Source organism: Osmerus mordax, chromosome 11, assembly GCF_038355195.1.
Source record: "Osmerus mordax isolate fOsmMor3 chromosome 11, fOsmMor3.pri, whole genome shotgun sequence".
In the NCBI taxonomy this organism is placed as follows: domain Eukaryota; kingdom Metazoa; phylum Chordata; class Actinopteri; order Osmeriformes; family Osmeridae; genus Osmerus; species Osmerus mordax.
Window position 1 is genome coordinate 4,087,506 of NC_090060.1, and position 72,089 is coordinate 4,159,594.

General features: G+C 46.3%; 1 protein-coding gene across 1 annotated transcript; it reads left to right on the forward strand.

Moving 5' to 3' along the window:
• Window positions 1-9,327: 9,327 nt before the first annotated feature.
• On the forward strand, window positions 9,328-57,235 carry kirrel3b (kirre like nephrin family adhesion molecule 3b). The gene is made up of 15 exons (XM_067246513.1): window positions 9,328-9,466; window positions 14,379-14,528; window positions 24,892-25,049; window positions 30,163-30,313; window positions 37,437-37,542; window positions 43,847-43,995; window positions 44,171-44,298; window positions 44,937-45,063; window positions 49,534-49,634; window positions 50,752-50,950; window positions 52,419-52,526; window positions 52,860-52,943; window positions 53,238-53,347; window positions 54,144-54,230; window positions 56,765-57,235. Exons 1-15 carry the CDS (start codon window positions 9,328-9,330, stop codon window positions 57,233-57,235), a joined length of 2,268 nt encoding a protein of 755 aa, XP_067102614.1.
• The last annotated feature ends 14,854 nt before the right edge of the window (window positions 57,236-72,089 follow it).

Consider the following 72,089-nt stretch of genomic DNA (forward strand, 5'->3'; position numbering starts at 1 on the left):
GATGCATTTCTAGCCTTGTAGAGATGGAGTGCATTGCCATTAGGATCAATTCAAGGAGTCACTGCTGAAATTGTGTAATCTTTTTCCAAATAAACACTATAAGTAGCCTCACACATTAGGACAGCTTTATACATATTTTGAGTCCCAAAGTTTTTCAAATGCCATTGAAATCCAAAACAATTTGATAAAGGTTTTTACACAACAATCCTGTTAGCCTTCATGGAAGAAAATGCAATGCTGATAGGTATTGACAGTGATTGGCAACTCCATAAAAGGCATCCAGACAAAATATACTACAAGGCTACTGATATGGTAGAAATTGTTCTGACAGACAGACACCTGGAAATGTTTCATAGAGAAAAAATGTGGAGGCTGAACAAATATCACAGTAGATATTATATATAGTATTATATCTTGTTAACTAAGTTTTTCTACTTGAACGTAAAGGTTACACATTGTATAACCTTTTGTGACTTTTTTTGTGAATGGATGGCATTGGGCTCTCTTTAGCAATACCTTTTCTTTCTCTTGATTTCATCCTTGTGGGAAAAGCCAGGAATTGCTCAATGCCTTAAAAGTCAAGGTACACTTTTTATCTTGTCAGCCCACAAAATATGAGATATGACCAGGCAGAAAGCAGTGCTGTGGGGTTCTCTACTTGTGACAAAGCGTGTAATAGAAAAATGTGCCTCTCCCTCTAAATGTATGACATGCTCATTGAAGGAAGGCTCTGTCTCTGCATCGCATCCATCAACCATTCCAACTCTACGGAGTCTTGTCCAGGAGCTCATCACTGAATAATGAATCTGATCAATCCTTCAATGAAAGCCCACCATGACACAGTGACTCAAGGTCTCTCATGAGCAAGCGCACGGCCTTTAACAAAGTAGGAAGAGCCTCATCATCAATACAATGGTGAACGTTGGATCTTGATGTCCTAGGAGTGTCACCATTGTGGCAAAAAGCCCTTGACGCCTTTACCGGTCGTACGAAACGCTCACAGAAAACCTCTGCATGAGGTGATGGAGGCAATGTTTAACAGGCTGAACGTAGGTGGAGTGGTAACAGCTCTCAAAGAGACACCTTAATTGTGACGCCGGGAAACAGAAAGGCTCCTTCTAGCTCCCTCAGACACATGAACTCTTTCTCTTTCTTCCCCACCGGCATCTCTTTCATGTGCTTATGGGAAAGCGGAGTCCAAAAAGGTGTTTCAACGACTCTATCATTTTACTCAATAGCTTGTAGGCCTGTTCACTCAAGCTGAGAGGGGTTAGTTTGTTTTTCATTGCGCTTTATTCAAAATAAAGTATTAGGTCTGTTTGGAATGGAAATATTATGGAGCTACCAGTTACAGATCGGTTCCATAGCATTATTCAGAACGTTTTTCATATCATAGTGTTTATTTTCCAACCAAAAGAGACACCCTCATAAGGTTGAAAGGTTTGGAATACACTTTTGGACTGTAAAAGGCATTTTATCCGTCTTTCCATGCACATACATTTCGTTTCCATAGTCTAAATGATGCCATCAGGAGGGTTGAGCAACATTATGTTCATATTGCTTAACAATGAATGTAATATTCATGTTGCTCAACCCTCCTTATGTCATCATTTAGGCTATGGAAACGAAATGTATGTGGAAAGAAGGAAGAGTGAAGAATCCCCTAAGTCTCGTACACTTTAGGCTTGTTTTGGGTTTTTTTAACATACGAAATCGCCAAGAGGGATGCAGACCTTGGAGACTGAATAATAGGAAGATGGTCAGTGGGCGCAACCGGAATATTCACTGTAGCCTACATGGAAACTCCCGATTTCCCGCATGCTTAGCTTTAGTAAAGGTTGATGCTTTCCCACCGTTGACATTTGTAATTCTTAGACCTCATCATCGGAGGCCATCCGTCTTGATTGTGCCTTAGCAACCATCTTGAGCCGCTAATGCTCAGCGCGAGAGAAGGCATAAATACACCGGCTTCTGGGAGATCTTCTGTTTATCTTCCTTGCTCTGTGTATTTACAGTCCCGGAGACAAATCTTCATTAGTGCTGCAGCCATCACGTTGCAGGGAGGGCTGGTGGATCATGTGTCTGCTTATTTGTTTGGACAGTGGACGTCCTAGGAAAATGGGTTTGTACATTCCAAATGCAACGCGCGCTCATATCTAATGGATACTACAGGCTCTTTATGAAATATTCATTATTGTTAATGTAACTTTGCCAGCTGTGGCTGAGGAATTCAATTTGGTTGATATTGATGAACTATCAGGAATGAGAATGTGTCTAGAAGACATGTAATATAAAAAGCTCTGAATATTTGAATTAAGAATTTTCTTATTAAATTATGGCAATAATCCTCAAGGCTGGTTGTGTGATGTGACATGCTCACACACCAACACACACACAACTTGTATTGTGATGTGGACCTCAGGTAGTCATTTTATTTTATAGGTATGTATATGAATGCATAAAGTAATAGGTAGTGAAACATGTCATAGAGAGGGCACCGTTTGTATTCCACTTGCCATTCTGAGTAAATGACCAGCCTTTCAAAACGCTGAAAGAAATGTATTCTTTGTCAAATGCTATTCACACTTAAAAGTTTGGTGGTCAGCAGTATATTAACGCAATTACCTTCAGAAAGGTTTTTGAAAAAGCTCACTTAGTGTATTTCATATGCATTGGCTCCAGGTGTAATAACAGGCCTTGCATATAAAAGGTGAGTTATTCTTGTTTGGCAATGCAACCATGTGTTTATCCTCCAGAGCTTTTATTTATAGAACCAGACCTGGTTGGCCTCATTTATAACAACCTTACAAGTCTGTAGAGAAATCACAACAAAGGAACAGTTTGCTTTTTTACTTAGGCCACCCAATATCCAGCTAATGCCATTCAAACTACATCCTAATATCAATATCCGTGTGCAGGTCTGTGTGTGCATGAGCATTTTAAATCATATTGTGGAGTCTAGACTACAGTAGATGACCAAACATCAGGAAAGTGACCCTTTAAATGGTCTATTAAGCTTTATTAGGCAGTAAATCAATCTAAGTTAATCAGAGTTAATAAGGCAATCATGTGGTGACCCACAATCTTGTGATATTAGACTCATTAGTAGTATCTTTTGAATAAATTAAATTGGAATGGCCAGTTGATTTGAATTTGACCTTCAGGATATAATGACCTGTAATTACACTTCTTTTTCCTGGCAAGGATCTTGCTTGCCTTTTTGCCTTTACACAAGCAAAAGCTGCTGTTAGTTAGGCAGTTATTCTTACATTAGTCATCCATATTAGGACATTCATGTGTGTGTGTGTGTGTCTAAGTGTGTGTGTGTACAGTATCATAAAGTATCCTTTCCTAGTGGTCTCATAAAGATGGATCAGTTGCTCGTCTCCAGGAGGACCATAACCTTTTCATGACTGTCTCCATTCCATAGTGTCTATAGCGTTTTGCACATTTCAAATTCATGCTTGAACTACATCGAAGTTGTCTTGCTCTCCTAAGGTGTAGCAGTATAGCACAGCACACTGTCAGAATCTCGCAAAAGTGAGAACTTTACAAGGTAAACACTTACTTTTTAATGCTTTGCATTCTTCTAAATGAGTAAGTCAGCTCCCAGAACTATTTTGTGATTGCTTTTGGTAAATAAGTGATTAAGATGGAGATATTTCAATGCATCAACCGTCACCCAGACTTTAACTTGGAGAATGGTGGAGTTGTTAGCTGATGACTGATCAGAGCTTGCGATGAAGGTCAAAGGCATGCATCTCTGTCTCCAAGCGAAGGACGACTGGCGCGGAGAACGAAGGGAATGCATTGTAAATCTCCGCTGTCAATCCCTAACATGACATTCCGCTTGAATACGTTGAGAGGCAAGGCTACGCGATTTGAGAGGACTGGAACAAGGCTATTGAGCTGCATCATTTTCAAGAGTTTGTGGAAGGCATTCACTGAGGTTGGAGATGTGAAACAGGTAGGGTTGAATGGAAACCTGTCACGGCCACAGCCGTGCCCCCCCCCCCGGTTTCAGTTTTTTGTCCTGCCCTAGTGTTTCCCTGTCATTGTCTTCACCTGTTCTCGTTAGCGTTATTGTGTCCACCTGTGTGTCGTTTGGTTCTGTGTATTTAGTTTTCTGTTTTGTGTCCAGTCTTTGTCTTGTCCTTACTACTACTTGTCCCTGTGAGTACCCTAGCTGTTCCCCGTTTTGAGAATTAAACCCCCTTTGTTCTACCATGCCTCGCATCTCTCGTGCATTTGAGTCCTACCCCTCCTCACACCCTGACAGAAACCTTTGAAAGTTTGCAGTCGAGTTCTTATGCAAACATCTATGATTTGTATCAAGTCTTCAAATGAGGATTTCTTATCAGTCCCCTTTTACTCTTCATTAGAATTATTTACAAAACAAATTTGTGATACGTGTAGTCTTTTAGCTGCAACAATCATCTTCTAAATAGGTGGTAGTAGCTCACTTTCCTGGCTGATTTGGGGTGTCTTGTTTCATATTGTTTAATTAAAAAATTGCTAAGCCATATTGATGCAGCAGCTGATAAACCAGGTTGATAAACATTTGACGTTGACGACGGAATGATGCGAAGAGGCAGAGTTAGAGAGATAGGGAGATCAGATTGATCCTGCGATCAGGAAGGGCCTGATAGGCGCTGAATTCAATTAGGAAAGCAACAGGCTCAGAAAGAATAATCCATATAGCTTGGGTTTGTGTTTACTCCCAACCTCAGGCTTGGATTAGTGAAACCACTGGAGCCCTTTATCCGTCATGATGTCCTCAAACAGGTATTTTTAAAAGCCTGTCGTGGAGTTTGGATAGTTTGCTTTCAGTTGGGAGCATTTCATCTTTGGAGAAAACACAAATGGAACAGTGGGGCTCCCAGAGTGCAGAATGGACTATGTTTCTAATTTGATTCTGGTTTCCTTGAATGTACTTGGAAAACACAAGCCTTTTCTCATTCCTTTCATACGCTCGTTAGAGCAAGCTGGGGTTAGCCAGGCGCTCCCCATGGCAAATATTCACCGTGACCGGCTTGTGTTCCCGCCTCACACAGCAAACGGCGTGCGGCCACAGCACAGCCCCCGCGGGAGGCATGTTGGAAGCGAGGAGAGGAGGGCAACGTTGGTCAACATAGCCATTAAGTAAACCCTGCCAGTTGGCCAGTGGTGGCTCAAAATCCTGCCTCCCAACACAGCTCCCCTGTGGCTATAACGTCGGCCGCCTGTACCTGGCCTGTTGGGAATGCAAGAGACAGGAGGGGGGTAATAGTCCCTGATTATGATCCGTGGCTTAGCTCCCGGCGCCACATGGTGAGGCATCGCAGCATCCGTCGGACACACTGATTAGTCATCTCAAGTGGCCTGGCTGTGGCTCTGTGGCTGTAGGTAATGGTAATTTCCCTCTCGCTGATTGGCAAAGAGAGCGGCGAGATTGGGCCGCAGCGACGATGCAGTTAGCGGCGGGTGCAAATAGCACTGGAGTGTGTGGAAACGCGGTGGCGGTTTCCAACGGTAAACAAATTATCTGGAGTGAAATGAAAACATTAGGCGAGACAAAGTGCTGGGGGGCATTGAGAGAGCCTCGTGCTGCCCGTCTCTCACAGCCCTCCTCCTCCTACAAAAAAACCCTACATTCCCAATCAACCCCCCCCCCCCACACACACACAAACCCACACACACAAACGCACTTCCTGAATTGACCAACACGGAGCTCAATCAGAATGAAGAGGATGAAAATAAGGGTTGATTTAACGTTTTTTACCCCAAGAAAGGGCTGCTTCGACACCACTGGGGGGGGGGGGACACTCAAGAGGTCAAGGGGGGTCAAGTAACTCAGAGGCGTTAGCAGTTGAAAAACAACCTTTCCTATCAGCTGTTCACCAAGCACATTCTTTATTGGCCTCTATTGGCAGGAGGAAGCAAGCATCATTCAGAGAATTCTCGCCGCTCTCCTGCTCTGCCGTTACAAGGGCCTCCACACAATCAGGCCTTGCTTGAAGAATATAATTGTTTCATCAAAACCACCCCCGTCCCGTCCCGTCCCGTACACCTACAGTGTATGGTATTCTAAAGAGAGATAGCGATAGAGAAAGGAAGATTAAGAGAGAGAGAGACAGAGAGAGAGAAAGGCAGATCAAGAAAAAGAGAGAGAGAGAGAGAGAGAGAGGGGAGACAGAGAAAAAGGGGAGGAGGAGATGAATCCGTTGTTCTCGGCTGTGCGCCACGCTTGGCTGGCCCAGGGAGGAAGAGGAGGAGGTAGATGGGGGTAGGCATCAGGGAGAGGGAGGCAGGGTGAGGCAGCCAACATCGCCTTGGCGACCACCAGAGCGTAAAGCCAGCAGATGCGTTGGAGCCTTAGCTGCCGCGTGGCGCTGTGGTTTCCACCCAGCGCCACCACAGTGGGAAGGAGCCAATGTGTCAACCAGATTTCCCCCCCTTACACACACACTTACCCACACAAGCCACACAATCGAAAACACAGACCCTTGAATTGTCTGTTGTTTGCATTCCTTTATTGACCTTCGTATGTGGCTTGTGTATGTGGTGCTCTCGTGTCAATGGAGCAGATCTCCATTTCGCTGGTCAAGTGCTCCATGCAAGGTGGTGCTTGTTTGTTGTCTGTACAAAAGTGAATCTCAATTCCCCCCCCCTCTCTCTCTCTTTCTCTCTCTCTTAACTACTTCTGTAGCCCTCCAATGCTCAAGAGAGGGCCTGCAAGAGATAAAGAAAGAGTGCTTGAAGGGGACCTCTGCTCCTCTTAGCTTATATTCTCATAGCTATGAAGAATAGCCTAGTTCTTTATTCATGTTGAGCAGTGTGAGGGGCAGTGTGTGGGATGCTAACCATGGCTTTGGAGCTGTATCATCTCATTTCCATTCATCTGGTGAAGGATCGGGGTATGTTTAATAGTGTGTGTGTGTGTTTGGTCTTGACAGTAAATTATTTGTGTATTCAAGTGGCCTCTTCATTTACAGAGAAACACTTCAAATCTGACACTTGTTCTTACATTTTCATGTCATAATATAGGTTACTTTAATATTCTCATTAAAAAACGGTCTCAAATAAAATTTGCATGTCCATCACTCCTATAAGAAACCAATTTGATCAATAGCTATATGAAACTTTCCAGCAGTTGTTTTTTGGAAAAAAATAAAAAATAAAATAAGTCATTAATATTTTAATTAGATGATTAGCTCTAATCAAAATGATTGTACTATGGCGTGCATAATCATATTCGCTGGTGAGCTAAGCACCTGACAACAGCCTTGTGGCAACTACTGTGAAAATCATCCGAATTTGACTAATTTGCTCCGATGACAGAAAGGTTTTTAAAGCGATGCGAAGAGGGTGGTGAGGGGCTGAGCGACGCGAACGGAAGGGGTAGAAGGTGTGGGGGTATTAGCGCTGCCAGCACAGAGACGCCTCCGACATTAAATCAATTACAGCCCAGGTTGAAGTGGTTGATAATAGCAATTCTGACTGGGCGGATAGGAACCGAATGCGGGCGGTATTCTCAGGAGCGCTCGCCTGCTCTGACACATGCCAAGAGATTCCCTACCTCGTCGTTTCTGCTAGCATGTGTCGGCGGCGCTGAGCTGGCTTGCCGCGTACAGGCAAGATAAAGCCCTCACGTGGGAGCCGCGAACCAACAAGGCTGTCTGGCTAACGCACGGTAGGCCGACAAAACAAAAATGTCACAGGGAAACTTGGTTTGAGAGCCTGTTAACTTGGGGCAGACAAGATGAATAGCCCCAAATACATGCTCAGAGATTCACGTCACGTCACAATGTTTCGGATGTTGATTTAATAATGGAGGAGCGTTGGGGAGAGTCAGGATACTGGTGAATGAGAAGGCAGGAGAGGAGATGAAGAGGGAGAGGGATGAAATCAATATGCAGGCACACGTTTAGGCCGTCTTCCTCAACAAGCTATCTGTCACCAGTCCCTGAGCTGAAGTGTGACTGATATGTTTACAAATGCCATGCTTCAACTGGATTAAACACATAGAGCGTTGTGGAACTGTAAACTGATGGTGAATTTATGGCCTACTACTTTTGACAGAAGTTGTCGATTTTCTTTTAGACAGAAACTTTACTAAATAAAGTTACCACTGAATAAAGATACAGCAGAAGAGAATGACAGTATTTATTGTCATAATTGAAAGACAGTTAGTGTGATGCCAAGTTTGCAGTTAAGATCAGTCAGTTTTATCAATCACTCACTTTTTTAGTACAGAAATTTGTAGTTATTCAATTATACCCTCACTTTTACATTTTGATTATGAAGGACAGCTTTTAAAACAGTGTTTCCAGGTCGTCTTTAGTATTCCAACCCAGTGAGCATGAAAGTTTTGAAAAATGAAAAACACTATATCAAGTGCAAAATCAAAGCAGAGCTAAGCCCTGAACTGGGAGGCCAGATGTGTCACTTGTTAACCTCAATCGAAATTCCTTCACCCGCAACCCTACACAAACACACCAGGCACTTTCTCTCTCGCTCTCACACACACATCCTGCTATCTTGATGAATGGGCTGTTTTTCACATGAAGGCGAGCTTCTAAGGGAGTGTTAGCTCCTGGTAAACACGCAGAGCTGGAAGAGCTGACATCTCAGAGAACGTCTGCCTCAGAGCGTGGCAGCAACCAGGGCCTGCAGACGCCAGCCCAGGCCCACATGACAGTCCCCGACCCCCTTCCCCCCGCCCCCCCCCCCCCCCCCCCATTACCACCACCATAGACACATTTCTAGCTGGAGTGTGATAGGAGGGTTTGCGTGTGTGTGTGTGTGTGTGTGAGTCTGCAGGCTAGCGCTGAGACATGCCTACAAAGGCCCCCAAGGCCAACATCCTGCATGTCAGCATCACATCTCCCTAAGTGGCATTCTACCTCCACATCCCCTCTGCCCCGCCCAACCCCCCTCCACTCCCCCCCCCCCCCCCCCACTTCCTCCACACTCTTAATGGAGTCCGTCACACCACGCGTTCCACCTGAGTTCCCTCTGGTTTGGAGGACATCCGTGTGAACTTGACTTAATGTGTGTTGGAGACAGGGAGTTGGCAGACACGGCCATACCACCGGTTCATCTATGGAACCAATTTACGAGGTGATATTCGACGGCTGCCCTGTGTGGCGCTACTGCGAGCTTTTAGCCGAACCCTTCCTCATGCATGAGACTCGTTCTGTCGTGGTGTTGGTGGTGGTGGTGGTGATGACGAGGATGATTGCCGACTGACTCGAACACGGTATCCTTTGAAGTGGTAAATGGGAAAATACTGTTTTCATAAAAAAATTTCCCCCCTCCTTCTCTCCTCCTCCAGGAGTCGACGCCATGTTTTCCCAGCAGCCCCAGGACTTGGTGGTGGTGGCCGGCCAGCCTGTCACCTTGCCCTGCTCCATCCCAGGTTACCACGGCGTTGTCCTGTGGATCAAAGATGGACTGGCGCTGGGTGTCGGCAGAGACCTATCAGGTGAGGGGAATCACATTTCTTTCAGTGTCACTCCTCTCTCTACCATGTCAGCGCGTCTGTTTCTTCTTCCATCTCCCCTGTTAGCAGGCAGTAATATTACTCACACGCTGTCGTATATGTGTCACTCGCAAAATATCTCTTGCCACTGCTTTCCGTCTCTTAAAAGACCACATTTTCCTACCACCCTCTTTACTTCCCAGATATGTCAATCAAGCCAAAAAGTGAAACATGGCAACTCACACCATGGCGATACTGTGCCTAGTGCCGTCTTGTGGAGCGCACATTCTATCCACTGTTTCTGCCTGTATCAGGTTCAGGTCAAAGTACTCTACTGAATGATGGACAGATAATCCTATTCACAAAGAGATGTGGCCTTGGCATCTCTATGTCTAAGAGGAAAGCAAAAGCTAATTTAATAACACTTCCTGCTGGCCTAAAGAATCAGCAAAATGTGAAGTAAATGTGAAATCAATACTGCCAACGGTCACGTTTCAAGTACTTTTAGCTACTAAATAGCTTTTGAAGTGTAACTCCCCTCGCTAATTATATGGTACTGGTTGTGTAATTACCCTAATTGTTTTATTTGGATTAACACTTAGTGTTGCTCTGTCATTTTAGTAGCCTGCAGTCTCCCCTACTTGAATTTGGCACTTGAAGTTTATTCATGAGGCACTATGCTAATCCGGGGAACGCATCACTCCTTTCAAATAAATATTTACAACCTTCCAAGTGCTGACCTCTCACGCAAGTAAATCCATATATCTTCGACTATCGGGGCATCATTTATTGAAATGTAATTTACTCTGGATTATCTATACGAGAAGGGGACGCCATTGCGTTTACAAAGGCTGATGGAAGGGTTGAGCAGAGACCCCTCTGTATAGTAGCCTTAACCTGGCTCCTCTTCTGCCTGTCCTTCACCATCACTGAGGGAGTTGTAGACTCCTCCAGTACTTGTCATTCAAGGCATGACCGAAAAACCCAACCAGGACCTCTTTAAAACCTGAGACTCTTCAGGCAGGGTCGATTAAAAATGTATTCCACCAGAGATTGGGGGAAGGAGGGAGGGAGGGGGTGGGTGGTGGTGGGGGGGTCCCCTACCCTCTGACCTTCGGTGTCTGCTCCAGTGTGCCTGCCTTGTCACCGATAGTGGTACTTTATTAAACCTCAGTGGCTAACCCCGTACCTATAAATCCATTCCATTCCATTCCAGGGCTCGCGCCTTATCAGGCCCCCGGGAGCTAGGCTATGGCAGTAAACAATAGTCCAATGGTCTTAGAGTGGTCTTGAGAAAAAAACGAAGAGGTTTAGAGGTAGAAGGGGGGAGGGGGCGGGGGGAGGGGGGGGGGGGGGGGGGGGGGCTAGAGACTTGCGATAACAAGGAGTGGAGAACAGAGAGAGGATGGAATGATAGAACTGGGAGCGAGAGAGAGAAATAGAGAAAGAGAGAGAGGGTGGGGGGGGTTATGCAGTAGAGAGCATGAGTAAAGAGAGCGAGAGAGGAGAGAGAGCTCTCCCCCTCTTCACGGTACATCACCATCCTTTAACGGTCACGACTGAGGAGCCGCTGTGCCTGTCTCCACCACCGTTCCCCCACACCTAAACCTCCACACAGATCGCCCGCAGACCCCCGGGCCTCATTTACATATTGTAAAGCGGGTTCGAACGGCTGCCACTCCCCAGTGACTAAAACCCGCCCTCCGTCCCTCTACGAGGTGGAATCGAGACGATACCCCATTGTCCGGACGAAAACAGGTCTCTCGTGCATCATATCGAGATGAATGACACTTTTTTCTTTTTTTTTCCCTCTCCCCTCCCCTGCTCAAAACAGTGTTCCACAGCTGCTCCTTTTATTGCTGCTGCCTACGCCGGGGAGGAATAGTCGGCTATAAAGAATGATGGCTCGTCCTCGACTGCGCACACACAAGGAAAGCAGCTGTAAACATAAAAGTGCGTGCCGCCTAATATTGCGGCGAGAACATTTCAATACAGGTCTACTCGGCTATTCATAGCGAGACGCTGTGGAGGCAATGGATGCCGAAGCCTTGGCCTGTTTCAATTCAGAGGAACAGTGATTAAAACGAGCGAAATCTTTCACCATTCACTGGGATAAATCAGAGCACAAAAGAGAACGATTCCTATCGGTCCGTGAATTCCTGCAAGTCCTCTTTGTGAAGCTTTTTTTCTCTCTCTCCTGTTCTAATTAAAGGGAGATGCAGAGGCCCAAAGCAACTCCAAACACGATGGAGAGTGGAATGAATATGCATGAAGTCTGTGAATAATTCTCCGACCACTGAGACAGGCATTGCCCACTGGTGGGCAATGCCTTTTTACGTAAAACGCACCACATAAATGGGATGATTTGAAAGCGAAGCTGGAAAAGGTATTGTGTTCGTCTGTGCATGCAGAGTGAATCACTGTGTCGTTCAAAGAAACATGACAAAATGGTGCCCCCCCCCACACACCCACACACACGTCTTGTCTTCAGACAGCAAATTAAACATCGGGCATCCATTGCTAACAGCAGATAACCTGTTTCCATCCCTGGAAGTGTCACTTTGAGACACATGCTCCTCCTCAATTCCATAAATCACTATCTACTGCCTCCATACACAGGCCCCCATCCCAAGCCATTGATCCAACCAGAAAGACAAATCCATTCCTGTCCTGATGGATGCATTACCCCTAATGGGGCTGTTTTATTGACGGCTTTGAGAAACACAAACTGTCTTTGAGAGTCATTGAGATCAATGTGGGAGTGCATATATCTAACACTTGTCGCATATTTAAAGGTGGCAGCATTCTTACATATATATACACACACTGTGTGTGTGTGTGTGTGTGTGTGGGTGTGTTAGTTTGTGTTATTTGATACAAACAACAGAAAATGTAATTAATTCCGCAATAATATGTTTCCAGTTAAATATCTGATGTGACGTATTGTAGGCATTAAAAAAGAACTAAAATGATCACTTTATATAGAGCTTCATATCTCAACTTCATCCACCACAACTGTTTAGTTGAAAATATCTATCTAAATGCTCTCTGATAAGGACACAAAGGGGTCAACTCAAGGGTCTATCAGTCAACATGCTGAATGGCTTGCAAATAAATCCGTCATCAAGGCCACAGACTGCTTGGCTGAGGAGTAAACAGCAGTAAGCACCTACTCAGCGAATGGTCATTAATGTTATTAAGAAGAGCTGTTAGGTTGATCAAGCCTCTATTAACAAAACAACCAACCTTCATGGCCGAGCCATTAGCCAAGCGGAGAGTTCTCACAGTCACAGGTCTGCAAAAAGAACACATTGATATGAACACAAGACTGTCTTCATGTGCTGTACTCCATATTCGCTACAGTGTACAGCCATTATTTGTTTTCGTCCTTTTTTTTTTTTTTTTTGCCCTCGTGTATCTTGTTTGGCCTCAGACCATGTTAATGATATACTGTGTTAACATTAACAAGATGAAAGGTACGCTGTGGGGTTGATTTTCTGGAGTGGGTTACACGGCAGCATTTTATACTACTTGGAGGAAATGAGGGCCTCTTTTAGGTCTATTTAGTAATAATGGGATCTAATGGAGTCACAGCCCAGAGATGAACTGTGGGAGCACACTGGTCTACTTTAGACAGAGTCAAGGACTTAAAATGCTTTTAGAGTTAGAGCCTCAATTACCATTCTTTCGAGGTGAGAAAACAGTCTCCCATTGAAATCCGTCAAAGTAAAAACTTTGCCTCAATCGTTGATGTGAACATGACTCATCGGTGAATGAGGCCAAGTCGATACCTTCACCGGACGTTTGTTGGCCGTGTTCCAGCAGCGTTCCTTATTTTCTCGTTGCCCGACATTTGGGTGGCGAGGGAGGAAGTGTAGGAGTATCTCGTCAGAGAAGTTATGTCGGGCAAAGCACATCATAGGATAGAGTGGTTTAAATCCACTAGTTCCAGTTCTGCTCTGTAGCCCTCCATTTGCAGTCTATCAGTATCTCTCATCAGTGATCAATTACAGTTGAACATTGGGAGGAGAAAGCAATCTTGCAGAGAAACACTGGAGCGTTTTTACAGTATTTCACGCAGAGAGCTTCTCATTTCAATCTGCATGCCTCCGATATTTAACATTTCTCAGATAATTAGAGCGGTGGAGTCTTCCGAGAATTGAAACCCTTGCATTGAGAACTGAGGAAACGTTCCATAAAATTTCCCAATCATCCAGTAGATGTCCCTTTCCCCTGTTTACTTTCCCCTATGGACGTGTGCGCTCCTCGGCACACCTTCGATGCATATTCCGATAACCGTTAAAGGGAAGTATTTGCAAAGCATCAGCCTTTCAGCTGCGCTGTAAAACGGTCAGGTCTCTAGGACATACCTCTCTTTTTCCAGCTTTATTAAACCATAAATCTCTCGCCACTGTGCCACCGAAGCACATCTCACTCTCCAGCTGATTCTGTTCTTTGCTGCAATAAAAAAAGGTTAAAAAAAAAAACAGTTAAATAAAACTTTAAACTCGATCTGCTCTCCTCACCACAGAAAGCTCTTCAATCCCTCATCTCTGTATTGTCTGAAATTTGAGGCCTTTGAAATACCGACATAGGACCACCTTTTCTGCATACCATGGCAACATTTACTATATACAATTAATAGATTCCTTTGTTTTGACTGGGGTGACACTTCATCCATCAGCTCAAAGGTTGTACAGAAGCTATTAAAGAGTCAAGTAAACCAGTCTTGTTTCATACACTGCCAGTGTACAGACCTAATTGTGCCTGTAAAGTGCCTGTCATATGTGACCTTGAATTTAAACAGGGGGGTTTCCGGTGGTTTAAAGCACCATTTGTGGTTTGCTGTATTGACAGTGTTTAGGGACCTCGACACCGTTATCTAGATCCTGACAGGATTCTGGTTACGTTGCAGGCTATCCTCGGTACACAGTGATAGGAGATCACAGCTCTGGGGAACACCATCTCCGTATTCAACGCGTGGAGCTGATGGACGATGCCGTCTTCGAGTGCCAGGCTATCCAGGCTGCAATGAGGTCACGTCCTGCCCGCCTCACCGTGCTGGGTGAGTCTGGATACTTCTGACGCGCACGCATGCGCGCGCACGTCCACAATTCCACACACGCACGCACACACACTCACACAAACACACTTTGTTACACTTAGCCACTACAATATCAACATCAGCATCCCTATCACAGTGAGGCATCGCAAAACATTCCCCCCGCCCCCCGCCAGTCCTCTAATGTCCCCACTTTAATTTCCTGCTCCACATCCAGCCGCCATCGTTATTATTAAGCTTGAGAGGTTACTGGTTCTTAATTAAACTTTATTGGGTTATCATTCAGCTTTGCCAGTTCTGCCTCATTGGGCGACATTAGCACACCATCTCCCTTTCCCTCTCCCTCCTCTCCTTCCAGTCCTCAGTGCCCTCTGCCTCCTCTACCCCTCTGGTACTGGGGGGGAGGCACGGGAGGGGGGGAGGCAGTGAGCCCGATTCCATGACTTAGGCAGAGAACAAGGGAGAGATGGAAATGGGGGGGGGGGGGGGTGGTGGTGAAGGAGGTGGGATGGCAGGGCGGGGGCGGGCAGGGAGGGCGCACAGTTCTCCTTTCGGAGTATCCTCGCCACGAGCGGCTGATCCGCCTTATTGATCTGTCGCTAATGAAAAGTGAAACTAACGATCTGCAGGGGGAGGAGGTGGCCGGAGGAAGGGGAGGCTGGGAGGGGGGGGAGGACGACGACACACAAGACAAATGGCGGCCCAGTGTCACTTCCTGAGCTGTCACCCCCCCCCCCCCTCCCCCGTGCCTTCCTTCCGCAAAATGATATGAACGAATAATTATAAGTTCTTCAATGAGAGTCAGAGGGCTTCTATGGAACGGCTGCATCGCACCCCACTTCCTCACCGTACCTCGGGCCATTTACAAAGTTGATCTACTTTCATAATGCGTGATCAAGGCATCAAGGCGTGGGAAGAGGCACTAATAATTTACAATGCATTTCCGCTACCCACTTCAATTTCAGAGGTCTATCTGAATTGGAGCTGATAAATTGAGGTCCCGATGGTAGATTAGCTCAGGGGGCTGAGTTGCACAATTAGCGGCGGATTCCTTATCCTAGCTTAGTGTGCTCCGGGAAACTGTTTAGAAGTTTGCTATCCTGCCCTCCCTTTTCAAGCCCAGTCTCATTCCGTGTCAAGCACAGTTAGCTACTTAGCAGGAAAAGGTACCGTCTATTCAAGACGCCATTGAAATGAGTAATCATCAATAAGCCGCCAAGATCATTTGTTTCTATTCCTCAATGGCTGTTTGAGGGGTGAACCAACTTATCATCCTCCCTCATGAGTTCCCGCCAAAAGACGTTTGTTTAATCCCCTGCCTAGCCGCCCCAACTTCTGAATACATTGGCAAGGAGAGCCCCAGGCAGAATCGCATGCTAGGTAATGGAATAAATATATGGAAGAAATATATGCAAGGCCCCATGTCACGGCAAACTCAAAGCTGTCGATTACCCACCACTGGTGACAGAGTGTCTCCATGGGCATGAGAGATGAGGAGGAGCCACGCGAGGGTGCTGCCTCTGCCTCTCTCTCACCTGACAGACAAATCAATCTAAAAAAAGACATCCGACACTCCCCCTAGCCACGGGTATGAATACACTGTGTGCATCTATGTGAATGCGTGGGCGCACGCCTGTCGCTTTCCCCAAACAACAGAATGGTTAATCGATGCCACTCGCCTTTCTCCTGTCTTCGTGCCGCATTAGGCTTGGAAACGGTTTCCCTATGATTTTAATCCACAGGCCCAAAAGGTTCCGGATTTCGATACTGTCGTTTCCATAGGTAAGGATGGGAAGAGGGGCGCTGAAATTCATAACATCGCTTTGCGTTTGTCCTTGAAATGTTTAACATTCTCCCCCTGAGGGAAAATAGGGAACTGCCATTATTATAAGTGTTTAAGCCAAGAAAATAAAGTCTACAATAGCTGTGTTTCCACTTTATGATTATTCGGAAATCTTTGATGAATTGGAAGTGACCTACAGTACTGTACAATGTTCGATTGAATTCGGTGCTGACGCCAGTAAAGTAATACAGTAGGGAGGAAAAATCACCAGGGAGCAACATTTATAGCAACCAAGGATCAACTTGCCACAACACACACACCAAAATTCTGGAGCAAACGGCCCCACTGAAAAGGATCCTTGAACTTTGAACCTTATCTGAGTACAGTCTTGGGATCCATTCTAACCTTTGGGGGCTAAGGGGTCTAAGGACTGCTGAATTAGGCATGAAGGTGTGAAGTGAGGGGTTATGGTCCAGGGTCCCCCTTGAGACTAATTATATATCCGCAGCTAGGCAGGCTAGCCATGAGCTGTCCATGAGCTTGCCTTGCTTTGGGACAGAAGGACTGAAGGGACACAAACCCACTATATTAAGGTATCTGGCCTTTTAAAAGCATGTGAGACCAAATAAATCTATTTTGGAAGCAGTTAACATTTACTGCACATCCAAAAAAAGGAGATGAAAAACCAATGTCAATGGAAAAATTATGAAATTGTTATTTCTAAAAAACGATTTGAGAGACAGGCGTAGAGGAGAGGTGTGGATTTCAAGCCGATGCCTGATGTTGACTCTGTTGTTGACATTTGAAGTGATAATTGACATTCCCTCTCCACATGTCTTCAAATGAACCCTCACAGCCTTCTCCTTTCTCATCGTTTATCAGCAGCTTTTCATCTCCCTCTCTCTTGTTGATCTTCCCAGCTCCTAGTAACCTCACGTTCGTTAATGTGGAGCCGTATCCCTCACTCTAATGGACAAATCTGGTGCACTGTGTGATGAAAACGTCATTAAAGAGATGCAAAGTAATGCCACAAGGCCTAACAAATTCATAAGCACTTCCTGCTAATTGACGTTTTTTTTAAACACTCATTAGAAAATATTTACATTATGGAAGATTCTGAACTCTGGATTCAGTCCCCGGTAGAATTTTTTAGATGTTTTTCATTAGCTTCGAGAGCTAATTATTAATTACTTTTGCACAGTTATTGAAACAGCCTTGTAATAGGATGAAAAGGCTGACTTCAACCCACATCACAGCATATCTGACAGTCCTCTAAATCGTGTTTGTCAGCTTAGCAGTAGTCCATAGGCTCTCAGATTACTTGATTATAATTATGATTGCACTGACAGACAAGACAAAACAAGCCTATCTTATTGGATAAACACATCCTGGTGTCCTTGGAGCAGCCAAAGACAAGCAAGGACTCCTCACTTTTTTTTCCTTTTTTTCTTTTTTTTAATTAAAAGAAGTTTGAAGAAAACTTACAAGTTATTATTCTTCTCCAGTCTAGTCTTGCTCAGTGTGAGGGGTCAACAGGTTCCTTTCGGCACTCTACAGGATGCAGGAAACCAAGTTTTATATCTAACAGGTCTCTGATATGTTTGTGTCCCGCAGTCCCCCCTTTATATAGTGTGATGCTCATCTTTGGTCCTAAATCTCACTTTGTCTCCTGCATGGGGGATGATTGATTGCCTATTTCAGAGTGACCCTTAGTATTTTGGGCACCAACAAAAGAATGTACTCATTCAGTCGAGGTAAGGAGTAGGGGACTTAAGCACACACTGGAGAACAAAAGGGATCTGCCTTTCTTTGTGTCGAAGTACCTCTATTGTTATATTTTATTTTATGTGAGATTGAACATTGCTTGTATGATTCTCAGTACAAACCATGGTCTTCTGGCGGGATGCCCACACAATTAGACTGTCAAATCATTTGTATTCTTTTGCTCTTTGTTTTGACAGTGAAGTCAGATGCATGGAAACAAACGAGACGTGCAGTGACTATTTGGTTTTGTTCTGTTTGAGGACAATGGGTACAGTGGAGGAAGGAGTTTCCAAGGAATTGAATTGACAGAAAAAAGTAAATAAGATTGCAGCACCACTTCTCCGCTCCATCTCTGTTCATGTCTGTCTATGGAAGTGTGTGTGTGTGTATGTGTATGTGTGGCACGCAAGCTGCATCACATTCATTTAGTCATTGACTTCCATTGACTTTCACATCATTGTTCTCACTAATTAATAGGGGTACTTTTTCATTCACACATCATTCTCCACCATTTCTCTTTTTCTCTCTTCCTCTCATACTTTTCCCGCCATCTGAATGGGGCTCCTACACTGTGCATGCCCCAAACTGGAAAAATACTCAAATGGGATTTTTTGGAAACACCTCATTTAGCAGTTCAGAGACCAAAAATCGCTTTTGTGCCTTCCGTGTATGCAGCCAATTTGTCTCTTACTAAAGTCAATTTGGGTGTAGCCAACCATCTCGACTGAAGTAGCGAAGGACGAGCTGTTCTTATCTCATGTAATGCAGTTAGAAATATGTCACTCACACATGCATTACCCTCTCTCAACACTGCTAGGGAGTTCATTACTAGTCTATTTTGTCGATATTGGAGGCGGATAGAGATCGTTTGTGATATAGACTGTGGATCGAGGAACAGCTGTATGCTAACAACTAGCAGATTGCAGGTTAGATGAGTGTTTTGTTTGTTTGAGTGTTTTAACAGGAGGGGATGGGACTTTCACTTACTCACAGCTGTGTTTTGAAAGACTGTTATGATCTATCTGTCTTTTCTTGTGTTTTGTTGACATTAGCGTGCAAATTAGTTTGGTGGCAAGTTGTTGCAGGAAAATGGGTGATTGACAGAAAAAAACTAATCTGGAACAAGAGACTGATTGGCACAGGAACCAGCCTTTTTTCGTGGTCAAAAGAGGAACACATTTGGAGTGTGTACTGTACCTACTGTTTATATATATATAGTACATAAACCTATATTTTAAAGGCCCTCTTTTTGGATTTTGCACAAATCGATGGGAACCCTCGACCAGGGTCATCCACCCTTACACACACACACAAACACACGCACACACACACACACACACACACACAGACAGACAGACACACACACACACACACACACACACACACACACACACACACACACACACACACACACACACACACACACACAGACAGACACACAGTCTCCAGTCGCCGGGTGGTGAGAGGGAATGTCAGTGCCCTCCCAATCTGTGGAGAGCAGCTTCTGGCGCTGCACATGGCTGCGCTATGACGGAAGCAGCCTCGCATGGCTCTGACAGCTCTGGCATCTCCCCACTCCTCTTCCTCACCCCCCCCCCCGCCTCCCTCCCCATCTCTCCACACACCTCCCTATCCCTTACCCCTCTGTGGGTGGGCAGCGTACTGCCATCTCCCTGATACGACTCCTCAACCGGATCTCGCCTGCCTCTTTCCCCCTCCCTGTTGCCTCTCCCTCGTGCCTGTCCCGCTTCGTCCCGCTTTTCTTCTGAGACGGGGCGAGATATCAGACAGGCACGAATCTGTTCAAATTAAGCTGTGTGTCTGTTTGTGTGCACATATGTGTTGCTAGCATGCAAGGAGCTGTGTGTGTGTGTGTGTGTGTCAGCTCCAGAATCTTCTAGCCTCCAAACAGGTGTCTGGTGACAGTGCTTGAAGGGGGCCTGTGGTTTTGGGCCAGTGACCCGCGTGTGTCGGTTGTCTTGCACGTACGTTTGAAACATCTCTCTCTCTCGCCGTTGTGGATTTCTTTTGCGGGTGTTTCCGGATCTATCCATCACCAGCCCTGGAAGACGCGGCGCAGCCGTCGCCTTCCGGGGCGGCAGGCAGCGAGCGTTCCTCTGAAACAGACGGCCTTTCCAGGGCCTTCGTAGCTGTGCCAGACATATCAGCAACCCCCCTCCTCCTCCTCCTCTGAGGGACACCTCTCGTTCACTTACCTCCAAATTGCTTTTCCTCCATCTCCCATCGATACACCTCCTTCACCCGCCTCACCCACCCACGCAGACACACACACACACACACACACACCAAAACTCTCTATACAAAGGCTGTTTTTGGCGATGTAGGATTAGGGGCTGTTTGGAGAATACTCATCAGCCCAAATGAGTCTGTTAATAACTCACAGGTCCAGCGCCAAATTCACTACTGATAGATTGAAGGAGACTTCCCCCTCCCAATGACGACGCCAGCATCAAGCAATGGCGTCTCAGTGGTGCTGGGGATATTGAAATGTCTTGGGGGACAGGTTCACACCCTAGGTTTATGCCGGCACCTCCTGTGGTTGACAGACTTACTGCCCAGTACCTCTGGGTTAATTACAAATCCATATGGCTCAGTGTCATTTATAGATAACTTTGATTATGCACTAAAAGTAAATGATCTCACTGAAAACCAATCCCACTGACCTGGCCCTTTCTCTCTCCCTAGAGTTTATCCTGTTTTTTAATGGTAAACTATGTCTGGGAGTGGACGCACGAAACATGCAGGTCTTATCTGCTGTTGGAATGCGGGTGTTGGTAATTCCATTTAACCACACGGTTCCTTATAATGAACTGTGGCATCTCTTAGTGGAGGTGGAAGGGAGAGCTAATGTAAGTTGTGACAGAGGGACACAGGATTCCTCCCCTCTTCGACACTCGCCCAAATCGGTGCTCATGGCTTCGTTATGTGAAATGAACTGCCATTCCTGAGATGGCTTGAATGAGAAGGGGCCAATAGAACAGTGTGACCTCAGCTACTCCATCAAGGTGAGGAAAAGTAATGACGGAAACTTGGAGGCATGAATGTACTACCTCTCTTGGGAGCTGTTTGGTCTCCTGGTGGTTTGATGGTTCTGTGGATTTAGATGTGAGGATTGTGTGTGTGTGTGTGTGCGCGTCTGCTTCAGCGTGAGAACCACACCATGCAAAGTGTGACACTGTGAGACTGTGGTACCCTGCGTGAACCTGTTTGTGAGTGTTCAAATTAGTATGCGTGTGTGTACGGGGAAAAAAAGTATCACTTGATCCCCTTACCAAGTGGAGCAGGAGGAGGAGGACCTGCCAGCTCTGTAATTAAAGAGGAGCGATCAATTGGAGACATTCACCGGACAACTCGGGATCAATCCCTTGCGTGGCCGCAGTAAAGCGCTAATTTGGAACCATTAGGGCCTGCCGAGTTTGCAAACAGGCCTGTAATGATGATGGCTGGCGGAGTTTCGAGGCCTTGCTTTTGTGTAGCTGTCAGGCGGCCCTGCCACAGGGACCGAGTTTCGTATAGAGACGGCTTCACCAGGCGAGGGCTGGGGAAAAGAGGGTGGGGAGGGGAGGGCGCTAAAATGACTTTCTTCCGATTATACTGTTCTTTCTGCCACTATCCAGGCAAATTACCAACTACAACTATTGTTCCACAGTGTTACTGATGGGACTGCTGAGCGAATGGATCTGAATGGGGTCACAGTTTTGAGGATACGCTCACACGCTTACGCATCGTGGTTCTTTTTCTCTTTTGTTTTCGGATAAGGGATGACTGTTCAAGATTTACCCCGCAATCCCTGAGACTCCAAATGCAATCCAGAGGAGGTCGGATTAAGAGCAGGCTACCTCTGCCATTCACTTAGCCGCGAGATTACATCCATGCTACCCCCGCGTCGTCCCTGTGGCAGCCATCACACACACGGAAGGGAATGAAGAGCAGGGCTGCGTTCAGAGGCAGCCGAGTGCGTCTCTCCCTCTCGTCTTTGTCTCCTCGCCATCTACACTTGATGCACGAGCAGCCGTCTTCCACAGTACGCGAGCTGAAATCAAAACAACATTCAGCGACGCGCTGCCAGAAAGCTCTGAGTACGGATGTTTAAAGCGTGGCACATACGCAGGCCCCGTCTGAGACAAAGAAACTTGTGGGTGATTCGAGAGTGGAGAGCGAGTTGTTTTTTAAAAGCTCCAGTAGTGAATCATGGGGACAATTTGTTAGTGACATCGAACAGTGACATCACGACAGTGACATCACCGTCCTTTCAGCCCACATCTAAGAGCCCAGTTGTATTTTCATGCAGTCATGCTACACTGCTTTCCTGAATAACAAAGGTTTCAAAGTTTTTTCTCGTTGAAACGTGTGGTGGCATACCATAATATTCCAGGCTGGCTAAATCGCCTCCTGCCCTATATTGAATATGCATGTCTCTACTGTCGTCTGTCACAGACCCTTTGAGAGACAGCCTAACTGGATCGTTTTTCCATTCAATTTTCCCCATCAGACTATAGGAGCGTCACACAGCTCACATTCCTGACAATTAATTAATGTTTCAGCCGCACTGAGCGAGCACTGACAGCAAGCCAATAATGTTTGGGTCTCGAGAATCAACTGTCATCGCTCCATCACTCCTCCTGACATTCTGTTCATTTTTGCATTCGTTATTAAAAGAAAGAGGGTGTTGATGGGCCAACTTGTATGTTAGGCCATGCGTCTCAGCTTCCCAGAATACTTGTGAACATAATCGTACACTTTGCACTTGCATATATGGTCACCACAAGGTGATATGATCAAGAGATATTATTTTTTTTACCATATCTCTTGCATTCACTCGCTGACATCAGCGAAAAAGCCTCAGGATTTCACCTTGGAATGTTGACCTGGCTGCACCTGTTCTGCTCCACCTTTTGCATTTTAACGAAGCCACTGTAAAAAAGGGTGATTTTGATAAACACGTGTTTTATCACTCTACAAGGCTATTTTGAGAGATGCCACAAGAGAACAGGGTGCAAAGTGTGTGTTGGGTTTCGGGATGTGTCGACGAGCCTCCTGATTTCACATAACAGAGTTCAGCTCAGGCTCAACTGGGTCTGAGGCTCTTCTCGGAGTGAACTAGCCAAGTGTGTGTGTTTCTTTTTGTCAACACTTTTCAAAGCTCCCCTGCTGTACCATATCACACTTTGTCATACTGTGACACCCGTATTGGAGCCCCAGGTTTTTAATTGCCCGTCCCTGGTAGAGAGGTCGAGGCATCAGCGTTGACTGGGGACGGGTCGGTTATATTTAGACTGCAGTTTTCCCTCTTGTAATGCAATGAGAAAAATGCAGGAAAAGATGAAAGACCATTTCCACTTCCTGTGTGGGAAATCAACACATTTCTATCTGAGATGTTATGATGCAAAGACTCCATTGATGTTTTCAGAGAATGACTAGGGCACTTGGTTTGCGCAAGTATACAGTTGAAAACCTACATTTCCTAGGTCAGTGATGTTTTCTGAGGAAAGGCAAAAACGTACAAATATTGGACCTTTGTCAGTAATTAATTATTTATTGAAACCCAACCAAGTACAGTACTTCATCACAACCAATTACTTCATTTTGTATTGAAAGCCAACCAGGGGATCATTGGGAAGAAAGAAGAAAGTTGTCCCTATCCAATTTAACATAGTTAAACTGTCCCTGTTCAGCCTAATTTAATCTCTGCTGCAACTACTACGAGGTACACATTTTCATATATCTAGACCTTTCTCCTAACAACCATGAATAATACAGTATTCCAGGGTCACCTGCGTTATTTCATACACATTGATTTTTTCACAAGTGTAGGCATAATCCCCCCCCCCCACACACACACACACACACAAATACACACACACAAACACTCACATAAATACACACACACACACTCACAGGCAAATATGCCAGCTGTCGACAGCCTTTGATTTCATCTTGCCCCAGTTCTGCACTATACTGAGTGTGGAGGCCAATCAATAATTCACTCGAGTTTGAATCAAAACAGGGTGATCAGTGTGAGGGTAAAAAAGAAAAGAGAGCGTGCAATCAGTACCATTCAGGCCCTGCGTGCCACCATCTTCAGATGTTGCCTTTTTCTCTGTCTCATTCTCTCCTCCCTCTGTTCTCCCGTTCTCTCAATTGTGAGACAATTGCCTTTCTGAGGATGGCAAATCTCAGTTCACAGATTCAGTGACATCAGTTGTATTAATAGATGTGCCTTTCCAGTCAAATTCACACCTGGTGTCAATGACTGTAACCCGTGTACATTGTGGGTAGCACAGAGCGCATGTTACAGCTTAATGCTGTCCTTCATTCTCAGTCCACACAATATACTGTAGATAGTCCAGTATACAAGATCAGATGCTGGCTGAGTAGTCATTGGTATTTTGAATCTGTTAAGATGGTTAACATTCCCACAAAGAGAGGAAGGTGCAGAAGTGGTGCCGAAAAATTACTAAATGTAAGTTTGAGTCCTCCAAGAACGTTTTGTTGTTTCGTTGTATGTTTTGGGTGATACATCATAAACCGTTTGAAGAAAAAACGGTTTAGCCAATTCACCTCAAGGGTGCGGTCTCAAACTCTACCAGCCCACAGCAGCACAACACCATTCCAAATAAATAAACAGACCTGGTCACATTCAATATTCCTATTTACTTTTCCCTTTCATCGACATGAATAAAGTACTTATCTCAAATGCCCAGCACATACACAAAACAAAACTACCCTGAATCCTCTTTCCCCACTTCAACCACACGGTGAACGCAGACATCATCCATAATCTCCTTCTCTCTGCAGTTCCGCCTGAGGACCCGGTCATCAGCGGTGGTCCCGTGGTGAGCCTGAGGGCTGGAGACCCGCTGAACCTCACCTGCCATGCCGACAACGCCAAGCCTGCCGCCTCCATCATCTGGATCCGTAACGGAGAGGTCCTGAATGGGGCCATGTACTCCAAGGTAAGCATTGAGGTGTGTGTCACACCGGAGGGGGCGAAGGGAGGCATTGGTTCCGGTCAGTCCAGCGCAGTTCACAGCAAGAACGTGGGGCTTCTGTAAAAAGCCTCGAAAGAAAGTTGAAGCGACGTTTTGAACACGATTATATGAAACGAAATAGGGCTAATAAAGTGACACAAAAAAAAGTACTCGAGGTTTTTGGAGCCGTAATATAGAGAAAAACATAGTCGTAGTCAAGCCTCAGATGTAAGAGTCATTCTTTGATTCCCACATTATTCTAAATCTCAATGATCATGTATTGATCAGTTACAAGTCTGTTTACGAACCATTGTTAATTGATAACACATAGGTCATTGCCATGTTGACTGATAAAGGCTTCGATTTCCTCCTTCCAAAAGTGAAGCAGCAGGCATACAACTATACCAGCTCATTTCCCAAGACATCAGTCAGTGTCGGACTGTTTGTTTCCTAAATCCTCCTCTCAAAGTTTTGCGGTGAACAGCCATGTTAACTATGTGTACGTGTGATCCATCTGTGAAGAGAGATGCCTGGACCAGCTGTCGGCATTTGGTTTAGCATTCACGCTTGGCTTTGACTGCAATGAGGATCATCTTCTTCTAGACCTCAGGAAAGATGTTTGTCCTATTCACCCGGCAAACACATCAACTCAAACAAGCAGATGGCGCTGGGATGAAAATGTCTGGTGGGCGTCCCAGAACATCTCCGACGCCCTACCTCCCAGTCTCCTCCTGCTTCACCGCGGCTAATTGAGCTAGCGTCGTATGCTAACCTCGGCCACCCGTCCGCCCTGCAGTTTATGCGGCCACGCGTACGCCAGCCCCCGTCCTCATCAGCCGGGCACACTGCCATCTGACCCAGAGGGACACTTCAGTGGGACTGCTACCTCCCACCCACTCCTCCCCCCCCAACCCCTAACACCGCCACCCTGCTAATCATGTAATCAACACTGCTACGTGCTATTTCCATGCAAACGAGAGGAGCGAAGCGGCACAGTCACTCTGAGGCCCCTCTCCGCTGTCTCATTCCATTATCGGCTTTTTTCTTCTTCCTTTTTTCCTTTCAAAGAGCAGATAAATGCCATTGATTGGGCAGGGATACGGCACGAGGCCCATTTGAATAAAGCGATTGCCGGAGGTGCCGCGCCCGCTAATGGAAGGCGGAGAGCACGCTTCCTGCCGCGGTTTCCTCCGAGAGGATCCACGGAGGGGACAGCCTGCACCTGACCCGGGTGATGGATGGGACGCTACTATGAGTAATGTCGACCCCCCCCCCCCCCCCCAAACCCCGCCCGCTCCCACAAATTCATATCTCTATCGGCGCTATTAAAAAGCTATGGGCTCAATTAAAAGCGGATGGCTTCGGTTCGGAACGATGGGGTTTCCGAGAGGATAATCGCCCGGCCCGACTGACTGACGTAACCCCACGGATGAAAGGAACAAATGTGAGAGCAGATGGGCTGGAGGAGGCTAGGAAGGACACCTCATGGCTTCTCCTTCTCCTCCAACACACTCCCAAGTAGGACTCTGACCTTCCTCAATCCTACACCCCAAGACGTCATAATTGATCCGTTATCTGCCATTAACTTGTCATCGAGGCAGATGAGGCTGGGAAATCATTCTGAAGAGACTTGGGTTTGATGTGGTCTTACTCTATGACTCTATGAAAAAATTACCTGAATGATCTGTCACACCGGATGATGAAATGAGCGTGGCGGTGAAAAGGCTTGACAAGTCGTAATATAATAAGACAGAGAAAGGGCTTAGTTGGGACAGTGCTGCATTCTGAATATGTGAATCCTCATTTCGATATGGGAAGCGGGAGAGCTTGATGGACACTTCGGAGTTTTCAAAACACGTCTGCGCCCCAAAATCACATTGCTCAGCTTCTCGTAGATCAGGCGTCACCGACTTGCCTGTGCTGATGAGAATTACAGTAGAAAGGGGTTTCAGTGTCAGGATGAGGAAGAGCAAGAACAGGGGGATGATGGCTTCACTCCACTGATGTATTTATATGCACGACAAAAAACAAACAAAAATGGTTATCGTTCCTCCCTCAACAGATACGTTTTCAAGATTTTTTTCCTTCTCCTCCCCCACAAACCTTCAAAGCAGTTGGCTTATCTGTTTCTCTGTTTCATTATTTTCTTTTCAAACCTCTTCTCATGTTGGAAAACTTTTCTTTCATAATTAAAGAAATGTGTCTTAGAATAGTTATGCTCAGCAAGCAAAAGGAGGGAAAATTCCACCAAGAAGAAGAAACTAATTAACTTCTGCGAGTATATTATACATGTGATAATTCCCCCGTCCTGGTGACAGGAAGAAATTCCAAGCAAATACATTTCTAATACAAATGTTCTCATCGATTCTATCGTATCCATCAGCTTTTACTTTATGGATTATCCAATTCTCCAAATGTTTGGACGTTTGATTTTAGTTTAAACAATGGATTTGGAGGTGATATAGTTTTAAAAAAAGGAACCCCCCCAAACCCCGCCTGCATTTTTTTTTACTCTTTCAAGCAAATTAGCGTAGTTGGTTTTGTGAGGAAGAAATTAACCGCAGACCTTAGGTGACTGTCAGATGGTATAAACTAATTACTTTACTGAAATGAAGGAATTATCAGAACTTGAGGTGCTGGGCAGAGATAGGATAATCAAAGAGTATCTTTTACCATATAATTATAAAAAGAATCCGTATTATAATTGTTTGCTTTTGCACTATCATGTAGTACAAAAACTGAGTCAATTAACCAATTGATCTCAAGTTAATTTAACTTAATTATTGTAGTTTGAACCTGTGGTCTGGTGAGGTCTGCATTTTCAAAAAGGCACTGACTTAATTTAACCTGGAGCCAAATTTCACATTTGGTTATATCACAAGTCTGGTTGAAATAACGGCAGCATATTAATGTCACTGAGATTATTAGTGGAGGAGTTGAGGACATGCATCACATCGCATCTCACTGCCATGTTGACCTATTCAAGGCATCTGGAGAACACACAGATATTAGCAGCCGGGGTTGTCTGTTTAAGTATTCATTTTGAACCCGATCAAAACAGATGATTGGCAAATGGCTCTGGCTCAAATAAGTCATTATCACTATATCAGAAAATAAACTGCAGTTTTACAAAACACAAGCGAATTGTAAGCATCATTGTTATTCTTGGTTTCCCACTCAAGAACACAATACTTCTTTTGCATAAAGCCTTAATCTCCATTGTGTAACTACTGTATAAAAACGATATATAACGGCCATCCCTTCTTGAATAGCTGGACTCTCACTTTCTTTTTCCAATTTTTCTCACAACATGGGTAAGGTAATCTCCTAGCATGCTCCAGGCAGTTATATCAGAAATTATCAATTTGCAATTCAGGCAATTTTAAGACAGGCTTCACGGCTGGTTGTTGAGATCCAAGCTGCAGCCTTTTCAAGATTAATGACTTCAGACAGGTCCAGTGCTATGAGAGAAACAATCCTGATTGTGTCAGAAAGGATATTAAGCTGACATATCCTGCTCCTGACAGCTAATACTTTGTGCTTTAGTGGGGGGAGCCAGGCTTCCATGCTCGTCTCAATCACACCACCACACAGGTCTCACAGTTCATGCAAATGCAAATACAATCCATATAAATTTCGGGTCAATGTTATCTTTCATAATCCCTTTGATTCAGTAGTGTAATGGTTGCTATCATCCATATATGCAGATAGTGTAGCACTATACATGCTAATTCACACAGTGCAGAACTGTTATTACAATTACTATCAGATGAAGTGAGATATACGTAGTTTTTCCCAACTGGGTATAGAATATTGGAAGTAGAGATGTACAAAGTAAAATAAGGTATGTTCCTTTTGGTTGGAACTTCTTTGCTCTTTGGAGAACATAAAGGCAAGTTTCTTGACACATTGATAACGTTTTGCATTCAGCATGGGGTACATTTAGGTGAGACAGAGATCTCATAACAATTGAAGAACTTCCATGAAAAGAGAGAAATGAGGAGGTAATTACAGCTATTATTGAGTACACCATCAATGGCTGGGATTGTGGCATGGCTAATTATGAATATGTAGCGATTATTTTAGCTCAAGTGTATATCATTGTCACCTTCCGTGAACTTTCTGGGTTGATTATAATACGGGGTTATGTGGAGAGCTGGTGTCAGAGGGTGTTTCTGATGTCTCAACTCACCTCCCACACAAGTCATAACCCTGAGTGGAAAAGTGTAAGAAATATCCTGGAGAAGTTTCAAAAGCTCTCTTTCCAACATTTGTTTCTTAAATATCTACACTTCATTATGCAGTGCTTAAGTGTTCTTTATTTCCAATTGCATAATTCAGCGTCAAAAAGCTGCAAACACTCTGGATGAAATGCAGGTATTACCGATTATTAGGTGCTAGATTCGACATCCTATCTCCTCCCATCCTCATGCAAAGGAACATTTTAAATCAGCATAACAAATTTGCAGACAAGTGCACGTTAAATGTTAGTACAGTAAATCAATGTATTTTCTGAAAAGGGTAGAAGTCTGACGTAAAAAAGAAACAATATTCACGGAGAGTAGCTTCATATTCTGTCGGCAGATGTGATGCTTGACTTTGTGGTTGGTCACACAGTGCTCCTTGCTCTGAACATGTGTAATGGTGGAGGGTGACAACGCTACCATGGCAGGCTGGTTAGCAGGGACTCCCAGAATCCCCCTCAGGAACAGTGGAATGGGCGCGGACGCCACCGCGCACGTCCAGATGGCAAACACACAATGTCTGAAGAAGTTTGTGCAGTGGCGAGGACGAGTGCTGAAAAGAAGATTGATTTCCTTTGTGGTGTATGACAAGCTATATCCAACGGAGCATGGCTCTCTAGTCACACAAAAGATTTTTTGGGGGTGTCAGATCAATCAGCCGTGCAGCAAGACATATGGGCGGCTGGAGTGTCTCAGGTTTTCATATGTCGGCACTGTCTCCCAGCATCCTAAGTGTCTGCTCCTGAAGTTCATATCGTCGGTTCATTTGAGTGTCGTGATATTTGCCGACATTTGATTGGCCTCTGTAACGCCAAAGTAGCTCATACCCCGTGTGTGTGTGTGTGTGGTTCCAGACCTTGCTTCGAGACGGGAGGCGAGAGAGCACAGTAAGCACCCTCTACCTGTCTGCCTCCAACATCGAGACCGGACAGCAGATCGTCTGCAAGGCCTCCAACAAGGCGGTCCCTAACGGCAAGGAGACAAGCGTCACCATTGACATCCAGCGTAAGTGGGCCTTGGACACTGTCCATGTTCTCGACGTCATGACAACGTCATGACAGCGCCTCTCGTGGCTTTCATAGCAGTGTTGTATCACCAGTGTTATATGATGATCTGACGATAAGATAATTGTGTGCGTTAAAGATATGCTGGTTAACATTGGAGCATGTCGTCTCCAAAGTTGAGGTGTTTTGCACGTAAAATGGCTAAATCTAGATGTGTAAACAACTAGATCATTTTAAGGTCTGGCAGATATTTATAATTGGTTAACATTTTTGTTAAAAACATTGTGTCACATCACGTTTAGGCTCTCGTAATGAAATATTACCTTGCCCCGTCGATCTCGAAGGAATGGGATTTTCTTTTTGGTCCACCTACCTCGTTCTCCGGTATTGTGCACATATCCCACCCCAGCTCTTTTATTTCTTGTCTTCTGCCATCAATCTTTTTGATGAGAGCATGCACAATTCCCCACCCCAAATAGGGAAAGTAAGCCCAGCGTGTAAAACACATCGAGCCTCAATTGTCAGGGAATCTTTTTAGATCGAGAAATGTTCACGCTAACAGCGGGCTTGAGAACCAAGAGATTTCGCATCACTTACAGCCCATTCACTTCCATTAAGTATGACTAATAAAGCAGAAAATGCTATTTAGAGATCCATTGGGAGTGACGGCACCATTCTTTTATCATGCATGCCACGAGTGGTGTCCTCCAGTACAATGAGAGTGAGCTGACAGACGGGATGTTGAGGAGAAAAAGAAGTAAAAAAAGATTGAGGGTTGTTGGTGTTTGCCGTCGTTGCGGTTTTGCAAAGTTCTTTGTGTCAGGCAAAGCAACGCCAACGTCATGCCGATGTGTGCAACGTGATTTTGTGTCACCGAGCGTCACGAAGAGCTTTGTGACCGTGCCGTAGACCGGGGCACGGGGGCGTGACTTAAGTACAACTTTAGGGTACGGCACAGCGAACGGAAACCAAAGAAACGCCGCCCGTATCGAAGCCTTCAAGTTTGCGTCCCACGCAACATCTTGACCGAACCCGTCCACTCCCTCTCACCTCCTGCCAATCGCCGTCCCTGCCCGACAGACAGGTAGCTTGGCTTTCTCCATCCCAGCCCTCACCTCACACAGACATCCACCCTCTCATTAAACCGTAGCCAAAATGAAACCTACACGTACAGTACTGTAATTGAACTTTGATTCATTTGCACTGGGTATCAACTCGATGACTCCCGATGCTGAGTAATATGATTATGAGTTTCCTGCCTCGGCAACAGGATATGAAACACCCTCTTATGCGCCGTTGACGAGAACCAAAATATCCGTCCGAGGGACCAAAATAGGGTGTACACACAGTGCTTTAAACTTATCAGGTGGATAATGTGGATTCAAGTGCTTGGTAGAGCGAGTCCGATCTAATTTCACGGCGCGGGTACGTCATTTGGAGCCCCGCAGCCCGGTGAACACGTACACTCCAGAAGACGGAAGAGGTTCGCTGTGGAGGAAGTGTACCGCAAAACCAAGGGGTTTCGTTTCCCTTTGTTACAAGCAAAGCAGGTGTCGGATGAATAAATGATGGAGGAGGATAGGTTGGGGTGACGTCGAGTGCCCATCCCACTCCCCCCCCCCCCCTTCCCACGCACACACACACACACACAAGGGGGGATTGTGCTGGACAGGGTGCAGTACATATTGATGAGAGACAGCTGTCTGACCACAGAGCAGGGAGGCAAGCTCACAGAAGGGAATAGTGGAGAGAAGACCAGAAGAGACCTCGCTGCTCAAAGGGAAACACAAACATAGCCATGTAGACACACACGTATACACACACACATCAGTGAAACTCCATCATACACAGATATGTGGATGCGCTCATACACAAGTACACACTTTGCCATGAATGAACCATGCTACCGGCTCAATATTTTGCCTGAGGAAATAGATGCTCGACATGTTTTGATTTTCAGCCTGTGGTTTTTTTTTTCTCGTTTTTTTTTTTTTTTTGCTCTTGGCCTCCACTCCTTTGTTATCCTAGTGTGCTAGCCAGTGCATGGCTAAGCGTTTAAGAGGATACTCTGCATGACCATGTTCCCATACAACCCCTTCTGAGGCATCTTAAACCCAAGCCCAATACTCGGTTGGGCCCTACACAACATTCAGGCATGAATGGGCATCGTAATAGTACAGTGGGCCAGAGCTAACCCTATAGACCTAGGATAGAAAAGCCTTGGACAACCGACATTACAGACATTTGTGTTAGCCATGTAAAGTTCTAAGACAAAATCAATTCCCTCAGCCTTGGATATGCTCTGTCTCATGTGCTATGCGGTGTACTCGTTTCCTCAAGACGATGTAACAAAAGAGAGATCGATTCTAGTCCCAGGTGAATGGAGGCTATTAGTATGATTTACACTGCCTAGAAGGGTGGAAGCGGTCAGTGTTTGAGGGTGGGGTACACGTTGGTGCACCTACCCAGCTAGCTTTCCCAGAAAGCAATTCAAAATGTTTTCCATGTGATATTTCAACTTCTTTTTTTTATAGCAGCCTCTTTTCATTCAAAGTTGACTAATGGAAGGTTTGGTTCAATGGGATAATGTCAGCTGCAACAAAAGTAATTAAAAGTCTCTTAGCCCTAATGCCGACTTGGATCATTTTGATTCCAGTCACCTTTCAGCTCTGTAACCTTTTCGTCTTTCTGCCTTGAAGCACCATAAATGAGAGAAATCTAAACATTACCAAAACACATTACTTCACAGCTTAGGCCAGTGTCAAATCCAATACATTTCACAAACGGATTTCCCTTTATCATCACTTTAATGCTCACAAATTACATACCACTCAGCATTTTGTTTTGCCCCACACAAGTTCATATGGAGTTATCGGACACGAGGGTTAAGTAAATTAGCATCTAAATACAGCACTTCTCAGTGTTGCCAAATGAGATGAGGTTTAAAGCAAGCAGAGGGAAGGGCGGAGGTTTATAAGACCAGAGGAAAGATTGCTGACGTTGTCTATTATGTGTAGTATGACTTCACGAGTCTATTAGTTTCGGTATAATCATGTGATAGAGCTACCCTTTAATGGCGTGACTTCCAGCGGGGCTCGCGTTGAGCACTTTTTTCCATGCAAGGAAATCACCCGTTTCGGCTTTAGTTTTAATAGGGTGCTAGCAGAGACTCTGCGCATCGATGTGCTCCACACCAGTCCTAAATCCCCTCAAGGACCGACCCTGTGCGCCGGATAAACCCCCTCAGCCCAGCTGTCTGTCTCCAGAACGCTGGGGCGACGCCCAGACGTTGCCCCCCCCCCCCCCCACACACACACACACACACACACACAGGTGAGAGGGAGGAAATGTGGCCAAGTCCCCCGGCGTGTTTCCACTCAAAACAAGCGGCCGAGGCGGCCGCCTGCACAAACGGCGTCCATTTGTGCAGGCTAATTAGCACGGAGGATGCAGATGTGCACAGAAGGAGGATTTGTTTTGGTGTTGTCGTTTTATTTTTTGTTCTTCCCATCCACAGCTTCATTCTCCGTTTGCCTAATCAAGCGGGTAATGGCAAGATAATCGTGGGGTGGGGGGATAGAAAGAGGGAAGAAAAACATGGGCTTGGAATTAGCTGCGGCCCCTAAGTTCAAGTGTGCCAGGGACTGAGGTGTAATTATGTTTTGATAAAGAATCATCATTTACCTGTTGTGTCTTCCTGTGTGCAAATATTACGACGATTACCTGCCGGTTGAACACAAAGAGTACATCGTGTACGTTTTCTCTCCGTTCTCAGGGAACACGTGCTGCACTGGGTATACGAACGTACACCTACAAGGGCACGTCACATGTCCTGTTCAACACGGTATACCTCTGAGAGTGTACCACGTCCTGAACCTGCAACTGATTCTTATCGCCCCCCACACCCCCACCCCCTAACCCCCCACCTCCCAAAATGTGAACCGACAGTCTTGATGATTAAAACATCTGCCTCCTTTCTCTCAGTCAACAAATAATCACTGAGGCTTTGTGTCTTAATCAAGGCACAAAGCCATGATTTGCCCGTCGGCTGGCTCCTTATGAGCCTGCCTGGAGTCATACTCGGAGCATTCTCGAAAAACTGCATTCGCGCATATTGCCAGGGTGACGCCGCAACTCCACCATTAAAGCAAGCAGTCTCCCCATCCCTCAGAAGTGACAGGGCTCTGGGAGGCTGGTTCTGGAGGAGAACAGCTGTCCACAGTGACCCAGAGAGACTGGAAATTGAGCTTTAAGAAAGGAAGGAAAGCAATTTACGCTGGCACCATCTCCAGGAAACAGAGAGAAGTTGGCTGATTGTTCCAAAAACGCCATCTGCTCCTTACTTTGAACTTCTGATCAAAAGCTGTCAGCCGACCACCCTCTTCCCGCTTTTTCTCTCCCTCTCCCCCTCTCTCTCTCTCTCTCTCTCTCTCTCTCTCTCTCTCTCTACTCCATGGTTGTGGCGACACACCACTTTATCATCATCCTGGCTCCTCAGAGCTCACCTCACCGACCCTCCCCGATCGGTTTACTGATGAAACCGAGGCATTAGCGGGCTTGCATATTGATGGCCTGTCGCGTGAATCCTCAAACGAGCGTGCTGTGCCTCTCATGCATGAATGCATCAAAGTCAGGAAACAGACTCCCTTTATTAAGTGGCTGTCCTCCAGAACGAGAGGGGTCAGAGGTCGGCTAGGTGACACTCGAAGATCCTCAGGGTACCTCCCGGTGGGCGGTACCCTGAGGGGGGGGGGGGGCAGCCGTCACTCCAATCGCCCAGGGCCCCAGGAGAAGGATTAGGGGGGGGGGGGGGGGGGGGGGGGGGGGGGGGGGGGGGGGGGGGGGGGGGTTGTTAGAGTGCCAAGTCACTCGCCTCAGTCACACAACAGAAGTGGGATGGCAGAACGTCACAAGTTCCGCTCAGTGAGGTGATACCCCGACAACTTCTCTCAACCCGGGCCGAGTGTCTTGAACTCCCAGTTCTGCCCTGTAATCCATCCGACCGCAGTCTACACGGCCCTCTGGACGTCCTCAGGTCTCACAGGCCGGGCTCGAGACGCGTTGGAAAGTGTCGAGTCCGAGCTGACTGGAAGCATTACGTCGGGCGTTAGCGGGGGGGGCTGTGCGAATTCCCCAGAGCTGCGGTCTCCTGCCGTCGGCGCTGCCTTCACAGTCTGCTAGTCTCCCTCTCCACGGCTCCCTCCTACCCACCTCTTTGTCAGCCCAATTAGCCACCACTGGTGCAAGCACACCTAACCTGCTGATAGAATCACTGCTCCGAGCTCAGCCCTGTCCTGTTCGCTGCTGCCTGGTGTCTTCCAGGTTGCCGCCAGCGTCGTCGCTCGTTTCGTCGGCCCTGAGGGACCCTGCCGTACCCAGGTGGAGCTTGTGCGTTTTGAGAGTAGGGAGGTGAGTGGGCAGTGTACCCAGAAAAGCAGAGCTGCGGGGCAGGCTTTCAAGAAGGCAGACTGGGGGGATGGGGACGGGGACAGGGGGGGGAGCGTGGCACCTGGACCAGCCTCCCTCCGGGGCTCTGTGGCAGCTGAGCTTACCCAGAGCAGCTGCACACCCACAGGGCAAACAGCAGCCCTCCTCCTCCTCACTCGCTGTGTGATCACACACATATGCAAACGCTTGTATACAGGCCCACACACACACGTACACACACACACACATCTATGGTGTGTGTTGTGGATTGGACGGAGCTACTCCAGCAGCGTGTTGAGTGCCGTGTGCTCCCCCCCCCCCCCCCCCCACAGTGCCCAACACACTGCTCCCTGCACATGCAGGCAGGCCTCTGGATGTCACATTAGCGTAATTGGGCGCAGAGCACACCATCCAAATGGATGTTCGGATGCCCCCACCTGCATCACACCCCCATCCGCCCTCCAAGAGATCCCACGCGTCTCTCCACCTCCCTCGTTCTGCAGAGGTAATGGGCCGGCGGCTCTCCAAATGGCACACACTACGGGGGGGGGGGGGGGGGGGGGGGGGACGACAAACCCCCTCCCCCCCAATTTTTTTTATAAATAAATAGAAACACACGCGTAGAGCCGAAGTTTGGATCTGCTCGGAAGACAGTGTCTGCGGCATCTTAGGAGGCTTTTGTGATCTGAGCTATAAATGATTCCGTTGAGAAGGGAGCCTTTCAGAATAAACATCTGTCTGTCTGTGGGCTGCAGGGTCAGACCAGACCTGACCAGCAGATTCATCTATGTACCATCACAACCTCGACGTTCATACAGGAGGAGGAGGAGGAGGGGGGGGGGGGGGGGCGGAGGAGGGGGCAGTTCCACTAGCAACAGTTTTGAACCACCAACCTCACGGCCCTTCGAAACCTCTGCTACACCTCCTCCTTTCCAACACCAGCAGTTTGCAATAGAAATAAACGCATGAATAATAATTCTATGCATATGTAGCCGGGGAAGATCGGTTAAACTAGTTCCTCAGGTATGTATACAAGCTGCCCGTGCTAGCTTTTCGCTCCTGGTCGCACCTGGGCTAGTGTGTACGTCCGACGGTTGCGCGGCCGTGTCTGTTACATAAACAGTGTTAATATATAAACTGTCTGTTGAACAATTCACTTAGGGTAATGAAGTTTCAGAGCCGGAACTATGGGGATTAGAAAGTATATCTTCGAAGAATACTGCATACCTTTGTCATTTAGGATGAATTAAATTGCTGTTTATTGAATTAGTATTATCTATGTATTTGTTATTTTAGTGAACTGTTTTAATTGTTGTTATCTTAGTGTTTGTTCATTATTGTAATTGTGGTGGAGTGCTTAGTGGGCAAATCACATCATTTCAATTCATTCCTATTTGCAAATCACCAATTACTGAAAAACTCATTATCACGACTTTTTAAACGCTTGCTTTGATTCTCGGTTTTCTTGCGCTTTCATGTTGCTAATGAACATGTTCTGGGGAAAAATGGAATAGGCAGCATCTTCCAACACCTGTGAAAATGATCACACACAATGCGTGCCAGAGGCAGCAAGGGAACTATGGGGGAAAATGAAATGTCAACCTGGTGTCTGCCTTCGACATAGCTCCAGGTCTGTTTGATGAAGTTGTGTTCTGCTCTAATTGGCTGTCTCTGTCTCTGATGCGCTTCCCATACAGACTTGCCGCTTGTCAATCTGTCAGTGGAACCCCAGCCTATCCTGGAAGGCAATCTGGTCAGGTTCTACTGCTCAGCCAAGGCAAATCCCCCAGTGACGCAGTACAGGTGAGAGAACACAGCTATTAGCTATATGTCTGCTTCTTCTGGCTACATTGTCTCTCCGTCTCTTTGTTGCTGTCTTAGCTCTCCCTCCCCCACCCCTCTCTCGCTCTCTCTCTCTCTCTCTGGCTATTTCTCGCTTCGGTCACCCCCCGCCATCCCTCCCCCCTCCTCTCCCCCGCCTCCCAAAAACCCCCATTTCTCTCGCTGTCTGGAAAACTTTAGAAAACCCCATTAGTAGTTTCTAAATGAGAGAAGCTTGGTGGCAATGCTGTTTCTACAGTACTTAGGCCGCGCAGGTTCAGACACGATGCATTATGCAGTGACCCGTAATGAGAAAGAAAAAGAGTGAAATGAACGTCAAATGATACACAAACGTCCGCGCTGATTCATGAGGCTTGTAGTTAATAACTCATCGCACTAAGTCAAATGTGGCACTTCACAATTGATGGCATTAATCATTGTCAGCGAGCTCTCATGGTGCGCCACCATAATATTGCTCCAGAAAAACAGAAAAAAAAAGTTTGGTAGAGATGTACAAGGAGAAAAGAAAAAGAGACAGTTCTGGCAAAGGTTGTTCTGGGTCCGCACTCTGGGCACTTCTGGGCAAATGAATATGCTGACTTGTATATCGTTTTCTGTGCAAAGGTGTTGTATTATCCCCAGAACGCATGTAGTAGGCAGTAGAGTGGGAGGATGGAAGGAATTGTATTAGATCAGAGCTTGTCTGGGTTACAAAGACAAGCAGGACTAACAGAGAAGTCAGCGTCCTCCAGGGCTGACAGACTTCGGGGGGGGAAGAAGGTAGGATGAAGGTACGTTTGCTCAAGGCTAAGCTGGCATATAGAAGGGTGAACAAGTCTCCTGCAGATTTCTTAGCAGTTCCCACTTGATAACTTGAACCGCTCACACAGAAAACTGACGTCGGGCCTGAGCTATTTGGCTTGGTGGCCCCGACCAGTTTGGTGCAGTAGAAGAAATAAGCATTCCTCGTCCTCATGAATCTTCCTTTTAGCCTGGTAGAGGGGCGACGGCAACGTGATTTGTCAAAGCAGACTTTTCCGTATGAATGCATGGAGAGGGGTGGGAGCGGCGGGGGTTAAATCAATTGAAGAAGAAGTGGACCAAAATCAATAGCGAAGGGAATTGCCCCACGCAGAATGTTAAAACAGTATCAGGAAATGAAATGGATCTATAGTGCACTCACAGGTGGCCAAACAAAGGCATAGCTTGGAAGGGTTTGTCCCTTCGGAGTGGAAGCGCCCCTTCCCACACACACACACACACACATACATTGTGGACGAGTAGGTTTGTGTCTTCTTGGACAACCTGTCTGTTGTCACCATGCTACGGTATTTCGGCGCATAGAAGTGACATCTCTTCAATGTGCCTGAGGGCCATGGAGGTATGGCAGTTGTGATGACTTTTCCTTTGAGGGCTGGGAAACAATGAATGTAATGAGCTGGGAGGTGGTAGGGGTGGATTTGGAGTGGTTGAAAAAGGCCCACACTGGCAGGATCCCAACAATGTGGGAGTCAGGTGGCTGAGCGGTGAGGGAGTCGGGCTAGTAATCTTAAGGTTGCCAGTTCGATTCCCAGCCGTGCCAAATGATGTTATGTCCTTAGGCAAGGCACTTCACCCTACTTGCCTCGGGGGAATGTCCCTGTACTTACTGTAAGTCGCTCTGGATAAGAGCGTCTGCTAAATGACTAAATGTAAATGTAAATGACGTTGTGTCCTTGGGCAAGTCACTTCACCGTACTTGCTTCGGGGGAGAATGTCCCTGTACTTACTGTAAGTCGCTCTGGATAAGAGCGTCTGCTAAATGACTAAATGTAAATGTAATGTAATGTCAGTGTCCACCCAACGGAAGCCTGTTATTTTCCTGTTCCAAGGTATGTAGTACACCACTAGACTGCGGGTTGGGTTATATTCTGCCTGTCTTCTATTCCGACGGCTTCAGATTCATGTTCACACTTTGCCACATGATCCTACTCGCCGTCCCTACACGTTTTTACCCACAGCCTGCACCCTGCCGAGATACAAGACTTCACTAGCCTTCCAGAGGCTTCTTTTCCCTCTGTTCTGGGGATTTCAACATCAGAGTCCACCCCCCCCCCACACACACACACACACCTACCTCTTTCTCCTTCCATCTTCTCCCAGATAGAATTACAACGGGCGTGTCTCAGCTAGACCCAGGGCACAGGAGTAGCCTGGCTGTTCGTCAGCGCTAATACACTCTGTCTCCCAAGATCAGATACAGGCACAAGGACGGGGCAGTCCTCAGAGTGATGGCCCCTCTTGCCAAGTCCCCCCGTGCGCCATCCATCCCCGGCGCCCCGCTCCGCCGCCATCCTCCACTTCAGCGGGCACTCGAGACACAGAGCCAAGAGGCAGGGCACCCGGTCGTAGGCATGGCGATTCCTGCTGCCCATGATGCGCGTCGATAGACGAGCAGGCTCCGTGATATCCCGCTCAAGACGAGGAAGGGGGGAAAAGAGATCAGTCTCGGGGGAGAGAAGAGAGAGAGAGAGAGAGAGAGAGAGAGAGAGAGAGAGAGAGAGAGAGAGAGAGAGAAGTTGGCGTCCGAATCACAGGCGTGACTCGGACCTTATGGGGGTGGAAGGGCTGGTAGGAGAAGACTGTGGACAAGGAACGAGGGTAGGTGTGTGTGTGTGTGGGGGGGGGGGATTGGAGAAGACGAGTCAATGAAAAGTTAGTCAGGGTTCTTTGATTCGGAGTGCGTTGGTGTGAATCGAGGTGCGTTGGTGTGAATCGAGGTGTCGGAGAGCCAGCAGAAGGGCGCCTTTCGAGGCGCTCGTCGGGCTGAAGAGAGCAGGGTTTTACATCAACAACATCCTGGCGTAACGCACGCACGTCTTCTCGGTGAATCAAATAACACCAAGGAGAAGGACAGAAAGAGAGGGAGAGACCGTGAGGGAGAGAGAAAGCGAGAGCGACTGAACATGAGACGGACACGTCGAGTCCCTCATCTGAACGTTTCATTCCAGAAACAAACCCGGGCTCCTTCTCAGGCACGCAGACGCAAACAGCGTCCTCAATTCTCTCCCCGGTTTAACAATTACGATGTTGTTGTTTGCTAGTTTGTCTGTTTTTCCGCACCTCTGCCTCCACTGTGCCTCAGAGGCGGGTAATGAAGAGGTTTGCCACCGCCACGCCGACATTGGCCCACCATTTCTGTTTGTTTGTACGGGCGACCGCCGATCCCCCGCCACTCGCTTTGTGCCACCCAGCGCATCCAGCCGTGAGTTTGCGGACGCTGATTGTGTGGCAGAGAGAGAGAGAGAGAGAGAGAGAGAGAGAGAGAGAGAGAGAGAGGGTGGGTGGGGGAGTCGACAGACACTGGTAGCAACAAAGCTGCAGTATTTTTGCTGTGTTCTGACACTAACGACTCGGCTGTGCTCATGCTGCTTTGGCTGGTACGATGGCGTGATTGCCATTCTAGAAAAAAAATTGTGCTTTTATTTTTGAATTGAGAGGCCCCAAACTGACAGCCTTATCGTCTTTGCACGCATCCCCAGTTCTCTGGCAGTATATTAGAATGTCATTCACAAATAGACGTGCAATTTTGTTGTTATTTTTTTCTCTTTCAGGTCACTTTTCATGATAGACCCAATTTCATATCTCATTTTATTTCAGCTTCTTATTCATAAAGACGAAAGTGCATATTTTGTTCCTTCTAATTAATGTTACCATTGAACAAATTTTAACATTCTATGCTAATGAAGTCAAGAAAATGTACTCTGATATAGTGTTCCTAACCATGCTGATAACAATCCTGGGGACTGATTTGCCATGCTAATGACAAAGATAGCGCTTTCATTTAATTTAATCTAGTTTACTTCTGCTATATCCCCCTTAATCACACTCAGCAGAGACAAACTGTTTGTGCTCTCGCTGTTCTCTCCCTCCAGCTCCGAACGCTCTCAGATGAGGGTGGGCTACTTTATCTTTAAAGGAACAGTGCTCCAACAAACACACACACACACACCCTCCTTGTCTCTCTTCCCCCCCCCCCCCCCCCCCCACACACACACACACACACACACACACACACACACACACACACGCACACACACACACAGACACACTCACTCACATATACACTCTATCACATACTATCACCTTGCTGTCCTACCTAAGTCCCTGAATAGGGTAAGGCTTTAAGTGAGCTTTTGAGTAAGTTAGCTGTGGCCCCTCTCACCTCCCAGTGGAGATGCAGGTGTCTGAGGGAGGCAGGGAGCTGGCTATGTTTACTCTTGGAAGGGGACCAGAACACCAGCAGAGCCCTCACACTCTTTGCAGGCTACGGCATTCTGTCACTCTGTCTCTCTCTCTCACTCTCACGCTCCCCCTCCCTCCCCCCTCTTTCTCTCCCTCTTCCTCCGACTCTCTCCACCACCCCCCCATCTCTCTTCCTTGTCCTCTATCTCTCTCCCTCCTTCCCTCCCTCTCCCTCTCTCTCCTTCTATCTACCACTTTGAGCCCCAAACTCGAACCTCAATTTGGGAAAGACTGAATGCTCAGTGCTTAACTCATTACAGCTTTCACACAGGATCCACTCCAGTATTATCCTCTAGACCATGTCACATGGACCAATTGTGATAACCCCCAGGGTAACTGACTCGGTCTCATGAATGCCTTTCTAAAATGCATAGAGAGATCGTCTTGAAACCCCAACAACCAAAATATGTGGTCGATTCTGAAGCATGTTGTCCAATGTATTTTGTGCCGTTTTCACACACAGAGGAACCTTTGTTGTATGTAAACGGCAGCTGTAATCGCCTTCCTTAGGCTATGTTTCCGTGCATGCCCTTTCAGGCTGGGACACACACAAACAACAAACACACCCCCACCCACTTGCACATGCGGTACACACACGAGCCACTCCTGGATCAATTATGAAGGTGACATAATACAAGCCCAGCACACTAATCTGCCCTCATTGAAATATTTTGGGAAACACAGGTGTCCCTGAGCACATTAGTCTGACAGAACTCTCAGCCGCTTCAATAGCACAGTGCAGTCTCTCCCGGAAGCTCAGCTCTCTCCCACAAGAGAAGGAAGTTCCAAAAATGCAGAGCGACGAAAATATACTAAAGCCCAATTAGAATCCTTCTTCACTTTAGTTACTGAATGAATGTAATCTGTTCTCATTTATATTGTGGCATTTCAGTCAAGCACGGGGTCAAATTTGCTCAGGGAAAACACATTTTGTCCCTTATCCCTTGAAAATAGACCACAACAGAACCCACAGTTGAGAAAACAGGTGGAGTTTCTGTCAGTCGTGTCACACAGCAGTAGATGGTGCATTCCTGAAAGCCATAGCTGGTCTGAGGTCCAGAAGGTTTAGAACATCCTAGAAACACCTAAGACATCCCCATGGCCCCTGCTTGGGTTTTCATAAATGGCCGCTGTCTCCCACGGCAACAGGGAGCCACCCCTACGCCAGCGTTGCTCGTTGCTTCCCTGAAGGGGAATCAGAGGAGCGTAGGGCGCCCCGTCAGGCATCACTCCGACCCGCGCGCCTCTTCCACACACGACACGACGTCGGTTTGTTAGTGTCAGGCGCCTCTGCGCACGCCAACGTCTGTGTCAGGCGCCATTGTCTCTGCGGGTGAGGCGGAAGGGGGCTCGTCCTTTTTTGTCATTTCGGGGGGATTTGTTTTCCTCCGCTCGCGCTCATCTTAACGAGGGACGTGCCGTGTGCATCTCAGCCGCCGGAGCGCCCGACTCAGCATGGCTGACTGCCGCCGCAGAGACAACACGCCGAAGCCCACAGAAATGATTTATTCGCCGAGCAACGTTGTACTGTCACAGAGGGGGGGAGGGGGAGAGACAGTCTCTTAATGTGACAACACCCCCTTCCTTCTCACATTGCTTCCTCACCCTCCCTCCCCCCCCCCCCCCTCCCCCCCCCCCTCCCTCCCCTCCTCCCCTCCTCCCTCCCCCCCTTCCTCCCTCCCTCCCCTCCTCCCTCCCCCCCTCCCTCCCTCCCCCCCTCCCTCCCCCCCTCCCTCCTCTCCCCAGTCCCACCAGCCTGCCATGTCTCCAACAGGTGCCTTTATCCCTCCCGGCTGGATGCGAAGGGTTATCAATCATGCAGGCCGGTTGGGGATGTGTCAGAAGTCGCTCAGCTATTCCACGTCGTTAACGTACAGCTCCTGGGTGGCCATGTTGGCCGACCTTTGGCGCCGGCTGATTTGCGCCAAAGGTCTGTCAACGCGGACAAGATACTCCTGGCGACGGCCGAGCCTCTAACCCTGTCGCTGCTCTGTCCCTCCAGGTGGGCCAAAGGGGGTCACGTGATCAAGGAGATCTCAGGGGACACCTACGAGGTCATCGTGGACCACTCCTTCTTCACCGAGCCTGTCTCCTGTGAGGTGACCAACCCCCTGGGTAGCACCAACATCAGCCGCAACGTGGACGTTTACTGTGAGTGCAGCTCGCTTCCCTCCTGTCGGGCAAACACCACACGCTGCGCATGCCGTTTCCATACAGCGGATGCCAATGACAGATTGCGCTTGTAGCGGTCATGGAGCGATTGATGTCAAGGTGAATGTTGTATGGATTCTGTGTCGATTGAACGGGTGTGTGGGCCCCCTTGCAGTTGGCCCCCGCATGGCTGCAGAGCCGCAGTCACTGCAGGTGGACCTGGGGTCGGACGCCGTGTTCAACTGCGCCTGGATGGGGAACCCCTCCCTCACGATAGTCTGGATGAAGAGGGGATCGGGAGTGGTGAGTATTCTCACAGCACACGCAGGCATCTTTGACCCGCTTTCTTTTCGATGTCACCGGTCGGAAGGTTTTTTTTTACGGGCAGTTTGAATATCGCGACGCCGTTTCGCAATGCGTCATTTGCCATGACATTCTGTGTCTCTCCTCCCACGTTGGTCCCGCTCGGTTTGCTAGACGCACGCCACGCTGCTTTTGGAGGTAGTTTTGTCAATTACTCTGGCGGAAACTGGGGAAGAAAAAAAATCGAACGCCAGAGGTCGTCCACGATTCGGGTGACCAAGCAATGCCCTCACAGCTAAAAGCAGGAGTTTGGAAAGAGCCATTAATCCTCAAATCCTGAGGCCGCTCGCCGTTCGACCTCGTTAGCGCTCTGCTCTTTGACACCTGGCTGGAGATCTGTCGAGGTGAAAGGGGGCGCGCCATTGATCCAACAGAGGCCGAACCGCCGGCTCCCTCTCCCTTCATCGACCTCCCAGAGCAAAAGAGCTCTCGCCGTCCTCTGGGCAGGGTCCCCCAAAAATTGGATTTTAATAATTGAGGGGCACTGCCCTTTAAGGCTTTCAATGCTCCACGGCTGTCTTGAATGTGAAGGTGACCTTGCGCCGGTCGCTCAATGACCCACGAATTCCCTCCGGCAGGTCCTGAGCAACGACAACATCCTGACGCTCAAGTCGGTCAGGCAGGAGGATGCGGGGAAGTACGTGTGCCGTGCCGTGGTGCCGCGAGTGGGCGCCGGGGAGAAGGAGGTCTCTCTCACAGTGAACGGTGAGTACAGCGCCGGGGCCACCCAGACGGTTTTCAGGTCAACGCTTCTTAAAAGAAAGCAATTTGTCACCATGGTCAGTACAGCCCCTCTCGTGTGGTACTGTAGTGAAAGCTCCCTCTCAATGATCTCTTCACAGAAAGGCTGCTTTTATGTTGTGTCACATGTTCTGTCGGTGATATTGTGTTCATTTTATATACGCCAAAGCACAGAGCAAGGTCCTTTCAAGTTTTTTTTCCTGCCAGTGCATACAGTACTGTAGGAAAGGGACAATGAGAGAACCATGGAAAATCATTTGTTTAACAAAAGGAATCACGATAAAACAGCACTAAAGCAGTGTTTAATCAAGTGTCATCGATGCTGACGCCTCTTAGATAAACACACGAGGCAAAAATAGAACGACTTGTCTGGTTTCCAGGTTCTAGACTTATATATGCCCTCCACACAGGAAATGCGCTTTAACGCTGATTAGATTCCAAAGGAAGTCGCGGGGGCCCGGCTTAGAGAGGCAGTGACTGACTAATGAATACCAGAGATGGTGGGAGACCTGGCAACTCTCAAACAAATGACTTCATTACCGCTGCTTGATATTCAGGGAGTGTGCATTAGCGTAACAGCAGTGGCACAGTGGTGCCACCGGCTCTCCGTTGCAGAACATACGCGTCTCTGAAAAACTCTTTTTTCCCCCACCCCGTTTCCAGTCACCTAAGAATGTCAGCGGAGAAAATGGATGTTGTGTCTAGGTGAGGTCAGAGCAGTATCTATGCGTTTTTCTGTCACTAGAAGTGTTGCTAGAGAGCATGGTGTATAATGCACTCATCCTGTGACATCAGTCACCAGTTATGTTGCTAAAATGCTTGATGTATGTATAAATCCCTGAGACACTTATTTTATTTGAAATGTTTGAATACGATTTCCTAGTCAGACAATTGACAGACTTTACTGTGAGGCTGTAAAAGCGCAGAGACAGCTCCGGGATATCCAAGTATGGTGGGTCTGGCATTGCTGGAGAAGATCTATTCCACAGTGTACTGTAAGCACCTTCTCTGTGTGTGGTTCTGTACCATCCCCTCCCTTTGTTATTCTGGGGAAGATCAGAACATTAAAGAGAAATCATTACTAATTTAATGCCCCTACATCCCTACTGTATCATTTCATCGTGGAATCCTTTTTACTGTCTGGATTTGTAAACAAAACACATAAAAAGGCTGCTCCCAAGTTTAGTTTGATGTGGCCTCTCTTTTATGTACAAAGATCTGTTGGGACTACGTTAGCGAAAACAACGGCCCATAAAAGAGATGATGTATTTTTTTAAATATCTTAACAGAGCTCGTACGGCGTTCATTGGGAGACAACGTCAATCAAAGGAGTAGATGCAGGGTTTCTGGGTCTCCGCAGACCTCAATCATGCCTTGCCTGGCGCTTTCAGGTGGCTTTTGTTTCTCCTTTATTTTGTGTTGCTCCTCGGTTCTCCTGCCTCTCTGAGCCTCTTGGCCTGGTTCTGTCGCAGGCATTCAAAAGCCACTTTATTTATTCTTTCTCACCCCCTGAATAATTGAAGTATTTCTCTTTTGAATCACAAGGGGTCTTGAAATGTGTTTGTTTGCTTTGTGTTATGTTTTATTATGATTTGTATTTATTTCTACCCTGCATCCTCCTGGCAAATCAGGTTGGACAAGCGGGTCCTTTGATGTGGCAGCTCGTGGACGGTCCTGTCTTGTAGTCAGCAGACTGTTTTAAGTCGTCGTTGCGGCGGTGAAGGAAGTTGCACGCTCACCCTCTCGACAACGCTAATGGAATGTCTGCGACAGTCAATGGAGCTCAATTGATTCTGACAGGCGAAATAGACAGAGAGAGAGAGAGAGAAACAGAGACAGACATAGATAGGGATAGAGAAAGCAAAAGGAAGGTGATGTTTACACTGTTCGTAGGGAGGGGGGGGCGGGCGGGGGGGGGGGATTGCGCGCATCGTTTTTAAGCTAACAAATAAAATACACGGGCTCGGAGTTTGTCAATATGTTTGTCTTCTGTTGCTGCGTGTCACTAACTCCCACTGTGCCGACACACAAGCAGAAGAGTCCTCCCTTTCCCTGGGGACAAGTGTCATTTAATTAGAATCAAACAGCTAGCAGGGAAGACCATTTATGTTCAAGTCACTAATGGCTACATATTGCTCACTGTCGCTTACGTAACATCGCAGTGCACAGGATGTGACTATGCGTCGACGTGCGTTAGAATGTGGGTCTACCTGAGTTTGTTTTGTATGGTGTGTACAGTACTGTGTGGTATGTCAATCTGTTGCTTGTGTGTGTGTGTGTTTGTGTGTACTAGTCCAAAATATATTTCTGCATTCAAGTAACGTATGCAATGAACACATGCATAATGCATTGTTGGATGGTGCTAGTCTACACATGGTTGTGTGGGTCACTTGGATACATGAATGTGCAATGCAATGAATGTGGGTATGGGTTGAGGAGTGAGCATGTGGATACAGCCGGTGTGGGGGAATGTGTGTGTGTAGGAGAGCGTGTGTGTGTGTGTGTGTGCGTGTGTGTGATTAGACGCATACTAATTGAGGCAGTCGAAGGAGAGGAAGCCCATGAACACATTAATGGGGAAAGTGGGCTTGTGGGGGGGGGGGTCCTCCAAGCCCCCCCCCCCCATGAGCAGTCGAGGAGAGGCGGCGGAATGGCGCACCTTCTCTCGGAGTGAACGGCACTTCCAATTGGCTGCGGGGACGCGGGGAGCTGTCCTCTGACGTGCTCCTCTGACGCGGAGTCAGACGGCGAAAGAGCACTTCGGAACCCCCTGCGCCGCGCCGCACGCACGCAAACGCACGCTCGGGTCGCACGTTCGTGGCCCGTCGTCACATACGACTCGCCGAAGAAATATGTCTGCAACAGTTGCAACGGGGTCCGCTGACAGGTTTCCCCGTGTGGCTGAGTCACACGGCACCACTCACCCATTCCTTTGTTTTCTGCACCCGCCGTGTAAGCGGCACACACACACACACACACAAACACCAACATGTGTGAAAGCATACACACAAACACACACACACACATCCAAACTCCTGTTTCAGTACAGGAGCCATCCTAACCCAGCAGTCTGAGCCAGAGAGATAAAGCCATCTAATTATATTCCTCATTTGCAGGACTGATCCACAGAGCAGATTCTCCCCAGACACCAGCGTCAGCCTTGGGAAGCCCAGGAGGAATTGATCTGAGTGTGTGTTCACACACGGGAGCCCATTCTAGACGCACGCACACACACACGCACACACACACACCTAGGCACATACTCCTCTCCACACGTCTACAAACACCCTCCACACACAATCACATGCAAAAAAAATGAACAAAGAGAAAACAGACACACACACTGCTTATCCGCATTGGTATTAATTCAGAGAAAAACACATGCCTGTACACATCCTCTCATCAATATCCCCACAGTCAAGAACACGCAAACGTGCACACACACAGTATATGTATACATACCTGCCAGTTTTTCTTTGGAGCTCCCATTAACTTTTATTCCGCTAGCCAGCTTTAGAGAGGCAGCGAAACAGTGCTGTATCTCAGCCACTCGCTAACTCAAAGCAGCCAATGCTGTGCCGTTACTTTGTTATTTTATTTTTTTGCTGCAATCATTCCACGGCAGCCTTCTCCTCCCAATCTCCAGTGGCATACCAAGACGCCATCTGCCAGAATCTCATTAAAATGCAAATTTATTTTAATAAGAGACAGGTAATAAACTGCAATTATGTATCAGCAGAGAGATGCCGGGGCGCTGCGTGAGGGGTGCTGGTGGAAGGTTGCCGTCTAGCTAATCAAGTTATACCCCCCCACCCTTAACCTCCCTCTAACCAGTCATTGTAAACGGGTTCTCCTGGACCCTCGTTTCTCACTGGGCTTCTGGGCTCCGCCTTGTTGTCATTGGCCGGGTTTCCCAGATTTGTTATGAAGCTCTTAACGCTAAGAGCTTCTTAAGAGCGTTCTAAGAACGCTCTAGAACGCTCTTAGAACGCTCCTAAGAAGCTCTTAGCGTTACTCACAATGACCTTGCTGTCATTGTGAGTAAGGGGGCCACGATCCCACGATCCAACCGGTCTAGGTCAAAGGTCAGGGCTCCTCCTTAGGCTGTGTGGAGGGGGGGGGGGGACTGAGCCTGCACCTCTCTGCCTTTGTGACACTTATCTCAGTGGAGGGTGGGCGAAATAAAGAAATCAAGCGGGTCATAAATCGACCATTTGGTCGATGAAAATAAACTCTCAGCACCCTTGGTTCAGGCCCTGACACTGGGCTTGAACGTTAAAGAACGTCGCTCGCTTCAGCTGTTCTTCCACTGGCAAAAGAAGATTGAAAGCCCTCAAACTCTTGACTGGCGTCTGCAATGGAATAGAATGTGGCCTTGAGTCTAGCCCTCTACTGCATTCATGGATGAGACTGTGTACTGTGTGTGGTTCACAGGCCCCCCGACCATCTCCAGCACCCAGACTCAGCAGGCTCTACACGGGGAGAAGGGCCAGATCAAGTGCTTCATCCGGAGCACTCCACCTCCAGATCGCATCGTGAGTAAATTACCACCCGAGTTCTTTCTCTCTTTAGTGGATTCGTTCCTGGGAGTGTGAAGGACGATCATCACGTTTTGTACCCTTTCTCAACATTTAAAACGTGTGGTTTCCTAGGGAAGGAATGCTTTACAACGGGAGTATATTGCTTGTAAATATAGTCCATCATCATCACCAGACCCCAATAGATTGTGTGTCGTGGAATTACTTCGCTCCATGGCTAAATACAGTCGAATACCAAATAATATTGAATGTCTGTGTGGATTGGTCTGTGAGTTGTCTTCAGTGTGCCCTGACAAGACCCCTAATGTGTCCGTAGTGAACCGTCTAATAAACACATGCAATAGATATCAGTTGAATGGATAGAATGCCATTCCAAGTCGTTTGTTTTTGCATGAAGGGTATGGAGCGTGGCAGGCTTAGCCCCTTAATTTCTCATTGAATGCTTCTACTCTGTTAGCACAGATCCCATTAAGATTTATGGCCCTTAGATAAACAGCCAAGCTCGTGTGGAGCCCTGTCAAGTTTCAGTATAAGCTGTGGGAATGCGTGTTTGCATGTGTGTCTGTTTGTTTTGTGTGTGTTTGTGTGATTTCCATGCCGCGTGTGCTAATGTGTGTTTTGTGTTTTGGTGCCCAGCCCTAACTAACTGCATAATGAATGTCCCGTTGATTTGATGGGAGGTTCTGACGGCAGAGGCTCTGCAGGGCTTAGAGGGATCAGAGCAGGATCTCCTGTTCATCTCTCGTCTACAGGTCATTCCCCCAGCCAAGACGTCTTCGTTTGCGTGACCTGATACACAAAGGGTTCAGAGACCTCAGTTCTCTAGGCCACAGTATTACAGTTCAGGGTATTCTTTTTACGTTAGGTTCAGGGTACTTGGTAAAGCTCCTCATTTGGACTTCCACTTCTTTGAATGAGAAGTGCAATCGTTTTTTACAAAACTTGCAGTATTAAACAGTTAATCATTACTATATAACTGGTAATAATGACTGTTATATAACTGGAAATCGGGACTGGTATATATATAACTGGTAATCATGACAGTTATATAACTGGTAATTATGAGTGAATCATTAAGGAACGGTCACCATGTGGTGTGACTCCCTACTTCCAGGCCTGGTCGTGGAAGGAGACGGTGCTGGAGTCTGGGACGTCTGGCCGCTACACCGTGGAGACGGTGTCCACCGAGGAAGGCGTCATCTCCACCCTCACCATGAGCAACATCGTCCCGGCTGACTTCCAGACCATCTACAACTGCACGGCGTGGAACAGCTTCGGCTCCGACACTGAGATCATCCGGCTCAAGGAACAAGGTGGGAGCCGAGGTTCGAGCGGGTTCCAGATTCTCTTCTTTGACGTGTGCCTACCGGGCCTAGAGTGGCGTGGCGCCCCCCTGTGGAGCGGTGGTTTGTCTTCGCGAGGCAAATTAATTTGCTTGGAATTTATCATGCCATTATCATTTATAAATAAATAGATTAAAAAACATACCCAATGATCTTTGTAATTACCAAGGCTCTGGCCGTGCCGAGACGTGGTCGTGGCGCGCGGCGCGCGGCCCTGCGTGTCCGTGCTCGGATCTGTGCCGTGCACAAGTGTGCAGCGGGATGTGTGTTTGTTTGTGTATCACTGTTAGCTCTGATGAGTATGGAAGCTGGTAAGGTCGAAGGAGTTCCAATGAGTTACCGTTGACCTATGACAGATGTGGAGATGAGCATAAGCGCCACAGAAAAACACATGAGCTACTACAGCACGTGCAGTTGTTTGTTTCTATGCATCTCATACCACTGTACCTATCATACAAGAACCTATTTAGAACTATGCATGTCTAATCTTGGGAACAGCCAGTACACAGCCAGAGCCTTGGTACAGCACGTGCAGTTGTTTGTTTCTATGCATCTCATACCACTGTACCTATCATACAAGAACCTATTTAGAACTATGCATGTCTAATCTTGGGAACAGCCAGTACACAGCCAGAGCCTTGGTAATTACAAAGATCATTGGGTATGTTTTTTAATCTATTTATTTATAAATGATAATGGCATGATAAATTCCAAGCAAATTAATTTGCCTCGCGAAGACAAACCACCGCTCAAGTGGATACGGAATTGAACACCTGTCAGCTGGGTCAATTGTCGGTTAATAAACATGGACTTGCTTGCGGTGGTTGTTTTTTTCATATCTCGATGCACTGTTTTTAACTTTTCAACAGTGGAATAAAGTTGAGACTCACTCCGGGTGGGGTATAGCTGGCTTATAAAAAAAAAAAGGAGAGTGATTAATGACGACATTAACTCGGTATTACTGGTGAGAAAACAGAACTGGGGTGTAGCTTTGTGCTGAAGGTAGAGACGTGGTAATTAATAAAGACAAGATGCTCCTGCCTTCATTAGAGAGGCAGCATTTGAAACAAACGTACTGAAAGACTCCCCATCTATCGCCACTTAAGCACTCAGTGAAAGTAATTGTCAACGCTGCCGCGAAAGAGAATGACTTGAGTCTTCCAGAAGGAGAATTATTACAAGTCTTATGTCGGATTCGAACTGCCTGTCTAAGTAAGACGGTCAGTTTTGCCGATGAGCAGATACAGGTTTTGATGGCCGCAATCCCTTTCTGAGACTTGTCCACAGTTGTTGCCGTATTTTCCTCAATGCCTGTTTTGGGTATCTCCCTGTTTGTATCTATGCACTGTTGTTTTCAGTGTGTTTGCTGGTATGTGGTTACACAGGTGGTCTTTCCGATGTGTTATTGTAGAAGGACGTGTCCTTTTGTCGCCCGCAGAGTCTCTCCCGGTGGCGGTCATCATCGGCGTCGCCGTGGGCGCTTTGGTGGCGTTCATTGTCCTCATGGGCACCATCGGAGCCTTCTGCTGTACGCGCTCTCAGAGAAGTGAGTGACCTTCCACCTGCTTCTACGCTCGCATGGCAAGGCAACTGCAACAACGACAAAAAAAGCATTGGTTCCTAGACAGAGACAGCCAGGATGTGAGGGCCTCATATATTGTCATTTCAGTTCCGAGTTACGTTCAAGCGCTCTCACGCCACCCTGTCATTCTACTGTTCTGTAATCATTCCCCCATCCTGCTCCATGCTCCAGACGCCACTCATTACAGTGACTCAGGTCAGAGCTAGTCAGCCCATTAGCGCTTTCCTCTCAACACTGTGCTGCGTTCAAGTGCGAGTCCCTTACCAGTATTCAGCATGTTGTTGTTGTATACCACAGAGGATGCGCACCTGGTTATGCCCTCACTGCCCGTCTCCATCTGTGCTCACCAGAGAGAACTTGCAAGCAAAATTAAAACAGAAAGTAAGACTTTGTTATACGCCAGTATAATCGGAATTAGTCCCAAATGAGCCGCCGTACTGTCAAGGCCTGTGTGAGATGCGCTTATGTACGCAGAAAAGAAAAAAAACAAAGGGGATTAAGGCATCTCTTGCTGTGTATTGTTTGAGATACGGGGACTTTCAACAACCGCACCATGGGGGATTTGAAGTCTATTGTGTATGCGATGAGTGGGTGGAAGTGGGTTGGTCTTGGTAAATATTGGCTTTTCTCAGCAAGTTTCCATTCATCAATAACTTCCTTGTTTTTGTCCCCCAGATTTGAAAGGGGTGGTATCGGCCAAGAACGACATCCGCGTGGAGATCGTCCACAAGGACCACAATGCGGCCCGGGAGAACGAGGAGCACGCCGCCATGAAGCAGCTCATGGTGAGTGTGAGTGTCCCGTCTACTTTTCCATTTCCTGTATTTATATTTAAACGGATGTGACTTCCTGTGAGAGAGAGGGGACGGGGGACGACACAACCGAACATTCCCACTTCCACGGGTTGCTTTATATTCACAGTTTATGAATGCTAATTATCTCCGCTGATGGTATTCATAAAAGCAGTTCTGTGGCTCTAAAGCGACAATATGAATAATGGACGAGGGGAGAGGTGTTTAAAGATACCGAGTGATCAAGACGTATGGCCTATATTTAGCAACAGGGCGAACCCTCTTCTTTGGAGAAGCTGTAGCCCCACCGAAACTTATCTTGTGTTTGAGGGTCTGAGGGAGTTTTAATTACACCTATTTGTTACTCCTATTCAAAATTCCAACCTACTTTATTTCTGGCCGTGCAGAAACGCTGTGCTGTCATGGGCTTCAGGGCAAGGCTGTGTTTTTCAGCAGAAGGGTCCTACGTAGCACATTCCCGGATATCACTTTGCCTGAGTTAATATACTGTAGCTGTTGAAGAATAAGCCAAGACACCGTATTAATCTGCATTTCACAAATTGGATTCGCAGATATATTATTTATACATTCACCTGCCTGCAGGGAAAGTCCACCATTTCGGAATATCCTGACAAGGTTTTGAGAAAATATTCCCCAGCTCCTGGCTCTGTGGGCTGTATATTGACCTCTGTGTTGCCGGCGACTAACTGAACCTGAGATTCTGCGTCCTCTCGTGTTCTGATTTTTTTTTTCTCTCCCTTCTTTCTCTCTCCTGCTCGTTGGCTGGCAGGTGGAGCGGGGAGAGTTCCAGCAGGAGTCGGTGCTGAAGCAGCTGGAGGTGCTGCAGGAGGAGGAGAAGGAGTACCAGCATATCAAGGTCGGGCTTCAGAAACGACGAGGTGGGGGTCGGGGGGGGGGGGGTGGTACCTCGGGGGGAGGTGAGGCACGAGGAGACCAGGTGCAAGAGACTCCAGGGAGGATGAGCAGGGTACTTCAGGGTGGGTGAAAGCTGGGATCACGTCAGTAAGAAGGAAAAAAAAACAAGTATGTTCCTTTTAAAGGTTAGGTTCAAATCTTAAAAAGTTCAACTCAGTGGACTCACGACGGGTAAGAGGTATGGGGGTCATGTACAGTCATCTGGACTTTGGCCTGTGGCAAAAGGAATCCAATTAAGGCTGTAATTAGATTAGTTTGATCAGCATCAAAGGTGGTGGAAGGAATAAGGAGTGTTTGGGCTCTGTAGCTCGAAAGCGTTCTGTTGAATGCTAAAAGAACGCAGACACTCTCTCTCTAGGACACACACTCCGTCGACACACTTCTTAGAAAGCGTCTCTTCAGTTAGGCGTGATGAGCTGGGTTGGTACGCACCAGAGTAAGCAAAGAGCGTGAGAGAGCCCAATGGAGTCAGAATGTCTTCAAAGGGATCTGGGTAGGAACGTGGATGGATAGCCATGGCAAAAGAATCCTAATTTTAGGATTTAATTCCCCGCCAGACAGCGAATCATCGTGTAATCATAATATTCATCAGACACACTTCGGCAAACGGCGGTTTATTGTTGCACTTGCGTAATGAGAGTTCACTATTTCTGCAATCAAACCCGCTTAATAAGTGGAAACAAATTTAAGAAGGGGACAAACGTGTTAAGCCAAAACCAATCATTTCTCATTCTCTGCTGTAATTGCCTTTACATTCCCTGCACAGCGATGGAATAGCACTTTAATAGGAGTAACATTAAGTGAGAGGTTGGCGCGTAAGCATTACAATTGCCTGTGCTCAATCAGCAATGCTTAACCAAGAGAATTCTCATCTGTTTGGCCTGAGGATCCACCGTGGTTTGGGAGACAACAAACAAGCGGTGCTACAAGGAGTTTCACCCTGTCTGCATGAAGACAATCAGACCTCCCTGAGAATGAGCTGAATTGATGAACAATAGATACAGCATGCTGTACTCGTGACCACAGCACAGCACTCCTACGTACGGCTGGATGAAAATGTGATTCCACCTCGTTTTCGATCCTTCTTACGCAGCCTGATGTGAATCCATCTTGCTTCACGAGAATCAGTTCCTCATAGGGGGGACGACATAAGCTGTAGCTGAACTGAAGGCAAGCGTGTCAGTATGTGGTCCATAACTAGTGCCCCCCTCTTGATTCAGCTCCGTGCAAATCTCTTAATTAAAACAAGTTACTGCGTGTGCAGTTCACGGCACAATTACTTGCCCCCCCCCACCCCCACCCCCACCCCTCATACACGCGCGCACACATCGATGACATCTAGAAAAGTGTCACCCATGGAACTGTACCTCTAAAGGAAAAAGCACACACAGACACCTGCCCAGGCCTTGCAAAAGCCGACTCCCAGCAACGCAGCACTGCCCGACTAGACACACAGCTCAATTCTGGACGTTGTCCACAGAGATTCACACCGGCGTTTCACAAAAAGCCTTTCAGCGAGAGAATGGCAAATCTTGTCCCATTTGTTTATGCCATTGTTAGAATGAATGTTAACACCCCCCCTCCCCAAAGCCATGGAGTATTCCTGCTTGTGCTGCCAGCATACCTGCTCCCTACAGACGTGGCTCTTTTGATCCACGCTGATTAGAGTGTATGGGAAGAGAGCAGAGGGGACCAGGGACGAGATAAGGGCCACACAGTCCCCCTCGTCTGATAATGATGCACATAACGAGAATTGTCTCAGGTTGTCATGGCATAGTCCTTTTTTTCCGCGCTGATTAGCATTCCTCCTGTGGGATTCAGCTTTGTTGCTCGCCGAGCTTGACATTTAACACTATTCTCCAATCGTTATGGCAACGTGGGACACATAGCAACAGGACAGGCCCTGCCTGAATCTGTAGACAACAAGGCTGGCAACCATGGCTACAGAAGTCATTTAACCACCGAATGTAGAATTACAGGCCTTTTCTTTGGGTGTTTTTTTGTCACGTGCAACCGTTTTGGGTCCAATTAAAATAAGACTGAACTTTTGCGACAACGTGTTGAATGCCAAATTGTGAATCATCAAGGCTTGCTTAATTAGGGAATAACATGATTTTAAGGTTTGGCTTGGCTCTGTCTAAATCAGAAAATGAAGCTCGGAGACAGTTTTTAGCAATTCCAAGCTATCTAGCGAGTGAGTCACAACAGGCTGTTTCCTTATTTATTTGCTCATTTGAATAGTAATTAATGCCAGTTTGACCTTGACACCGGTTAAGCTTTGAAAGGAATAAATACATATAAATGAAGGGATAATTCAACTTTTCCTTTGTCTGTTTCCCACTGGGAATACACTGCACTCCACATCCTCTGCTGCCACACAGAAAAGCAACTGGACTAGTTTCAGTCGTTTTATCCTGGCCCGTCATCGAGCCCACTTCCAACCACTGTGTCTTCTGTTGCTCCTCCACCCAACAGGACCCCACCAACGGCTACTACAGCGTCAACACCTTCAAGGAGCACCATACGCCCACCATCACACTGGCGGGGAACCAGACGGCGGAGCTGCGCAACCCGGCCGCCACGGGCACGGTGGGCAAGCAGCGGGTCCCCACGGGCATGTCCTTCACCAACATCTACTCCACGCTGGGCGCAGGCCCCAACCGCCTGTACGACTACAGCCAGCGCTTCGTGCTGGGCATGGGCAGCAGCTCCATCGAGCTGTGCGAGCGCGAGTTCCAGAGGGGCTCGCTGAGCGACTCCAGCTCCTTCCTCGACACGCAGTGCGACAGCAGCGTGAGCAGCTACAGCAAGCAGGACGGCTACGTCCAGTTCGACAAGGACAGCAAGGCCTCCGCCGCCTCCTCTTCCTCCCACTACTCCCAGTCCTCGTCCCAGAACTCGGACCTGACCAGGCCGCTGCAGAAGCGCATGCAGACACACGTCTGACCCGACCCTGGAGGACGTGTGGGTGTGTAAGGTGGGGTAACAAGCCTTCCCACCCCCCAGAGGTTCAAACTGTGTTTGTGGGAGAACCGGAAATGGCTATCTTCAGATTTCAGCTTCTTCAGACTTCTTAATGGTCCAACCTTTTGGATCAAGAAGCCTTTATGTCCCTCATCCTGAAATCAATGTCCAATTTCTCCCCCACTGCTAAATAGATGATCTTTACAAAGTTCCTGGCACCTAACCAGAGTAGTGCCACTGACGAGACTTGCCATCAACTACAAGGTTAATGTGCTGAATCGTATAGAAAAAGTATCATTTGGCCGAAGACTTAGATGCCCTTGAAAGGAATGTTGAATATTACATGACAATCAAGCAGTTTCGACTGGTGTCTTTAGTATGTTCGTCCTAATTCATTCAGCCATTTCTACTTTCAGTCCATTTGGTTAAGGAGCAGCACAGGCCCTCAAATACAGGAAATGTTTGCCCGGAAAATGTGCTCTCTTTTAGTATCCAAGCACACCAGTGAATGTGCTGTGTACTGTATGTTAGTTGTCAAAGCGTTTCCTGTTTGCAACCCTCCACCTAACTTCTACACACACACACACACACAAACACTGAATTTAAGCTTAACTGATCTAACTGGATCCCCTGAGTGGGTGGAGTAAAACTCTTTCGTATTGGCCTACACACTTGCCAAACAATTAAACAACGCCTGTCTTTTCTCCTCCCCTGAACAAAACTCTCAGTACTTTGCAGATAAGGAGGGACAGATATCTCAACCGAAAAGACTCAGTCATTGTTTCACAGTTTGCCACTCTAAGATCAAAGAATATCAGTGTACATTATGCATCTTCCTTTCCGTTGCATTGTTTTCCCTTTGCTCATTGATTTTGCCTGTTTTGAGGACTATCAGGAAAGTGAGAGTACTTTGCTCACATTTTCCTTGCCTTGAGTGAAACTTTTTTTGAAACACCGAAACATTTTAAAAGACACAAACTTTGGGTTCCGGAAACTGTACGGGACGAGTTCTCGTCGGGGGATTTGACTCTGTTGTCCTGACGTAATTGCGGAATATTGCGCTCCACCTCTGAGGAAAGGGTGTTGACTCTGCACCCTGTGTAATGTGAAGTCTCTCACATCAAGCTTAGTCATCAACAGCCATCCATGTGGAAAGGTTTAGCTGTGGAAACCGAAATTTAACACCACTTTTCCTCTTCATGCGGCTTTCCCATGCGTTGTTGAGAACATGTGACACAAGAGATGCTTCAATAAAACTGTAACCTTTTTTTCTCTGATGAAGGATGTAAAAAAAAAAAAGAAAAAGAAAAAAAAAACTCTATATTTTTTCCTGCTTTAACCTTTTATTGTCCATGTGGTTGCCATTGAAATGCTATAAACACGCTGGCTGTTTTAAGTGGGCGTCTGGCATATTGAACATGACATAACGGGAATGGAAGCAGTATCTACCTTTTTGCCATGCTTGTTGTCATTTTTAGTTTGAGAGATTACAGTGCATAGAAAACATCCACCCCCCAGAAATCAGACAAGCACTTCTACGGTAGAGTCACAGTACCTCACACTGTTAGGAACCCTGCACAGTAGTTGGGCCACTTAGTAAAATGACTCACATGCATGTCAATCACAATTGTAGCTCAGCCAAGTAACCGAGGTGAACCGAGAGAGGTGACAGTTAAATCTCTTGATCTATCCAACGACTGAAATGCCACCCCACGTCACAACACAAAATTGGGAAACTATGAAGAGATGCCGCGTTCTCTGAGCTTAAGTCAAGTTCCTGTGCAGGTCTCCTCTGTGGATGTGTGGAGCAGGCTAGATAAGCTTGAAATCTCAAGGGCTTTTCTTTTGCCTCTCTATTATTCCGATCATTTGTCTGCAGGTCACCCCGGCAATTACATCATGTGTTACATCATCACATTGAGCCATTAGCAGCCTATAAAAGCCATTTGCTTGTGGGCTTCAGTGTCTGGTCAGACCTGGCTTTACAGCATCAAATTGACCTGTATTCGATCAAGCATTAGAAGGCTAAAGGCTATAGTGCCAGGAAAAAGGCAATTTCTAGGGTTTTCTTTAACAGTAATACGCTATTATGTACCTAATAGCAGATTCAGAGTAGCAATGATGATGTCATTTGTGGAAAATTGAATCTAAAACGGAACACTCTTCTAGTATTTTATGCTTTAGTATAGCCTTTTGCCTGTGGGACTGCTTGGCTGACAGATACATGTGCAATACAGTACTGCCGTGGAGAACTTGGGTGATGTGTTCGTCCGGCAGAAACTCGCTGAAACAATGCTTTTTGTTGAGTCGGAGACACGAGGGAAATACATCTTTAAGAAAAGCGAGTAAGTTGTTGCTGTTAGCACTTTACATATGATTATATTTGAGGCATTTCAATGGGGTTTTCTACTTGAGTGGTGGTGCTTTTGACTGTAATTTTACAAATGGATTGGCGCCCATTGTAAGGCTTAAATACAAACAGGTCTGTTTCAATGCTGATAATCCTGCTTGGCGCTTAGCACTCTGTATATAAATCTCTAATGCTCTCTGTATATAATTTTGCTGTTATTTCTTTTTCTCAGTCAGTTTCAGTGTATTAGGGGACAACAAATCCCCTCGCCATCAATATTGTACAGACAGACAATCATTTATTTGTCTTTCTTTTCTTCTTTGTTTCTTTTTTTTACAGTGCTTCTTTTTTTCTGCTCAAACTTTCATTGGCGTCCTCGACCTAGCTCGTCTTTGAAAAATAGCGTTTGGTTTACAGGTTTCTCTTTGTGGGGGGAAAACGCTTCAAAAGGTACAAGCTAAGTGGCCGTAGGGATGGGGAACAGGAAGTGGTCATGAGGTGAAGAGTGTATTTGCGTATCAGTTGAAAAAAACTACATTTGGAACCCTAGCCAGTTCCTCTTTTCCAGAAACACCATGTTCTATCATTTTGGTTTTGGAAGCCTTGAAGTGTCTACTTTGGGTGTTCTGCACCAGTAGTGCAGAAACAAGAGTTATGGAAAGTTGGTAACATCTATCACAATAATGTTGTCCCCCAAAGTATCGCTTATAGAAAGCTGGTCTATTGAGAAATGAGATTGACAGCCCTGTTCTCCAAACCTTTCAGGGGGATAAGATGAGGTTGTTTCTCTAAAGATCGTGCAGGCCCTCTGTCTGTGTTCTTCTTGATGCTACACGTCCATTCATCCGAACAGAATGCTATTCCCAGAGCAGAACACCCAACACTGCATGGATGAATAATTGATAAGCCAACCTGGCAACCCCACCCCCCCCCCCCATCCGCCTCCTGTTACCATAGACAGCTGCGTAACCACAGTGCCATGCCAGTCACAAAGGGATGAGCAGAGGAATCAAAGCCCATGCGGGCACCAGTCAGCCTGGCTCACCTGAGGACGACAGCTCTGTGCGAGGCAGCAGCTGCTCGTGGTTGCCAGGTTTGTAAAACTACACCTTGGCCAAACAGATGTATAAACACAGACAATATGACAACAAGGGGTCGCAGTCCTCTCCCTTGTGAAACACAGTATCCATTTACAGTGATCTGGTTCACTGCTGGTTCAGTAGAGGAATGCAGAACACATTTTTAACAGGAAATATTGAAGATTGATTGATTGATTGACTGACAGTTTCCCATATGGGCTGTTCCTGGGAGGAGGCAAACATTGGATGTGACTAGTCTCTGATTGGTTGGTAGTTCTCTTGTAAAAATGATGGAATGATATCATGCCAGTCATTCAAAACATGTTGCTGTGGCTGAAAAGGGCGATACAGTTTCTTTCATTAAACGAAAGGGTTTACCATTGAAGTCAGAATGCACTGTAAAGGTGCATGTTGGAATCTGATCATTCACAGTGTAAATTATTTAACCACATTATCTTTTTCTTTTATACTGATCAATATGTTGTTAGTCCTCCAGCAACACAATATGGCAACAAAAGAGATACATACATGGACGTTTCAAACAGTCATTATAGATAGTGAGTCAACAACGTATATATACTGCAATGTAAAGAACATGTAAATTGTACCAGGTAAACCACTATTTTCACGCAGTGGCCCTCTATCTAAGAAAAAAAAGTTGTATTTTACCTGTACTGGTCTGTGAAACTATGATGCTTTTGCTCTGTATATTTGGGAAAGAAAAAAAAAAAGATACAAAAAAAAAGTGCCGTCTGACCTTGTCTTTTTTCCAACCTCACATTGCTTTACTTAATTGGCATGAGTGGAAATGAGTTGATGTGTCGAGTGAACCGTTGGAGGATGTCTGGTGATTTGGGGCAATAGAGGAAGTCTCCCTGGGCTCTAAAGCACAGTCATTTTCTCAATGTCCTTCCAGGTGTTTCCCCCCATCTGGAATGAAAGAAACATAATGAGTTAAGAGAGAGTAGAAATGGAGGAGGAGACGTGTTCACACCAAAGAACACTCCCCCTCGTATCGCAAACTGCGGTCTTGAAGTCCTGTCAGACAGCCTTCTTTGTGTTGGTGAGTGCGGCGCTGCTCAGAGGAAAACAGCAAGGACGATTCACAACATCAGAGAGCCAGACAATAGAAGAAACACTTGTTGTTTTTGCACGTATGGGGAAGATTCCTACTAAACCACGGGCAGTACAACAGCACAGTATAAACCCTTTGTCTTCACATGGAGACTGTAAAATAAATGTCAAGGAGTCTCCTGTTGTCTACATAAACCTGTGTACAGACATGATGTTTTATTGAATGAACCTAGAATCTTTATGAAATAATTCCATTATCATATCTGATATTGAATATTAGAGAATCCGGATCAATCAGGATCCTGACAATACATGATCTCTTCTACACCCTGATACCCGCTGTTCCCACGCTCCTAATGGGCATCACCTGACCCCAGAGATGAAGGATCACTCCACAAACATTTGAGTGGCTGCAGCAGGTGATCCGGTGGTGAATTACCTTCGCTGATAATTGGATTTGAAATCCAATTTGACAAAAGGCGCAAAAATCGGGGTGGATGGCAGAATCGGTGCTTGATGTGCTGGAGTACTCTATTGTCGTGTTATTTACAGACGGCTATTGAAAAAGGCATGGGAGAAGAGGACGCAGGAGAGGAGAGAAGGGGGTGGGGGTGATGAAGTCAAAGCATGCATTTACCCCCCCCCCCCCCAAATGTTAATTATATTGTTTATTGAAAAGACAAAAAGGCTGCTTCCTCCGAAAAACACGAGTGTCTCAGTGACGGCATGAACAGAGAAGCCTGCGGAGTTATTCGTGCGTGTGTGTCCACGCCTGCGTGTATGGATGGGTTTTAGCCTCAATGTATTTTGAAAAGCCTTGAAAACAGCTGTGCTAGGACAGCTGTTTTCAGGATCAGACTCATTTTTCAAAACATCTGTCAAATTAAGGCCTCACGCCCTGTTCAAAGTCATACATAAAATATCTTGCTTAAAAGTTTTTCCATACTATTTCAGGCTACAAATGAGTTGATGCAGATTGATATTGGGGATACTGGTGTCTCAATATAGACGGAGGAAAATAAGTGACGCTTGTGTAGCCAGACCAGATCAAACCAACCTCCTCTATGTTGGACAGCCATCAATATAATTTGGTGGACACACAATCACAGGACTGGGAGAAACATATTGAAAAGGTTATGAACAGCTGCCATATGTGTCCCAAGTACATACATCGCAATGTGTTTTTACACAGTTTGACTATAAACCAGTTGTGGTAGATTTTCTGTTTGCCTTGCAAGGGCACATACAATTGACTGTGGCAGTACGTCCGTACACATTTTCACCCAGGGACTGTGGATTGGATGTTAGGAATAGATAAATAAATCTCCACTCGTGATTACAAGACGACTGGAGAGTGAATTTCTGGGAAGATTTTAAATGGATTATTGATCCGATGACCTTTCTCTAGTTTAAGGGTTTTCCAGACTGTTTGTTCCAGCTTCGTCGACTTAACTCACACTATGGACAGTGTTGATTGATCAAACATTAGCTCACCTTGTTGGAGTGTTAATTACCAGCCAACTGTTTTGGCCAGGTGATGTGTTGTTGTGAGGAAGCGTCCTTCAGAAGGCCTGATCTTTAGTCGGCTGTCTCTGTGGCAGCAAGACAAAATTACCTACATTATTGGGCCTTCATCATTATAATTGTTTCTCAAAGTTTGAGTGAAAAGCAGTATTGAACCAGCTTCATTCTTCACGGCGTGATTCACTGCAAAATTGATTTCAGGGGCCATTTTCAACATAATAATGCATTGTCCTCGCATATGAAATTAGAAAAACAAATTAAATCGATACACCATTTTTGGAGCAAAGTTCAAAAACGGCAATTGCAATTTCTGAAGTGTGGCAGATATTCAATTAATTACATTTTCCATCATGCAACCTGAATTCGACAAGGCTCTGGGACTGGAGTGGGAAGACCTTCCTATTGTTCAATTTGGACATACGTTAGTCAACACAAACTCGCCATGCATGCTAGAAACTAGAGAGGATACAATTTCTGGGGAAATTGTAGGGTGTGCTTGCTTGCGTCGGTTGCACAGGGGTCTGTATATTTTATATAAAAATGCATCGGGCCTACTTATTATTTATAAAGATTACATAGATTTAAAAGCATCTTTTTTTTGCTGCTCATTTACAACTCAAAATACGAGTGAAGTGTAGAATGAAATATGACGTCTTCTCATTTCCCCTGCAAGAGGCAGCTGACAGGCTGAATCAAAACGAATACATTTGGCAGACCGGTGTACAAATGGACCTAATCTCTATGACTTAAACGTCCTTTTAAGTTGTCCCTTCTCGTGATATTTTCAGGCATTTAGCCTACTCATATTGCATTCATTCATTAATAAAGAACCCCCTTTGAAGATTATTCTACGACTTTACCGGCAGAAGATAGAATCGCGATTCAAACAGTACCATCTGCTAACTGAAAATATGCCCCCAAAAACGTAAATAAGCTTGACATTTATTTAGTGGAAAATAGCTCATTCATAAAAAGCTCACTGGTAGCGATCATTGTCAGTAACAACTCAAAATGCGATATAGCCCTGTGTGGAGAAGCTGCCCGGTAAATTCTACTACTACAGTACAGTACTACTAGTAGACTACTGCTGTGTTCGTCTTGATAGCGATTGCGTTGGTTGAATTCGATTAAACGTTCCGTTGTACGGTTTAGGCTGAAATTAATTATTTTCATGAACAGATTGACAAAGTTTAGGCTGTGGCAATGAAGTTCAGGTTAGTAGTCAGATAGTTTCCCTACTGAAAGACTTTTGAGTAAGGGGAGTGCCGAACATGTTCTGTTGCCGTTTGACTTAAACAGCTGAGGAGTTGTTGTTAGCTACTCACACTAGTGTCTCGGGTACAGTAGGCTACAGCGTTGCAGTGAGCTACACTGGTTTGAAACCACAGGTAATGGTAATTTCACCAACAAATCGTTTACTAATGTCAGAATAAATCCTACAACGAAAATGTATATGTGAGGAATGTTTATTTTAACGATTGAAAACAGATACATCATAGACCACTGTAGTATGTGTTGCCCGGGCAACACAGGCTAATGTCATGATGCTAATATGTCAGTGAAATAGTAGACTACTGTTTCCGAAAGTAGATGTACTTCCTTAATAATATCAGCTTATATTGTACATTACACATCACAATTGTGTGTCATATCACAAAGTAAAATGAGTAAATATTTATCACCCTGGCCTCTTTGTTTGTGGCGTTTCTGCAGCTGCCTTGCAGTAAAGCTATAGTTAGCCTAGCTATCCCCCAAGTTAACAGATGCCAAACGAATGTTCTGCCAAAGGTAGTCACGCGTGTTTTCGTGACATTATTGCAGACCGGTGTAAAAATTGACATAATCTCTATGATTTAAACGTCATTTTAAGTTTTTCTCTTCTCATGATATTTTCAGGCATTTAGCCTACTCATATTGCATTCATTCATGAATAAACAACCCCTTTGAAGATTATTCTACGACGTTACCCGGCAGTAGAAGATGGAATCGCAATTCAAACGGTACCATCTGCTAACTGAAAATATGCCCCCCAAAACGTAAATAAGCTTGACATTTATTTAGTGGAAAATTGCTCATTCATAAAAAGCTCACTGGTAGCGATCATTGTCAGTAACAACGCAAAATGCGATATAGCCCTGTGTTGAGAAGCTGCCCCGGTAAATTGTACTACTACGGTACAGTACTAGGCTACTGCTGTGTTCGTCTTGGTAGCGATTGCGTTGGTTGAATTGGATTTAACGTTCCGTTGTACGGTTTAGGCTGAAATTAATTATTTTCATGAACAGATTGACAACGTTTAGGCTGTGGCAATGAAGTTCAGGTTAGTAGTTAGATAGACTTTTGATTTAAGTAAGGGGAGTGCCGAACATTTTCTGTCGCCGTTTGACTTCCTAAACAGCTGTGTACTGTAGCTAGATGTTTTTGTAGTGTGTCTCGCGTAAGCTACAGCGTTGCAGTGAGCTACACTGGTTTGAAACCACAGGTAATGGTAATTTCACCAACAAATCGGTTTCTAATGTCAGAATAAATCCTACAACGAAAATGTATATGTGAGGAATGTTTATTTTAACGATTGAAAACAGATAACGCTACATCATAGACCACTGTAGTATGTGTTGCCCGGGAAACACAGGCTAATGTCATGATGCTAATACTTCAGTGAAATAGTAGACTACTGTTTCCGAAAGTAGATGTACTTCCTTAATAATATCAGCTTATATTGTACATTACACATCACAATTGTGTGTCATATCACAAAGTAAAATGAGTAAATAGTTATCACCCTGGCCTCTTTTCTTGTGGCGTTTCTGCAGCTGCCTTGCAGTAAAGCTATAGTTAGCCTAGCTATCCCCCAAGTTAACAGATGCTAAACGAATGTTCTGGCAAAGGTAGTCACGCGTGTTTTCGTGACGTTAGTGACGCAGTGACGTTAGTAACGTCAGTGACTGTGGCTAGCAAATTAGCCACCGTTAGCTTCACTTTTCGCCACAAAAACTTAATTTAAGCTTAAACCATGCAACGGAACGTAAATTCCAATAGAAGCAACTCAATCGCTACCAAGACGAAACTTTTGACACCTACGTTGTCTATGTAGGCCAAGTATTTACTGAGTTTTAGGGGGGCAAAAAGAAATAAAAATAATAATAATAATATATATGTGAGAGAACAAAGGTTGTGCTCTCGCCGAAGGCTTGAGCACACCCAATAAGTGTCTACCAGTTAATCACCTGCAGGGACTGATGTGCCAGATGCAGCTTCTTGACATAGTTTGCTTATACATTTACTGTCCGTGGATGTATTGACATTTTGTAAATGTCGACGTGCGACGTCGCGCACTTTGCATGAGGAAGTGCTCGCAATGTGACTTAACCAATCGTAAAAAGGAAACTGCGCAGTCGACAATTATCGTTTTCCTAATTAAGTTTTCGTTTGCACTTCAACGGCGACAGCCCTCTCTAAAGGTTGACTTCCTCAAATTGCTTTTCATTTCGAGTGCATTCAAAACAAATGGAACAGCCAACGGACGTGACATTTGGAGTGTGTCCCTATCCTTGCGCTTGTCCTTTAATCGGACTTGCGTAGACTGCTCTCTAATTTCGTCAAGGCATTTCGGAAAGTGTCACTAAATGCATAAACGTGTATATCACTGACACATGCAAAAGTCGGATGCATAAGTCTGAGAACCGGATCTTGTTGGTAACTATCTGTACATATGTAAATAGAAAATAATTCGGCACCTCTGTATAGCAAAACGAGAACAAATAAATGTCAACAGAAACCATGGCAGGCTGTAGGCCTACAAAACGGTTCAAAACCAACTTCATACCAATGTATTTCAGTCAGGTGTTGCATGCAGCAAATGCGAATCAGTAGAATGCAGAAAGTCACCCTTAAGTCGTCAGAACTCAAAGCATCTTATAAACGTGCTAACCGACTGCTAGATCACGGCAACCTTATCTGTTGAGGAGGGAGTGCTGTAAGAGTTCTGGAATATGTCCGGTCGGAGGGGGAGGTGACAGCCGGGGACAGTGCCAGATGCTTTCACTCAGAGAGGGAGCCCCACGATAAGGAGAATGAGGAGGGAAGCGCAAGGAGGAGGAGATCGGGGTGGCTGGGTAGGGGCAGACGTGCCACATCAAGCCACTCCCCCCCCCCCCCCCCAGATGAGGAGTGTCCACATGGTGTTCGCTGCACAGCTGTTGGCACTGACGTGACTCACGACAGCTTGCTTTGCCCACTGGGCAGGAGGATGGGGGGCCCTGTGTGTGTGTGCGTGTGTGTGTGTGTGTCGGCCACTAAATGGGTCAAAGGAGCCACGGTTTCAAAGAAGGAGATGTGTAAGGGCCCTGTTCGAGGAAGCAGGACCGATTTGAGGCTATGTCCTCTCATTCAGCCGTCAAGCCTTGAGCAAGAAGACCCAACAGAGGGTGAAATCATGTTCTAATTGTGCCACATATGGGAGTTTGTGAGTTACTGACAATAGAGCGGACAGGGGTAAGGGTGGCAGAGGCCTTGGTCAAGAAAGCCTCGGCTGCAGCTACAATGACTCATCTCCCTTAACAAGCGGAACAGCCCTTTACAACCTTGTCACGGCTAGTATGATGTGAACCAATCATGTTAGAGAGCTGTTACTTTTGGTGACACAATGCTAACTGTGACAGACTGGCCTCAGTTCAGGGGGAAGAGGAAATTGTCACATTATTAACAATACAGGAAGGGGCTGTGGTCTGGTTCATCAGAGACAAGGTAAGCTATAATCATGTGGAATTGTCTGGTGTTACCAAGCAGGGGCGATTCTAGGATCAGACCTTAAGGTGGGCTCAGCCACTGTTACCAAGGCTAAATACATTTTGATTGCACAGGAGATCTTGGTTGAAAATAGGGGGAGTCAGATGGCTGAGCGGTGAGGGAGTCGGGCTAGTAATCCGAAGGTTGCCAGTTCGATTCCCGGTTATGCCAACTGACGTTGGGCAAGGCACTTCACCCTACTTGCCTCGGGGGAATGTCCCTGTACTTACTGTAAGTCGCTCTGGATAAGAGCGTCTGCTAAATGACTAAATGTAAATGTAAAATGTAAGCTCAAGGGTGAATCTGAAACAATGACAAACATCAGACATCAAAGATTAGCGAGAGACATTGAAGAACCTAGGATAAGTATGACTAAATGCTAGTCATTAACATGTTAAGGGTATGTTGATGTCCCTCAGAACATTGTGATTAACTACTGCCCCCCGGTGGTCAATCCTTAAAATGATCGCTTTCATTGTTTATACAATGGAGACGAGGAACATAGCCAATCACAGGTTTCTGCATAATAGCTCACGTTGACTACAATAGTATTAAATCATATGATATCCATACTGAATCCATGCAGTATGTGATGTTCTTAAGCTTAATCAGTAAATCTATTGTGAATCATCATACAACCTGCTGCCAGCCTGCAAACATGTCTTGTATTTTTTTTTTTCATTCCAAATGTGACTTGTGTATTACTTGGGGGCAGGCATGGCCCAAGGGGTGGAGAGGGTCACACAGTAATCACAGATTGGTGGTTCTATCCCCGACTCCTCCTGTCGAAGTGTCCTTGAGCGAGACACTGAACCCCGAAGCTCCTGATGGGTAGGCTATTGCATTGCATGGCAGCTCCATCATCGCATGTGTGAATGAGAGGCAGGCAAAATGTAAAGCGCTATGGGTGTGCGGTTAGGTACTGTTAAATGTGTTAAATATATGCACTGCATTTACCAATGATGAATCCTTTTTTTTTTTTATGACATAGTTTGTGAAATGTCATGCCCGATCACCTTGGCAAATGAGATTATTTAAGAAACACCTGTAATTAAGTCTAATTAGAAGACTGTAATAGAAAGAATATGCTCTTGAGGAGTTACAGGAGGTAGTTAATCACTTTGGCTTTTATACGCACGTTATTTACTGTTTCTTTTTTTATTTATTCTTAGTTTTTCTTTTACCACTGCCTTTGATAATTAATTGCGTCAACCTTTCTTCTGATTAATCAGACACGTATGTCAGACGTGTGCATGCGTTGTTGTTGTTTCGTGTTTTGCTCCTTTATTTTTTTGAGGGGGGAGGGGGGCAAATACATCTTGTATTTGCACCTCGAACGACGCTTTGATAAAAGACCACGTGCAAATGATTATCACCGGTCTGGCAAAGAAAGCGGATTGCGTCAGCATAATGCCAAAGACGTTATTGTCATTAAGTCCTCTTTAGCGTTTCAAGATGTCGTTCCTCTCTTAAGCACCTCATTCCGGAGCCAAAAGGAGAGAGGTGCTATTAGCATATTCAAATAAGAGTGGGTGCACCTGTTCAGAGGCTGTCGAGGACTGAAAAGAGTCACAGCAATCACGGTTGTTGCAGAACCAAAGGGCCCACTGTTCCCCTGTGCTTTAACAAGAGCATGCTGTTCCTTCCAGACTACTGATAAAGAGCTCCACTGCTCTCATCCAGTGAAACAGAACCACAAACAGCAAACACATTCAACCTTTGCGCTCAATAATCCATTATGTCCCAGGGTTAAAACATTGTTGTATCGCAAAGAGTTCTTGTGCCTTATCTCACGTTAAGATCTTCCATACCACATGATTGCCAGTTTGGCCTTCAGTGTGAGTTCTCTACAAACGTGGCAAACACCTTTCCATTGAAACAATAATGTGCTTTGTTGCCTAGAGGTTGCCATACCATAAATCTTTCATAACGCAGTTACACTCCCTACTGACGAATAGACCAATCAACTGTCTTCCAGCACTCGATGGTGACGGTGTTCAAAGTGGGCTTCAGCCTTGTGGGGCTTGATGGAGCATTAAGAGGAGAATTCCTCCTGCGTCGCCTTCTTTCTGAACATTGCTTACCCCGTTGACCTTTCAGAAATGAGTTTGCCGCGCACTGCCTGTCGACAATCTTCTCTGTATGGTCAGGTAGCTCTGAGAGAAGAGAAAGGGGGGTGGGGGGTGAGGGGTGGGAGAGGAGATGTGTCGATAAGAGCAAGGCTACATTCCTACACCCCCCCCCCCCCCCACCACATGTCACACGCACACACACACACACACACACACACCAGCGCCCATACACACACACACCCTCACAAAAGTAAAAGTCCAGGTGATGAAAGGTCCTGTTGAACTCAATAGATTGTAATATCCACTGGTGAGTTGTGCAGAGCTCACAAATTGGATGCCGATCCAAAAACGGCGCCATTGATTGAATTCCAGCCCAGTAAACAAGCCAGCATGGTGACTGTGCGGCCTGAGGGACGTCAAACACAAATAAAGTGTATGAATATGTGAAACAGTGTGGATGAAGATGTGGTGCTGGAGGTTGAACACATACATCTCGTGTCAATGTGTACAGTAGACAAGGCTTTAACCCTTGTGCTGCCTTCGGGTCACATGACCCAAAGGTTCATAACGAACCATCGTTGTGTTTACCCAATTTTACCCAATACATGTTTTTACCTTCGCAATGTGGGGGGTCTGAGACAGCCCAACGGTTAAAAGAAAATGCTTCACTTTGTTGTTGTATGCAGTAAAGTTGTCACAATACGATTGTGGGTCACAATGACTGATGGGTCAGAATGACCCGAAGATAATACAAGGGTTAACATGCAAAATAACCAACATAGATACAAGGCAAACCTACAGTAGAAACACATCACAGAAAGAACTGAAATCTGTCAGTGTCTGTCTCTCTCTGTCTCTCTCTCGCTCACACAAGCACACACACAAACACACACGAAACTCACCAAATCCAATATATTTGAAGTGACACTGTCCGAGACCTGTTCAGTAGCACATTTCAGCCCAGGAGCTTGTGGTTTTATTGAAAAGTGGTAGTGATGCCTGTCGAGTCAAAAGACCCCCATAACTCAATACACCCAATACTTATGGTCTTGGAATAACAATAAGAGGGAGAGGGAAAAGGGGGGAGAAATTGAAAAGGAAGAAATTGGCACATTAAACACAAAGGTTGTTAAGATGTACAAATTAATAATCCACAAGGAGAGAGAATGCTTATGTGTGACTGAGAACACTTTTTGGGCTGTATGCTGAACAGTTCCGGACTACTCTATGTGTTTTGTGGAATGCCCTATTGTTTCTTGTGCATTAGCTTTGACCTTGCTTTGTGTTAGTGAAAGCACCCCCCCCCCCCCCCACACACACACACACACACACAGATACACACACCACCCTCAGTAGCCAAATGAAGAAAAATAACAACCAGTTTGACCAAGCTTGAATTGTATTGCAGTCTGGCTGAAAAGCAATCAATACCAGGAGCTGTATGTGTACGTTGCTTGACTGAAGCCAGACAGACCATTTTGTCCCAGGTTAGAAGCTTTGACGTCAAAGTGACTTTTCAAATTGATCTGTTTCTCCGTCAACTCCAAACAAGCAGAGCATTTAACACAAATTCGGTCAGAATGAGATATCTTTTTTTCTCTGATCTCAGATTGCTACCGGACGTCTATCAAACACAAAGGAGGTCCATAATCTGTCAGCTAACAGATGGTGTGACAGACCTAACCAGACCTATGCATTCCATGTCGTGTAACAGATGTGACCACGCTAACTTCGTCGGCGTGCACACGCACACGCCCACCACTGGACTCGGAACTCATGCCCCCCGACTCCGGACACACGACCACTACCAGCTATGTCAACGAAAAGCTAGTGGTTTGTACTTATACAGAGGAGTGAGGTTAGCCAATACACATTGACCACAGTCGCACATTTTACGATTCCATCTGAGATGAAGAATTGAAGAGAGAAAAAACATGCCAGGGAAACTA

Coding starts and splice junctions, on each gene's coding strand:
- kirrel3b (XM_067246513.1), top strand. CDS start 9,328: ATGTTTTCCCAGCAGCCCCAGGACTTGGTGGTGGTGGCCGGCCAGCCT. Junction 43,996..44,170: donor CCGCAACGTGGACGTTTACT/GTGAGTGCAGCT, acceptor GCCCCCTTGCAG/TTGGCCCCCGCATGGCTGCA. Junction 52,527..52,859: donor CTGTACGCGCTCTCAGAGAA/GTGAGTGACCTT, acceptor TGTATACCACAG/AGGATGCGCACCTGGTTATG.